This window comes from Dipodomys spectabilis, unplaced genomic scaffold (assembly GCF_019054845.1).
Source record: "Dipodomys spectabilis isolate Male_0828 unplaced genomic scaffold, ASM1905484v1 ptg000266l, whole genome shotgun sequence".
NCBI lineage: Eukaryota > Metazoa > Chordata > Mammalia > Rodentia > Heteromyidae > Dipodomys > Dipodomys spectabilis.
In genome coordinates, this window is record NW_024870943.1 from 4,131,299 (window position 1) to 4,203,387 (window position 72,089).

Genomic DNA, 72,089 nt, shown 5'->3' on the forward strand with positions numbered 1-72,089 from the left:
TATAAGATATGGAACCAACCCAGATGCCCCTCAGTAGGTGAATGGATCAAGAAAATGTGGTATGTATATACAATGGAATTTTATGGCTCCATCAGAAAGAATGACATTGCCCTATTTGCTAGGAAAAGGAAAGACTTGGAAAAAATTATATGAAGTGAAGTAAGCCAGGCCCAAGTAAAATAGGTCCTATTGTTTCCCCTATTTGCAATAACTAATATATGTCTGAGACAAGCAGAAAAGGTCAGATAAGTTGATGTTAGTTGAAATGAACTCCAAGGTAAGTATTCAACTGTTGTTTCTTTCATGCGTTGTTTCTAAGGTTTATAAGATGATTTCTTTGTTGCTTTGTATGTCCCTCCTGCATGGTATAACCCCTGCTTTCACTGTATTTGATGTTGGTATAATTTGTGGAGAGTAAGGGATAAAACAAATCGTTTAAATAGGGATACAGGTGGACCCATTGCAACAATGAGATGTACAAGTTGTTATGTTGAAAAACAAACTTTACAACTTTGTTGGGGGGGGGGTGAAGTGGGGAGATGGGAGATGGAAAGGAATGGGAAGGGGAACCAAAGGAGGAGGCAACAATGCTTCATAAGAAATGTACTCTTGCCCATTTAATTGTATTTTCACAATTAAAAAAACCTAAGTAAAAACCTCTCAATTGTCTGTCCAAAAAAAAAAAAAAAAGACATCTGTAGGTTGTGCCAGTCCTTCTCACCTACAATTCTAGCTGCTCAGGAAGCTACTCCCAAGTATGATTAGGGTCAGTATCCAACCTGAGTAGGAAAGTATATGAGATTTTGATCTCTCATAAACTACCCAAAAAGGTGGGAGTAGAGATTGGCTCATGACATAGAGTCTTAGCCTTGGGCACAAATGAACAGGGACAATGACCTGGCCTTGATTCAAGCCACAGGACAGACAAAAGTACATAGATAAATGAAAGATATCTGTAGATCTCTCTCTAAATTATCAGTAAAAAATGTTAGGGTAGCTGGGTGCTGGTGGCTCACGCCTATAATCCTAGCTACTCAGGAGGCTGAGATGTGAGGGTCATGGTTCAAAGCCAGCCTAGGCAGGAAAGGCTATGAGACTCTCATCTCCAATGAACCACTAGAAAACCAGAAGTAGCGCTGTGGTTCAAGTGGTAGAGCGCTAGCTTGAGCTAAAGAGCTGAGGGACAGTGCCCAGGCCCAGACTTTAAGCCTCATGACCAACAAAAAAAAAGTTAAGGGTTTCCAGGGTCCTGTAGGTAAAGTCATTCTAGGAAACATTTAGGTTTCTATGATCCCTGATGAAAGCATTGTTGCAACTCTACTTCAAATCACAGCATGTGTAGCAGGAAATACTGTAGAGCTGGGGTAAAGAGTATAATGAATCCTTCTGACCTCTTCTTACCTCACCTGCTTGTCAAGGTTGAAAGCTTCCTAATCTTGCTCACAGGGAACAGCTTCCCAGAAGCAGTCTGGCACCTTGGATAGGCTGTCGGTGCCCAGCCACCAATGTATAGCATGCTTGGGGTGACGAGGCTTCTCCCAGTTGACATCAGTCACTGTCACCTGCTGACCAGATGGCCATGTTTACTGGGCATTAGTGTGATGCCTCCACAGGAGACACAAACCACTCTCCCAGGTGCCAATGGAATATCTTAGGGAATATGCTACGTTTATTAATTAAATGAACAGAATTACTATTTCAAGATGTGTGTTTTTTCAACATCAAAATCATCAGAAAATAAACTTCAAGACCCAGCTGGTTATTAAAGGTTGGTTCTCCTAGCCCTGGGTACATCCCCAGATGCAGAGATTCTTTGCCTTCCCCACTGGGATCCTGGCAACAAGGGTGACCATGTACCCTGGGTTTACAGAGCCCAGCATGTGGCAGGCCAGGGGTCAAGGACAAGGGTCACACTTCTCACACACAGGTGTGCTAGAAACCAATCATACGTGATGGTCAAGTTGATGCAAATTGGCTCAACACATACCAAGAGTAGATGTGAAAGTCCACAAATAGAGTTGAGGATTCAAACTTATGAACAAAGGAACTACTGGGGCATAGAGAATTACAAAGGGAAAAGATAATAGTAAATAGACCTCAAAGCACATAAAATGTCCAGTGGTAGGAATGGGGGCTTATGGAGCATCAGCCAATGAGCAGAATGTGACATGCCCTGTTCCAGTGCAGGTCTCCAATCAATGATAAAGAAAATAATAATAGAACTAACCAAGGTGCAGTGACCTCCAGAGTTGACAGTTGAGACAATTTTACTCAGTGCAGTGGTGACAGCTGGACATGCATGGGCATACTCTATACACAGCACTGTCCTAGAGTTTCACATTGTTTTTTGAAGTAGGAACACAGATCTTCTCCCTTGAGTGCCTTTGCCATGCTGCTTGTTCACAGAGAAGAGTCATGGAATTTGGGGGACCTAAGAATACATGCCATTGCCTATATGCTGCTTGGTCATTGGCTTCATCCTGCTTTATGATTGGCTGTATCTTTTGTCGGCTGCATCCTGCTATGTCATTGGCTTCATCCTTCATCATTGGCTACATCCTAACCTGTCAGTGGCTGCATCCAGCTTCCTCATGGACTGTATCCTGATTTGTCACTGCCTGTGTCCTTTCTCATTGCCTGCATCCTACTGCCTCATTGATTTTTATCTTGCTTTGCTATTGGCTATATCCTGAACATCCAAGGAATCCAAAAGGAATACTTTCAAAACCTATACAGAGATTTTGGCCAAAGAGGAAAAATTCAGGCAGCCTGCTTAAGAAAGCCCATTTGAGCACAGGTTGGAGACACCATACACAAAGTGGGTGTGGCTATTCACTCATCTCCAGTGCGAACTGGATTACTAGGAGTTAAAATCCACATCCTGCTGCCACGGATCGTAGATGGTACAAAAACCTGGAAAGTATGTATACACCCAAAAAACATCTTCACGCCATCTCACAGAACAGCGTCTGGAAAGTAGCTGTCCTCCAACACTCCAAAAGAACACCATCTTTGATACTGCAATAGAGCCTGCCAGAGCAGCTAGTAGATTACTTGGGCCAGAGAAGCTGCAACTGTGGTATCATTTTTCAACAGGACAAAGGTATCTGATCAGTGATAGTAAGCTCCACCTGGAGGAAGGTTGCCCTGCCCAGGAGGAGGTAGCTCTTTCCAGGAAGGGACAACTTTGCCAGGGTTGGCAGAGAGGGTTGGCCCCGCCTCTTGACAGTGAACAAAGACATTCCAGACATATAGCAGCTACCCTCAGAGCTTAGCCCCTGTAGGAATTAAAAATCCAAAAGTCTGTACAATCTCACTGGATAGACTGCAAAACTGAGAGTGGCTCCAAGCTGGGCCAAAAAAGGGTCTCAAGAGCTAGACAAACTGGGAAAAGTCACTGATTCCAGACATGCCACAACCCTCCCCCACACACAAGCTCACTTGCAGAGACTCCAACCTGCAGAAACCAGCCACATCCTTCCTGCATTCTACCCAAAGCAGATCCCCTCTCCCACTGAGTTAGTCTGAGAGGAGGGACACAAGACTCCCAAGGTTGCAAGGCAGAACTTTTTTCTGTCTGCTCAAACTGATTTGATAAAACAACCAAGCCATAAGAAAAACCAATCAGTGCAAGGAAATCAAAGGCTCCATCTTGGACTGGGTAGTAGACATAGGCGAGACACAAATAAATTGAAGAACTGTTTTCTAAATGTAATTTTTATTTTTTCTATTTTTATTTCACTTATATATTTTGCCCCATTTTTCTTCTTCATTGCTGTTTAATCCTACACAGCCTATGGGGATTACTAGGCTTCTTCCTTAATTGTGTGTATTCTTAATTCAGGCTATATTTTGAGCAAATATCTATTGCTCAATTTCATGATTTTTAATTTTAGGATTATTACTTTATACAAATATAATTTTTTTTCAGGTAAGGGCTAGGTTTCAGTAGACCTGCTGGAATCAGGCCAGGTTGGCATTCCTCATGAATGAGAAAGGCCTGGAAAAGACCTAAGAAAGAGAGCTGGGAAAAGAAGTGGGAAAGAGCTGGGAAAGAAGTGGGAAAGAGAGAGAGCTGGGAAAGAGAGCAGGGAAAGAGAGAGAGCTGGGAAAAAAGAGCTCAGAGAGCTGGGAAACAGCTGACAAGGGAACTAACATTCTAAAATATCTTTACTTCTTCCTTTGTTTTTTCTTATTGTTTTTCTTTCTCTGAATTTAGGTCTTAGCTTTCTTCTGTCTGTTCCTTTCCTTCACTACATCCCTCTACTCTTATTTTCTCTTCCTCCATTTTTATTATATCTCTCAATCTTCTAATTCACCTCAACTCATTTTCCTTTATTTCTGGTCCTTCACTTCTTATTCCTTTGCTTTAGTCAACTGATCCCTATTTGATTGTTGTTGATCTAGACTCTATCTGTATCCCTTAAGACAGTGTCAACGTAGATTATTGTGTCATTCTTTTGGTTCAGAATGCTTTAAAGCTCATGATGGATTTGTTCCCTGATTTCAACTATATATATATCTATATATCTATACATATATAGATATATTTATTTATTTATTTATTCCCCACTCTGGAAGAACAATATCCCTCCTGTAACAAAGAAAAGGAGAGGTCAATCGGAGAATACCTATCTCCTATTTCAAACCTCTAAAATCTGTGAAAATACAGGGATTGTGGTTGGGTTTTGTCTTAACAGTGTGTTCTGTGGTGGTACTGGAATTGCTGTCATATCCTAAAAGGAAAGATAGAGTTAAAATACCTGCCTATGATTGTTAAGCCTTAAAGTCTGTGCAGCTATAGGTTCCGGGTTGGTGGTTGTCTTAAAAATGTTTCCTGGTATGGTACTGGATTTTCTCCCATTTCTACATGGACAGAACTAGACATAGAAACACAAGAAAAATGGCAAGTCCAGGAATCTCAACTCCTACTCAAAATAAATATGCAACAGAGCAATCAATGAAAAACCTAGAGGACAGTTCTCAAGCTCTACAAACACTACTTGTAAACATGCTGAATGAAAAGACTGAAAGCCTGCATGAGGCTATACTTGAGCATGATGAGGCTAACCAAAGATTAATAGAGGAATTCATGGAATCCACAAACAAAAAGCTGTATTAATTCCGAAGAAAGGGCCTGGGAAGGTGACTCAGTGGTAGGGTTCTTGCATAGCATGCATGAGGCCCTGAGTTTGATTCCTCAGTACCACATAAGCAAAAAGAAAAAAGCCGTAAGTCATGCTGTGGCTCAAGTGGTAGAGCGCTAGCCTTGAGCTGAAGAGCTGAGGGACAGTTTCCAGCTCAGAGTTCAGGCCCCATGACCAGCATAAAAAAACTAACAACCCCCCTCCCCAAAAGCATAATTCCAACCAAAGGAAAGGGAGTCCAATGAAAGTATAGCCACTTAGCTAAACGATTTGAGGAGAACACTGAAAACCATATCAAGGAGGTAACTAAGTCTGTAGAAGATCTAAAATAAAGCTTCATCAGCAGAGGCCAAGCAGGCACCATTAACAGGTCAGATGTGAGTGGAGGCCTGGCTTCTGGCAAAGGCCAGTCCTCCAGCATCCCATCCCGCCCAGTTCCACCACTAGCAAAGACTCATGGGAGGATGAGTAGGGAGCCCGGCTCTTTGCGGCAGTCTTGGGTCTTCTCTGAGCCTGTGCCCTGAGACCAGTGCCATCCCCACCTCCCACGGTCTCCCAGCCCCAGCCTCCGTGGCTCCGCACCTTCGTCATCCTGTCTCAGTGTCTCCAGCCCTAAGCCCATGTCCCACCACTGGCTCTACCTCCCAGTTGCCAGGTCCCTCTCCAAGCCTTCTCCCTAGGCCTGTGTCTTGTGTATTTGCCTCCTCATTCCTCAATGCAACCCTAAGATCCCCAGCACTGAGCAGATGAGCTGTGATTGTGAGAAATAAAGGTCAGAGCTTGACGTCACCCCAGCCTGGTTATGGTGTGAGAGTGAGCTTGACACAGTGACATGCCTTTTACGTCCAGCTCAAGAAACAGTTTTGACACTTCTGTTTCCATCCATCCACCCTTCCATCCATCCCTCATCTATCTACTCATCCATCCTTCCATACAACCATCTATCCATCCACTCATCTATCTACCTTTCCATCCATTCATTCACTTATCCATTCACCTATCCATCCATCCATCCTTCTTCCAACCATCTACACACACATCCATCCGTATATCCATCCACTCATCCATCCATCCTTCTTTCCCTTCATATATCCTACTCATTCCATCCATCCATCCATCCATCCATCCATCCATCCATCCATCCATCCATCCACCCACCCATCCTTGTATCTACACATCCTTCCATTCATTCATTTTTCCATCCATCTATCCACCCATCCTTCCATTCACTCATCCATATATCCATCCTTCCACATACCCATGTACCATTCCATCCATCGATCCATTCATCCATCTATTCATCCACCATCCATCATTCCTTCCTTCCATCCATCCTTGTATTCTCCTTCCATCCATCTTTCCATTCATCCATCCCTTTTCCATCTTCTTTCCTCCCTCCCTCCTTCCCTCCCTGCCTGCCTCTTCCCTACCTGCCTACTTCCTTCCTTCCTTCCTTCTTTCTTTCCTTCCTTCTTTCCTTCCTTTCTTGTACCCTTCTTCCAGCCATCTATCCTTTTTCCATCCACTGATCTGTTTTGTGATTTTCTCATTTCTTGCTCTACTATGAAGAATGTCAGCCAGGAAAAAGCTGGACTAAGCTGCAGTAACAAATATTTCCTCCCAGAATCAGTAGCCTGAATGCAGCAAAGATTTCTTCTTCTTGTGTTACATCATGGGTCAGCTTGGTGCCCAGGATTGTGGGACAGCTTCTGCCTGGACAGATAACAGTCCCTTTCACACTAGAGATATGGCAGTCACCTTCATTATCCAGAGCAGGTCCCCTCACTGCACAGGGACTACAATTGGGGAGGGGCTGTTGTCTGTGACTGGAGTCACAGGTGTTGAGCAGGGGGTGGTTTTGGGACAGGGTCTGGAGCAGAGTTGTGGCAGTTTATGCAGTCTAATCTGAAAATCAGATAACCCACTTTTAACCTCCCGACTCAGCAAAAAAGACAAAGAAAACCAAAACAGCAACAAAGGAAAAACTTCTTTTTCCATTTCCTGGAGTTCATTTTGTATATCATGTTTTTTTTTTGGGGGGGGGGTTCCGGTTGTGGGGTCTGAACTCTGGGCCTGGGCTCTGTCCCTCAGCTCTTCAGCTCAAGGCTAGCGCTTTACCACTTGAGCCACAGAGTCACTTTGGTTTTTTTTCTTTTTGCTTATGTGGTGCTGAGGAATCGAACCCAAGGCCTCATACATGCAAGGCAAGCACTCTACCACTGAGCCACTTTCCCAGCCCCTGTACCGATGTTTTTGTATGTGGACGCCCCAGGCCCTCAGAACAGAGAGAAATAAAGTCTATTTCAACCATTCCATCCAGTTTTTTCTTTTCTGTTACAACAGACTATAACAGGCAGTGTCCCAGATGCCAGCAAAGGTTTCACATTGAGTAACTGATTAGGCAGATGATTTCATTTCACATTTGCCTCAACTGTCCAGGTGTTTCTCTGTAGGGTATGGGGCCAAACGTTCTCATTTTTGTCTTTCAGAGAAAGTGAACATTTTGTTTGTTTGTTTTGTTGGTCATGGGGCCTGAACTCTGGGCCTGGGCGCTGTCCCTCAGCTCTTCAGCTCAAGGCTAGCACTCTACCACTTGAGCCACAGCGCCAAGTCTGGCTTTTCTGCTTATGTGGCACTGAGGAATCAAACTCAGGGCCTCATTCCTGCAAGGCAATCGCTCCACCACTCATCTATCTACCCTTCCCAGCCTGCAAGTGAACTTTTAATGACTTTGCAGATGCTGAAGTTTACTTTCTGACACAGGTCCCTCGGGACAACACTGGCCCTCTGAGAGCCTTGGCACCATCACTTAGTAATATAAATGTGTTGATGAGCAGATTCAGGTCTGAGAGGGTTGCGCTGCTGCTTTGGGCTCGTGGAAATGACATCCCATAAGCCCCGAGGTGTCCTGGAACAATGTGATGGGTGAGCCTCCATGGGGAGGCCAATCCAAGCCACTCACAATCCCCATATACAGTGGTGGCCGGTCCGATCAGCCCTTTCAAGGAGGCTGACTTATTGGAGGAAGAACTCTGTGTTCCCTAATCCCCAGCCTTTATGGTGAGGTAGGAAGGCCCGCCTGTGATCCCCCTGCTCTCAGCCTGTGCTTCTGAAAATTTGTTTCTCAGTTTACCTTCCATTATATACTTATATTTACATATGTTTATATTTACATATATTTACATACATTATACATTTATATTTATATTTACATAATGATGCTTCCCTTCCTGCCTCCCACCTTTTTTATTTACTCTTTGACACAGTAGTTTGCCTCACAGCCTGTGCTGGCCTCCCGATTCCTGATCTTCTCACCTCAGCCTCCAGTTGGTGGGATTACAGGTGAGTCTGGGATTACAGGTGAGTGCTACCACACTCAGTTTCTTTGATGTTTGTCAATATTGGTTTTTCCTTCTGCACCTGTTTGCAGTTTGAGTGTTTTTCCATCTCTTTTTTGCAACACTGTATCTCTCTCAGCCTCAGGTATTGCTCTCATCTTGCAGTCATCTTCATTTTATTTGTGAAAAGTCATCATTTTGATAATTTTTGGCTTTGTTATTAGTAACAAATGTAATAATAACCCATGGGAACCCAATACCTTTTTTAATCTCCAGTGTCATTTTAGTAATCTCCCCCGTTTATTCTCAGTCCAGTAATTACTGCTTATTTGCATTTGGTAGAATTTAATGGTGTTTGATTTTTTTTTATCACTTCCAGTTTCTGTGTTTGTTACATTCTTCTCATTTTTTTTCCCTAGTCCTGGAGCTTGTATTCAGTGCCTGAGTACACTGTCCCTCAGCTTTCTTTCTTTTCTTTTCTTTCTTTCTTTCTTTTTTTTCAAATTCAAGACTGACAACTCTATCACTTGAGCCACAGCACCACATCCAGATTTTTGTTAGTTAATAGGAGATAAGAGTCTCACAGACTTTTCTGCCCTACCTGGCTTGGAACTTTAATCCTCAAATCCTTTGATTTTAGAGCCTCAGATGATGATGATGATGATGATGATGATGATGATGATGATGATGATGATGATGATGATGATGATTTTTGCCAAACCTGTGGACTGAACTCAGGGCCTGGGCACTGCCCCTGAGCTTCTTTCTTTCTTTCTTTCTTTCCTTCTTTCTTTCCTTCTTTCTTTCTTTCTTTCCTTCTTTCTTCCTTTCTTCCTTTCTTCCTTCCTTTCTTTCTTTCTTTCTTTCTTTCTTTCTTTCTTTCTTTCTTTCTTTCTTTCTTTCTTTCTTTCTTTCTTTCTTTCTTTCTTTCCTTCTTTCCTTCTTTCCTTCTTTCTTTCTTTCTTTCTTTCTTTCTTTCTTTCTTTCTTTCTTCCTTCTTTCTTTCTTGCTTTCTTGCTTTCTTGCTTTCTTGCTTTCTTGCTTGCTTTTTCTCAAAGCTAGCACTCTACTACTTGAGCCACAGCACCACTTCGATCCTTTTCTGTGTATGTGGTACTGAGGAATCGAACCAGGACTTCACTTCATGCATGCTAGGCAAGCACTCTACCACTGAGCCACCTTGCCAGCCCCAATCAGAAGCTCAGATTTTTGATTGGCTGAGATTACAGGCATGAGCCACTGGCACCTGACTGCATGGTGGGATATTAAGGAGTGATTTTTACTTCTCTTTTCTTCCTGTCTGTAGCTCCACAGCACATTGTGAGAACTATGCTTGTTTCCCTTCAATGCACAACCAGGTTGGGAAAGGCAAAAAGTGGCAGGAGCCACATCTTTGTGTGATAGGAGACTCCCCCTCCCCAATGGGTCCGGTCGTGGGGCCTGAACTCTTGGCCTGGGCACTGTACTTCAGCTCTTTAGCTCAAGGCTAGCGCTCTACCACTTGAGCCACAGCACCACTTCTGGCTCTTTTCTTTTTGCTTATATGGTGCTGAGGAATCGAACCCAGGGCCTCAGGCATGCAAGGCAAGCGCTCTACCACTGAGCCACCTTCCCAGACCCCCCCTCTTTTAAAGATGTCTGTCTTAGAAGAATTGTGACCTGCTGTCAAAAGTAAGAATTAAAAGTCTGCTCACTACATGTCTGTGCATTTTCACACCCTGTAGAAAAGGCAAGCAGTAGGAAGACATTGGCTTAGAAAGAAAATGCTACCAAACCCTCTGGCAAGAAATGCAAATCAAAGAAAGTGCACAAAGGCACAATGCCTGTGTGCCTCTGATCATAAAAAAATAACCATTATTGAAATGAACTCCAGGAAATGGAAACAAGAGGTCTCTCCTTCTTTGTTGTTGTTTTTTTCTTTTATCTTTTCTTTCTTTCTTTCTTTCTTTTTTTGGGTCTAGTTGTGGGGCCTGAACTCTGGGCCTGGGTGCTGTCCCTCAGCTCTTCAGCTCAAGGCTAGTGCTCTACCACTTGAGCCACAGTGCCACTTCTGGCTTTCTTCTTATGTGGAGCTGAGGAATTGACACAGGGCTTCATGCATACAAGGCAAGCATTCTACCACTGAGCTACCTTCCCAGTCCCTGGTTTTGTTTTCTTTTCTCTTTCTCTTGTTTGTTTTTATCTGTCTTTGGGTGGGCATCAAAGGGCATGGAAGGGGCGGGAAAGGTACTCACTGGACACTATGTGGAAAATGAATGCTACAACCTTTTGGTTTGGGACTGGAGGGAAAAACTGGGAGAGAGTGAGGGAAAGGGTGGCCTTGTCCAAGAAGAAACGTATTCTTTACCTAACATGTAACTAGAAACCCCACTGCATAACACCTTTATAATAACACTATATTTTATTTATTTTTATCATTTATTTACTCATTTATTTATGCTGTCAGTATAGGGCTTGAACTCAGGGCCTGGTCACTGTCCCCGAACTCTGTCACTCAAGGCTAGCACTCTACCACTTTGCGCCACAGCGCCTCTTCTGGTTTTCTGGGGGTTAATTGGTGATAAGAGTCTCACAGACTTTCCTGCCCAGGGTAGCTTTGAACTGTGGTCCTCAGATCTCAGGCTCTTCAATAGCTAGGATTACAGGCATGAGCCACATATGCCTGGATTTTTTAAAAAAGAAAACACATAGATCTCTCTCATCTGGGCCAAATACATTCTCGATAATATATTCTCTTTTTTTTTTTTTTGGTTGTGGGGACTGAAATCTGGGCCTGGGCACTGTCCCTCAGCTCTTCAGCTGTAGACCATTGCTCTACCACTTGAGCCTCAGCCCCACTTCTGGCTTTTTCTGCTTATGTGGTGCTGAGGAACTGAACCCAGGGCCTCATGCATGCAAGGTAAGCGCACTACCACAGAGCCACCTTCCCAGCACCATGGATAATATATTCTGTTGTAGGGTATTTTCAATTCTGTCATCTCTATGTCCACACTTGAGGTTTCTGTGGCATCCTAGCGTGACTCAGTGAAACACAGTGGAACCCTGGAGGTCTTCCCCCTCCCCCCATTGCCAATCATCATATGGACTCGAACATGAGAATTTCACAGTATCTGGCAGGTGCTGGTGGCTCACACCTGTCATCCCAGCTACTCAGGAAGCTGAGGTGTGAGGATTGTGGTTCAAAGTCATCTCTGGGCAGGAACATCCATGAGACTCTTATTTCCAATAAACCACCAGAAAATTGGAAGTGGCGCTGTGGCTCAGAGTAGTAGAGTGCTATCCCTGAATAAAAGAGCTCAAGGGTAGCACCCAGGACCTGAGTTCAAGCCTCACCACTGACAAAACAAAAGCTGAAAATGAGCCATAGATCATATGGTAGAGCTCTGGGCTTGTGCAAAAAAGTCCAAGACCAGCCCCCTATGCCCTGAGTTCAAGCCCTAAAAAGGGTACCCCCCAAAAAAGACTATATATGTATATGGTCAATAATAGGGCTTGAACTCTAGGCCTGGGCACTGTCCCTGGGCTCTTCAGTACTCTAGCACTTGAGCCACAGTGCCACTTCTGGCTTTTTCTGCATATGTGGTACTGAGGAATCGAACCTGAGGCTTCATGCATGCTAGGCAAGCACTCTACCACTAAGCCACCTTCCCAGTCTATAGTTTTATTTCCCTCTGTTTTATCAGCAGCAGGAGGGGGGAGGTCATCCAATGAATACATCTGAACCTCATCAGGATCATGTTTCCGCATGACCCCATCTTGGTGCTCTTCCTCCTCTTGGAGCTTTTCCTTGGCTTCCTGGGGAACTCGTTGCTCTTCTTGTGTTGTGTGCACAGCTGCCTGCACCGGCCAGCCCTGAGGAAACCTCTGGACCTCATCCTGGCACATCTGGCGCTGACCAACGCCTTGAGCGCCGTATTCAGGCTGATCCCGGAACTCCTGCCCCTCTTGGGTGTCAGGGGGGACCCGGTCCTTTTTTTTTTTTTCTGTCTGACCTGGGCTGCAGGGCGCTGCTCTACGCCTACTGTGTCACCCGCGCCTTGAACATCTGTACACTGTCACTTCTCACGGCCTTCCAGGCCACCACCCTCCAACCCGGCCACCTCATGTGGGACTGGCTGCAATGCAAGGCTCCCTCCTTCATCTTGCCCACTTGCCTCTCCTTCTGGATCTTCAACTTGCTCCTTTACCTCCTTGTCCTGAACCGTGGCCCCGGGCCAGGCAATTATTCAGGCCCTACAGCTTCTTTCCCCTGGGCGCCCTGTGAAAGCGGCCAGCTGCGTTACCACACCTCCAAGACGCTCTTGTGTGTCCTGATCCTGCAAGATGCCCTCTGTGTAGGCCTCACGTTTGCCGCCAGCCTCTACATGGTGACATTCCTCTACACGCATCACCACACAGCCCGGCGCCTGCGCAGCCCCGCCCAGGTCTCCCCGTTGCAACGTGAGATCAAAGCCACCCACAGCGTCCTCACAATGGTAGCCTTCTTTGGAGGCGCATTTGGCTTGAACAGCTTTGTCACTTTTTACTCTTTTTATAGACCGCAGGTAAACCCAGCCTTTGAGAAGATGAGCAGGATCCTGTCATCCTGCTATCTGGCCATCTGTCCTTTTGTCCTGATGAGGCACGGGAGAGTAATTTCCAAATTCATTGCTTCATTTTCAAAGATGAGAATTTCCTTGACGCATAGTAGATGCCGCTGCTGATGGGTCACCCCTGAGAACTGCTGTTGGCCACATTAAAGGGGTGTATGTGAGGTTTTGGGTTTTTCACTAGGGATGAAGTGATTCATGCTGTTGTTGTTGTAGTACCTGCGTGTGTATATGTGTGTGTGTGTGTGTGTGTGTGTGTGCATGTGCGTGTGTACCCTAGGGCTGGAACTCAAGGCCTGGGTGCTGTCCCTGAGCTTTTGTGCTCCAGGCTGGTGGTGCTGTACCACTTGAGCCACAGTGACACTTCCAGCTTTTTTAGTAGTTTATTGGGGATGAGGGTCTCACAGACTTTTCTGCCCAGGCTGGCTTTGGATGGTGATCCTCACATCTTAGCCTCTGGTGCAGCTAGGAATACAGGCATGAGTCACAGGAGCCTGGCTGTTTGTATAACTTTTATTCATTGCCTTTGACAAATTGCTCGAATTTCTAATATTATATGGAAGAAGTGAATGGAAAAGGGACAGAATTTCATGCTCCTAATCGGGGGAAAAACTTTCAGTTGCAGCCTCCATAGTGATGGACAAAAATAGCATTTATGTGGATGTGTTCTCATTATATGAATAATATATATAAATATATATAATATTTGGCTTTTCTTTTTTTCTCAAGAAGAGGTGTTGGATTTAATAAAAGTTTATTTTGGCACTGATTAAATTGCCAGGTGAATCCAGTTATTTGTGTGTGTGATTTTATTTCCAGCTATGTGATCTGTGAAACAGCATTTTAACTCCTTGGAATGGAATCAGCTTGGTGACTGATGTTAGGGAGTAAACTGAGTCAGGAAGCTGAAAGGAAAGAGAAATCTCAAATTGCATTCATCAAGGAGTGTTGCTAATCACAACCCGAGGCAGTGGGACAGGAGACCAGAAAGTACAGGAACAGTTATAGAGAAAAGAAGAAATTCAGAAGGGATCAGGGGTCCCAAGGCTCACCAGCACTTGGGCCTTGAGTTTCCCACAGGCTGACATGTTCATTTGAGTTCACACAGGGAAGGTTACCATGGATACATGCAAACAGAAAACATTTATATTAACATCACAACCAGAGCCAAAACAGAATTTGTGAGCTTCACAGGGTCTCTTGTTGTCTTGCAAAAGGAGAATGCAACTCAGGGAAAGTCCAGACATGTAGTCCACCAGAACTAGACTCTAAGCTTAAGCTGAGGCTTGAACTCAGGGCCTGGGTACTGTCCCTGAGCTTCTTTTGCTCAAGGCTAGTGCTCTACCACTTGAGCCAGAGTGCCACTTCTGGCCTTTTCTGTGTATGTGGTACTGAGGAATCAAACCCAGGGCTTCATGCATGCTAGGCAAGGATTCTACTACTAAGCCCCTTTCCCAGCCAGTATAGAGCCTTAAAAACAGGAAACAGCAATGGAAATACACTTCCAATTAGGCCCAATGTCCAGTGGTGGGATTCTAGGCTCGCAGTGCATCAGCCAATGAACAAGCGTGTCACATACCAAGTTGGAGTACTGGTCTCTGAGCAAAAAAAGGAAAAAGAACTAACCAATGTGCAACGGCCTCTAAAGTAGAGAAGTAGGCCCTGTCTCTTAGGACACTCTCCAGAAAGTCCCATGGTTACAGCTGTATACCGAGAGCCATTGTCTCTCCCCAGTGCTATCCAATTTGTTGCCTGAATCCTCAACACTGATGTTCTCCATTGTGTCCCAGTGCCATGCTGCTTGTGACAGTGTAGAATCATGGAGGCTGTAGGATCTAAACATGGGTGTCATGGCCTATATCTTGCTTTGTCCTTGGCTGTACCCTTTCTCACTGGCTGCATCCTGCTTTGTATTGGCTGTATCCTATTCCATCATTGGCTGTCTACTGACTTGTCATTGACTAGATCCTGCTTCTTCATTGGCTGACAAGCATTCATAGGATGATTTAATAAAATTTCTTTTAACAAACAGCACTGTTAGTAGAAATAGAATGTAAGAGTAGAATGAAATATCTAGCCGCTGTCTTCATAAAAATAGAAAGAAGTTGTTAATTTTAATAATGTACAGAAAATACTTTTATTTTTGTTGTCAGTAATGGGGCTTGAACTCTGAGCCTGGGCATTGTCTCTCAGCTCTTCAGCTTCAGGCGAGCACTGTACCACTTGAGCCATAGCACCACTTCGGGCTTTTTCTGCTTATGTTGTACTGAGGAATTGAACTAAGGACCTCATGCATGCAAGGCAAGCACTCTACCACTGAGCCACCTTCCCAGACCAGAAAATACATTCTTTATCCCAAGAACTATATTTTAAGCAACAAAACTCCAAAAAACTTTGATGGAAGCACACTTTTACACACACACACACACACACACACACACACACACACACACGCACACACACACAGAAAGGCACATTCAGTAAGACTTCAAAACGTCAATGTTTTAAAATTGCAGCATATCTGAATTTGAGTAACTTGTCTAGTGCTCAATCCCCACAGCTCCACTCTAGGTCCTTTGGTGGTCAATTAGATATTCTACTCTCATGGACGTTCCTGCCTGCACTAGCTTTGAACCTGTATCCTCAGATGTTAGCATCCTGAATAGTAGAATGATAGGCCTGAGACACTGGCTCCAGGCCTCTGTGGTGTTTCTATCATCCAACAAACAGCAAGGATGAGGTGAGCAGAGTTGGATCACCACCATGGTCTGGTCTTCACTTCCTCTTACAATGGATCACTCTTGGTATAACATGAGTGAGTGATCCATCTTAAAATCATTCTGTTATTCTTCATGAGCAGGAACGGGCAGAAGGTGGGGTAGCTGAAGGACAACATCACAAGCACACCCTTGGATTTGTTCAGTTTCTCCAACGTGTACAAGGAATACACAGTCACGACGTTGTTGGAGCATTGGAAGAACACGAAGCAGCTGACCAGCAGCAGGATGGTGTGGGTGGCTGTGTTCTCGGGCGCTGTCTGGGAGGCAAGGCTGGGACTGTGGAGGTGCCGGGCTCTGCGGCGGTGTCGGTAGAGGAGCCTCACCATGTAGAGGCTGGGGGCCACCATGAGGACCAAGGACAGAGCATCTCGCAGAACAATGGAGCTGATAATGGGCGATGGGGTGTGCCTTTCAATGTTCACTTGACAGTAGGGATGAGAAAATCCCCGGCTCATGTCAGTGGAATTGCAATTGGATTCCACAGTTTTGATCATGTGGAAATAGATGACAGAATTCAAGATCCAGAAGGAGAGCAGAGAGGGGAGGATGCAGGCGGAGGATTGGCTTTTCAGCCAAGACCACTGGGGAGGCGTGCGGCTGATGGTGAGGGCCTGGAAGGCACTCAGGAAGGTGGTAGTGCAGGCAGACAGTCCCCGCGTGACCCTGAACAGGAACATCACCGCCTTACACATGGCATCATCCCAGAAACACCGGACTCCATATGAGGAGACGATGAAGGGCATGGACTAAAAAATGATGGTCAAGGCATTGACCAGGGTCAGGTGCATGAAAATTATGGCAATGAGCTTGCGGAGTCGGGGTTTGCATACGGAGCTGTATGCATACAGCAGGAAGAGGACACAGTTCCCCAGGACTCCCAGACATACCTTAGACACAAAGAGGAGCCTGAAAACTGTTTTGCCTGCGGTGGCTGTCATGATGTGTGTGTGTGTGTGTGTGTGTGTGTGTGTGTGTGTGTGTGTGTGTGAGAGAGAGAGAGAGAGAGAGAGTGTGTTTGTGTGTATGTCTGTGTTGCTGAGAATCAAAGCAAGAGTGCTGCCCAGCCAGGAAGGTGGGAAAGTTCTAGACAACACTGTGAGTCCTGCAGGCGGGAATCTTCATGGTGCTCCATTTCTTGATCAGGTAAGCCAGGCTTAGAATGAATGCTCAAAGATAGAGTGTTAAGAAATGATTTAAAAATAGTTTCTGGGTCTGGGTAGGTGGCTCAGTGGTAGAGTGCTTGCCTTGCATGCATGAGGCCCTGAGCTCAATTCCTCAGTACCACATAAGCAAAAAGAAAAAAGCCGGAAGTGGCACTGTGGCTCAAGTGGTAGAGTGCTAGCCTTGAGCTGAAGGGCTGAGGGACAGCGCCCAGGCCCTGAGTTCATGCCCCAGGACTGGATCCCCCCCCAAAAAACAGATTCTTTTTTGGGGGGTGGGTCATACCGCTTATGATTTGGAAACTCAGGGCCCGGGTACTGTTCCTGAGCTTTTTTACTCAAAGCTGGTGCTATCTCAGTTGAACCACAGCTCCATTTCTGGCTTGTTGGTGGATCACTGGAGATCAGAGTCTCAAGGACTTCCCTTTCTGGCCTGACTTTGAACCTGGATCCTCAGATCTTTGCCTCCTGAGCAGTTGGGATTACAGGCATGAGCCACCAGGGCCTGGCCCATACAATTGTTTTAAGTGGAATCTGGGAAAAATGTTCCATTTGCCAGTTCTGGAGGGTTGGAAGTGTTCTGACCTCGGTATTTTAGACATGAATGTGCTGTGACCTTTGAATCTGGGATGTAGGGCCTAGAAGGACCTGGGGAGACACATGTTAGAATCAGGAGGGAATTCAAGGGCACCACACTGGGCTGGGGTGTTAGGAAGGAAGATCACTGGCTGTCTCTTCCTGTGGTCCCTGGGGCTCCATCATGGTCGGCAGTGGATGGTACAAGGAGCGCCGGGAGCCCGTGCATCTGATTGGCTTCACTTTTTGTAAAATCTTCATTTTTTGAACACCTGTTGCACAAATAGCACATCCATGTAAAATCCCTGTGGATCCGGATGGCTACAACATCATTTTTTTTTTTTTGGTTAGTCATGGGACTTGAACTCTGGGCTTGGGCACTGTCTCCATTCATCAGCTCAAGGCGAACACTCTACCACTTGAGCCACAGAGCCACTTTTGGTTTTCTGTGGTTCATTGGAGATGAAAATCTCATGGACTTTCCTGCCCGGATTGGCTTTGAATCTCAATCCTTAGATCTCAGCCTCTTGAATAGCAAGTATTACAGGCATGAGTCACGAGTACACAGTCAAATACGAAAATTTTCTTTTCTTTTCTTTTCTTTTGGGGGGGGTCTAGTCGTGGGGCCTGAACTCTGGGCTTGGGCACTGTCCCTCAGCTCTTCAGCTCAAGGCTAGCACTCTACCACTTGAGCCACTGCACCACTTCCGGATTTTTTCTTTTTGCTTATATGGTGCTGAGGAATCGAACCCAGGGCCTCAGGCTTGCAAGGCAAGCGCTCTACCACTGAGCCACCTTCCCAGCCCCAATATGACATTTTTCATGGTTTATAGAGATACTTGAAGGTAAATATATCCAATATTTTCTGTACATTTTTTTCTGTCAGTCGTGGAGCTTGAACTCAGGATCTGAGTGCTGTCCCTGAGCTCTTCAGCTTATGGCAAGTGCTCCACTGCTTGAGCCACAGCACCACTTCTGGTTTTGCAGTGGTTTCTTGGAGATAAGAGTCTCCCGGACTTTTCTGCCTAGGTTAGCTTTGAACCGTGTCCCTCAGATCTCAGCCTCCTGAGTAGCTGGGATTAGAGGCGTGAGCCAGCAGCGCCTGGCTTATTTTCTGTATGTTTGAGAGTTTTCCCCCTGTATCATTCTCATTCATTACTGTTCTTGTGTTTTCTCTCACATCACATAGAATCCTTTGTTCCTCAATAAACTTGCACTGAATTAAATTAGTATCCCATTTTTCCTGACCAACTCTGTAAGAATATTTTCACCCCATTCTCCTGAACAATCTCCTGTACAACAAAGTTTCACTCTGGCCCTCTTTACTACTGCATGGAAGTATTCTCACCATTTCCTGGCCAGAAGCAACAGCCAAATTGTTGAGCATGACAACTCTGTGTGTTGCCCTCCTCAGCATCCATTGTGCCTTCCAGAGACAGTTTAACTTTTATGAATTAGAATTCTTAGGAATTGTGATATTGTCTATGGTTCACAAATGTTTATCATATTCTCATATTGTTATCTTTCCTATGTAATCAGGATCTTTCCAGATTGTCTTTTTCTATGTGTGTTGGTCATGGGGCTTGATTCTGGGTCTGAGCATGGTCCCTGAAAATTTTTCCTCAAGACCAGTACTCTATGACTTGAGACACAGCTTTGTGTCTGGCTTTTTGGTGCATAAATGGAGATCAGTGTTTATGGACTTTCTTGCCCAGCCTGGCTTCCAACTGTCACCCTCAGATCTCAGTTTCCTGAGTAGTTAGGATTACAGGCATAAAACACACACACCAAAATTATCTTTTAACAAGTGCTTGCCTTTACTCTTTTGCTATCTCTAAACTTTTTATGTTATTTAGCATGACCTCTATAACTTTCTAGTGAAGTTTTTTATTTTATATTTTCCCTTCTTATTGGACAGAAGAGCAGTGTGAAGTGAGAGTATTAAATGCAGCTCCCTCACAAAGAACTGAATTGGGCTGCATATTTCCCATAAGGCTCTCTGTTCTGATTCTCATTCGATAACCCACTGGGAAATTTTAGGACTCATGTTACTAGGACCAACTGTTGCAATACATTATTTTACACAAAGACTTTAGTAATTAGCAGAAATAACGGGGAAAAAACGGAAAGATGGAAATGATATAAATAAGACTGATCAAGGCAGTTCATATACTTGACCAAAGTGCCGTGAGAAACCGCACACCCAGTCTTTCTTAAATGCCATCTTTCACCCAGTCAGAATAAAATTCCATTTTTTCTCTCTCAGACACTAATGAAGCCAATCCACTGCTCTGAGAAGCCACAAGGGTGCAGAGTTGTTTCAGATGAACAACATTTCCCAACACAATTATTTTGCTTTACAAATAGAATGAAAACTGCCCCCCACACTTGAAAGATAAAAATCTGCTGTGAAGGGCTGGGAAGGTGGCTCAGTGGTAGAGCGCTTGCCTTGCATGCATGAGGCTCTGGATTCGACTCCTCAGCACCACATAAGAAAAAAGAAAAAAGCTGGAAGTGGTGCTGTGGCTTAAGTTATAGAGCGCTAGCCTTGAGCTGAAGAGCTGCGGGACAACGCCCAGGCCAAGAGTTCAGGCCTCACAACCAGATCCAAAAATAAAGGGAAAAAAAATCTGCTGTGAAAGCTTGCTACTATGAAGATGCACTATGAAATTTCTGCCACAGAAATCAAAGAGATGATTCAGACACAAAGATCAAGAGAACAGTGTCAGAAAGGCACCGCAACATTACAGTCTGGGTCCTGGGATGAGGACAAGGAGAGCAGACAGCCCTTATGGGAGAAAACACAAAACAAGTCAGCTCCTTGTGAACAAGCCCATGTTTCACACACCCACCTCTCAGTGTCCAATAGGATGGGGAAATGGTCAACATTAAAGTAGTAGCTGGAAAGCTAATTTAAGATGGGAATTTTAGAGATAGCAATAGAGAAAATGCAAGCCCTTATGGAAAGAAGATTTTGTGGCTCACCTGCTACTCAGGTGGCTCATATCTGAGGATCCCACTTCTAAGCCAGCTCAAGCAAGGAAAGTTTGTGAGATTTGTGTCTCCACAGAATCACCAAAAGCTGGAAGCGGAGCCAGAGCTCACATGGTACAGTGTTAGCTTTGAGCAAAAGTATTTAGTGACAGTGTCCTAGCCCCAGGACTGGCACATAATCACACACACACACACACACACACACACACACACACACACACACACACACACACACACGATTTTGTGATTCCCCTTATAAATACATTTGAAAGTACTCGTAATATGCCTAGAAGATGGAACTTACCACGGGTGAGTTAGCAGTTGTGCAGGACTCGTCTGGAGGGAACTGAGCAGTGTTGTGCCACAGCGGCTGAGGTGTGCACACTCGAAAGAATAAAAAGCTAGCAAATACCTGAACAAAAAGGGTAGCATTGAGAGAAACAAGAAAGATGTGTATTCAACCGCAAACACAAGCGAGAGAAATGAAGACGGGCCAGTGATGCACACCTGCAATCCTAGTACTCAGGAGTCTGAGATGTGAGGATTGGGGAACAAAGCTAGCAAGAGCAGGAAAAGTCCAGGTGATGCTTATCTTTACAAAAAAATAAGTAAAGAAACCCCACAATTGGAGCTGTGGCTCAAGTAGTAGAGAACTAATCTTGATCAAAACAGCCAAAAAAAATAATCTGAGCACCAAGGGCTTGTCTTCAAGGCCTAACACTGGCACCAAAAAGAATAGGGGGAGAAGTGAATCTGCAAACCACAGCTCATCCTGGGATGGGCAGTGTTGGGCCTTCACCCCACCCCTGGCTCTGAACCAAGTTTGCAGAATCCTTCCTCTGGCTGTCTGGACACACAGAGTGTCTTTGGAAGCCTGGCTTGATTATGCATGCCCATATCATCAGAGGAGGACGGAGGAGTTCCCCAGGGTGTTTACTCACTTAACCTGATGCTGTCATTCTGACCCTGTTTATTTCTTGTCATCGTGATGGACCAGAGCAGTCAGGTGCCCTGTCCCACATGCACAGCATGTCTTCTGATGCAGGTCTGTCTGTGCTCCCAGTCCCAGCGGTGTCAAGAAAGTCAAATGAAGACGCTAAGAGCTCATTCAAAGTTACTTCTCACACCACTGGTAGGAAATAACCTGAGCACCACAGGGGAGAGTCCAGAGAGCACTGTGCCCTCCACTGGGAAGTACTGAGCCCCCAGCATTCATGGCTTGGCACTGAGCTCCATGGGGTCTCCGTCTTGGCTCACTGATTGATCACCCAAAGTTGGGATGTTGTGATCACAATGTGTCCTTCTTTGTATAAAATGGCGAGCAACACAGAAAGATAGAAAATGGGGGCTGGGAAGGTGGTTCAGTGGTAGAGCGCTTGCCTTGCATGCCTGAGGCCCTGGGTTCGATTCCTCAGCACCACATAAGCAAAAAGAAAAAAGCCAATAAGGATACAGGTGGACCCATTGTAGCAATGAGAAATATAAGTTGTTTGTTGAAAAAAAACTTTACAAATTTGGTGGGGGGGGGGAGGATTGTGTGGGGGCAGGAGGAGGCAGGGAAGGGATGTTAAGTGTAAACAAAGGAGGAGGCTACAATGCTTGTTAGGAAATGTACTCATTGTCTTGCCCATGTAATTGTAACCCCTCTGTACAGTATGTTCACAATTTAAAAAAAAAAAAGAACTTCGGGAAAGGTAGGGAGGGAAGGGATGGTGGGGGAAAACAATGGAGGGATAACAATGCTTAATTGGAAGTGAACTCATTACCTTGCTCATTTAACTGTAACTCACTGTATAGTATCTTTACAATAACAAATTAAAAAAGAGAAATTAATCCTATTTGCAGATGCTATGCTTCTGTATATAAAACATGAAAAACTCCAATTGAATGATGCTTTTGAGCTACATGAACTCTAATGGCAAAGCAGCAGGAAACAAGCTAAATATATACTTATTGGAAGCTTTTCTATGCACAAAGAACAAACACTCTGAGTAGCAGTGATTATAACAATCTCACTGAAACTTTGTGTATATATACCACATTTTCTTCATCCATTCATCTACTGAGGGGCATCTGGGTTGGTTCTATATCTTAGCTATGGTAAATAATGCTGCAATAAACATAGTTGTGCTGGTAGCTTTAGTGTGGTCTTGTTTGTAAACATTTGGGTAAATGCCCAAAAGTGGGATTGCTGGGTCATAGGGGAGCTCTATTTGGAGTATTTTTTTTAATTAAAATTTTTTTATTGTGAAAATACTGTACAGAGGGGTTACAATTACATGGGCAAGGTAGTGAGTACATTTCTTATCAAGCACTGTAGCCTCCTCCTTTGTTTACCCTTCCCATACCTTCCCATCCTGCCTCCCCTCCACCCAATCCTCCCCCCTCCAAGTTGTAAAGTTTGTTTTCGACATGACAACGTGTACTTCTCATTGTCGCAACAGGCCCACCTTTATCCTTATTTAAATGACTTGTTTTTCCCCTTCACCTCCACAAATTATACCGACATCAAATACAGTGAAAGCAGGGGTTATACTGTGGGGGAGGGACATACAAAGCAACAAAGAAATAATCTTATAATTGCATTAGAAACACATGTATGAAAGAAAAAAATATTTAAAATACCTATCTTAGGGTTCACTTTCCCAACATCACCTTATCTGACCTTTTCTGCTTGACTCATATATATACTAGATATGGCAAATAAGGGAAACCATGGGACCTGTGTTTCTTTGGGCTTGGCTTACTTCACTTAATATAAAAGTGGTGCTGTGGCTCAAGTGGAAGAGTGCTAACATTGAGCAAAGGAAGCTTAGGGACAGTGGTCAGGCCCTGAGTACTAGCCTAGGGATTCATGCATGCTAGGCAAGCACTCTACCACTAAGCCACATTTCCAGTCCCTGACCAATAATAGTTTAAGTAACTAAGCAATATAAAACTATTTTTTTGAACTGGATACTGGTGGCTCACGCCTGTAGCCCTAGCTACTCAGGAGGCTGAAATCTGAGGATCAAGGTTCAAAGCCAGCCCAGGCATGAAAGCCTGTGAACCTCTAATCTCCAATTAACCACCAGAAAACCAGAAGTAGGGCTGTGGATCAAGTGGTAGAGTGCTCGCCTTCAGCTGAAGAGCTGAGGGACAAGGTCTAGAGTCAGAATTCAAGCCCCAAGAAACAACAAAAATGAAAAAAAAAAACTAAAAAAATTATTGTCAAGGACTGGGAAGGTGGCTTAGTGGTAGGGTACTTGCCTTGCATGCATGAGGTCTTAAGTTTGATTCCTCAGCACCACATAAGCAGAAAAAGCAGGAAGGGGCTCTGTGGCTCAAGTAGCCTTGAGCTAAAGAGCTGAGGGACAGCGCCCAGGTCCAGAGTTCAGGAACCACGACCCCCCCCCAAAAAAAACTTAATATACAGAGGGGTTACAGTTACATTAGTAAGGTAATAAATGCATTGTTTGACAAACTTGTTACACTTTCCCTCCCTTTTCTCCTACTTTCTACCCCCTCCCTCCTACCTCCTAACCACCCAAAATTTGTACAGATCATTTCCAACACATTGTCTTCTGTATATTGCTGTTGCATAGGCTCACCCCTTGTCCTTTATCTCACCATTCTGTTGTTCCCCTTCCCTTCCCTAATTCAAATACATGTATATGCAATACTATGGCACCAAACTCAAATACAGCAACAACAGGGGATATAAATACAAAATGTTTGGAAAAACATACGCGCTCAATGTTTAAGAATTACAACATGTCTGAAGTTGAATAAGACTTCAAGTGCTCAGTACACACAGTTTTATTCTCCATGTACGTAACTAGGAACTTCACTGCTTTTGAACAAAAGATCTGGCTGTCTAATTAGCCATTGAATGCTTTATGACAACTGGTACTTCCCATCATGAAAGGGAGAGTGTACATTTGGAAAGAATTTTATTATTCTTCGTAGGGAAGAAAAGAGACATGGCTAGGTAGCCTGATGATAAAATAAAAATGATCGCTTCCAGTGTTGGAATTTTTACTGCTGTGTAAAAGTAATAAAAGTCCATGTTGTTGTTGGAGCAATAGAAGAACATGAAACAGCTGACCAACAGCAGGATGATGTGGGTGGCTTTGTTCTCGTGTGCTGACTGTGAGGCAAGCTTGGAACTATGGAGCTGCTGGGATGTCTTGTGGTGTTGGTAAGGAGGTCACCATATAGAGGCTGGTGATGATCTTGAGGATTACAAACACAAGATCTCAAAATAAGAAGATAGAGATTCAATACCATGGTGTATTGTCTTCTATCTGCTGAGTATGACAATATACATTGGAAAATCCAGAACCTGCAAGAGTAAAATTGCTTTTGGCTTTCATAACTTTAATGACTAGGACATAGATGAGTGTTATTGACAACCGAGAAGAAGAGGAAAGAAGGGAAAATCCACACTGAAGACTTAGATTTAAGCCACACACACTGGAGCAAGATGGTGCTGATGGAAAGTGCCTGGGTGAATCTGAAGAGGTACACTACCGCTTTGCAACCCCCGTCATCAGAAAATGATGAACTTGGAAGGATGCCATGATGTCTGGCAACATTGTGAAGGTGAGGTTCAGGATGTTGACCACAGTCAGGTGCATGAAGATAGCATCGATTGGCTTCTTCAGATAAGATTGGAATCAAAACATGTACAGATAGAGCATGGAGAGCAGGGAGCTCCCCATGATACCGATGCACAGCTGGGCTATGAGGAAAGCCCCAATATTGATTCACCCAAAAACATTGTGAATGGCACTGTGATGTCTGATGCATAGAGCAGCCAAACAGTTGAAACTAGAATGAAAAATCAGTGCATTAGATTATTGATCCGTTCTAAATGGTTCTTCAGTTAGAATATGGAGAAGATGAAAATCAGTTTCAGGCCCAGGGTTGGCTCTGGTGGAATGGAATCCCAAGGGCTCCTGAGGATCTTAGAGGACAGAAACAGATGAGATTATAGAAGGGAAATCCTGGCTCACACCATGGGTCCTAGTGCCTTCCCTAGGAGAACTGTGGGACTGTGGTACACAGAAATTTGCATGGTATAAGGAGTTTTCTAGGTCATCAGATTGTAGTGCGTGTGTGTGTGTGTGTGTGTGTGTGTGTGTATTTGTGTGTGTGTGTGTGTGTGTGTGTGTGTGTGTGTGTGTGTGTGTGTTCATGAATCCCTGGGGCTTCATCTCACATCCTTAAAGCTATCCCTGAGGTTTCTTGTTGTTCAAGGCTAACAGCTATACCTCCATATTCACGCAGGTTTATTTGAGAATTAAGTCTTGCAGACTTTGCTGCCATGGCTTGCTTTTAATTGTCATCCTCTGGTCTCAAATTTCTGAGTAGGTAGGACTGCAGACATGAGCCAACAGTTCTTAGTACAAAAATCCTATTTCAAAACAACACATTTTATCCATAGTTCGCTAGAAAAGTAAGGTAGTTCAAAGTTCAGTACCAGAAAAAATTTCCTTAGCACCTTATTAAGTTTTCAATTTCAACTCTTCTGGAAAAGAAATTCCAAGGAGGGGGAAATTATTGGGTAAGGAATCAAAATAAGCTTCAAAGGAGGAGTGTTGCAAATATATAAGATGTGAAAATGTTTTCACACACATCCTACAAACTCAATTAAGTATTGTGTTTAGCTTGCTATTATCTTAGCATGGCTTTGAAATCATATGGGATCAATATAGTGTGATCAAAAGAATGGAATACAAGTGTATTTTGGGGGGCAAATAAAAAAAGCAACACAAAATAACTACCGAAATGAATCTTGCACTAGGATAAAGCACTGGGGCAATGGAGCAGGAGACTTAGATTCAAAAGAGCCTTCATATCACCCATTTCCCCTATGCAGTGATCACAGGAGTAGAAGTGAGGAAAATACAGGAACACTTCAATAGACCCAAGAACTCCACTATGCAACAGATTCAGTATAAGTAAATGATGAATGTTTTTATCATGGAGAAATTTTATTTTTTTTTAATTTTTATTTTTATTTTTTGTGAACATACTGTACAGAGAGGTTACAATTACATGGGAAAGATAATGAGTACATTTCTTATCAAGCATTGCAGCCTCCTCCTTTGTTTACCCTTCACATCCCTTCCCAGCCTCCTACCCCCCCTCAATCCCCGCACCCTCCCCGCACCAAAGTTTTAAATTCGTTTTCGACATGACAACTTGTACTTCTCATTGTTGCAACAGGGTGGAGGAGATGGGAAATAACAAGTCATGGAGAAATTTTAAAGTAACCATTACCATGTTCAAAATATCTCTATGATGTCCAGAGCATCATATCTGGCAGTACTGAAACTTTTCCATTGAGGTTGGATGAACAAAATCATCTACTGTCTGGACAGTTTGTCAATTATGACAATTATGGGATGAACCAATGCAACAGTGGTACGCAGTAGGCACTATGTGGATAGGAAGTATACAACTTATGTGTGGTGACAGGATGAGAAAACTGGGAAAGACAAGGGGTGACATTGTACTCAAAGAAATATATTGAAAGAAGTGAAGTGGCACTGTGGAAAAACTGGTAGAGTGCCACCCTCGAGCCCCACATCTCAGGGACAGAACCTAGGCCCTGAAACCTTACAAGTGACAAAGCAAAAGTGCACACATGGCCTAACTTATGCAATGGTAATCCCCTCTACATCACCTCTATCACAACAATGAAGATTGTAATGGCAATTAAAATGATGACAGGGAAGACTGCAACACTAACTCCTTTCATTTCAAAAAACTGATAGGATATAAGATATGGAACCAACCCAGATGCCCCTCAGTAGATGAATGCATCCAGAAAATGTGGTACATACACACAATGGAATTCTATGTCTCCATCAGAAAGAATGACATTGCCCCATTTGTTAGGAAATGGAAAGACTTGGGAAAAATTATATGAAGTGAAGTAAGCCAAGCCCAAAGAAACGTAGGTCCCATGGTTTCCCTTATTTGGAATAACTAGTGTATGTCTGAGACAAGCAGGAACGGTCAGATAAGTTGAAGTTAGGTGAAATGAACCCCAAGATAAGTATTCAAATGTATTTTCTTTCATGCGATTGTTTCTAACATATTTATAAGATGATTTCTTTGTTGCTTTGTATGTCCCTCCCCCACAGTATAACCCCTGCTTTCACTGTATTTGATGTTGGTATAATTTGTGGAGGGTAAGGGATAAAACAAATCGTTTAAACAGGGATACAGGTGGACCCACTGCAACAATGAATAGTACAAGTTGTTATGTCGAAAAATGAACTTTACAACTTTGGCTGGGGGTGGAGGGGTGTGTGTGTGTGTGTGTGTGTGTGTGTGTGTGTGTGTGTGTGTGTGTGTGTGTGTGTGTGTGTGTGTGTGACATGGGGAGATGGGAGATGGGAAGGGATGGAAAGGTGAGACAAAGGAGGAGGCAACAATGTTGATAAGAAATGTACTCATTATCTTGCCCATGTAATTGTAACCCCTCTATATGGCATTTTCACAGTTAAAAAAATCCAAATAAAAATCTCTCAAATGTCTTTCCAAAAAAAAAAAAAAAGACATCTGTAGGTTGTGCCAGTGGTTCTCACTTACCATCCTATCTACTCAGGAAGCTACTCCCAAGCATGATTAGGTTCAGTATCCTTCTACAAGTATAAGAAATTTTTAAAATTTATTTCTATTTCTATTTCTATTTTTGGGGGGTCCGGTTTTGGGCTGAACTCTGGCCCTGGGGGCTGTCTCTCAGCTCTTCAGCTAGAGGCTAGCACTCTACCATTTGAGCCACAGTGCCACTTCTGGCTTTTTTTCTTTTTGTTTATGTCGTGCTGAGGAATGAAACCAAGGGCCTCATACATGCAAGGCATGTGCTGTACCACTGAGCCACTCTCTCAGCTCCAGTATATGAGATTTTTATCTCTCATAAACTACCCAAAAAGTTGGAAGTAGAGTTTGGCTCATGACATAGAGTCCTACCTTGGGCATAAATGATCAGGGACAATGGCCTGGCCTTGATTCAAGCCACAGGACAGACAAAAGTAAATAGATAAATAAAAGATATCTGTAGATCTCTCTAAATTATCAGTAAAAAATGTTAGAGTAGCTGGGTCTGGTGGCTCACGCCTGTAATCCTAGCTACTCAGGAGGGTCATGGTTCAAAGCCAGGCCAGGCAGAAAGGCTATGAGATTCTCATCTCTAATGAACCATTAGAAAACCAGAAGTGGCATTGTGGCTCAAGTGGTAGAGTGCTAGCTTGAGCTAAAGAGCTGAGGGACAGTGCCCAGGCCCAGAGTAAAAGCCTCATGACCAACCCCCCAAGAAAAAGTTAGGAGTTTTTCAGGGCACTGTAGGCAAAGTCATTCTAGGAAACATTTAGGTTTCTATGTTCCCTGATGAAAGCATTGTTGCAACTCCATTTCAAATCACAGCATGTGTAGCAGGAAATACTGTAAAGCTGGGGTAAAGAGGATAATGAATCCTTCCTACCTCTTCGAACCTCACGTGCTTGTCAAGGTTGAGAGATTCAAAATCCTGCTCACAGGGAACAGGTTCCCAGAGGAAGTCTGGCATCTTGGATAGGCTGTCAGTGCCCAGCCATCAATGTATAGCATACTTGGGGTGACAAGGCTTCTCCCAGTGGACATCAGGCACTGTCACCTGCTGCCTGGATGGCCTTGTTTACTGGGCATCAGTCTGATGCCTCCACAGGAGACACAAACCACTCTCCCAGGTGCCAATGGAATCTCTTAAAGAATATGCTACCTTTATTAATTAAATGAACAGAATTACTATTTCAAGATGTGTGTTTTTTCAAAGTCAAAATCATCAGAAAATTAACTTCAAGACCCAGCTGGTTATTAAAGGTTGGTTCTCTTAGCCCTGGGTATATCCTGAGATGCAGAAATTTTTTGCCTTCCCCACTGGGAGCCTGGCAACAAGGGTGACCATGTACCCTGGGTTTGCAGAGCCCAGCATGTGTCGGGACAGGAGTCAAGGACAAGGGTCACACTTCTCACACACAGGTGTGCTAGAATCCAATCATACGTGATGGTCAAGTTGATGCAAATTGGCTCATCACATACCAAGAGTAGATGCGAAAGTCCACAAATAGAGTTGAGGATTCAAACTTATGAACAACGGAACTACTGGGGCAGAGAGAATTACAAGGAGGAAAGATAATATTCAATAGAATTCAAAGCACATCCGATGTCCAGTGGTAGGAATGGAGGCTTATGGAGCATCAGCCAATGAGCAGAATGTGACATGCCCTGTTCCAGTGCAGGTATCCAATCAAAGATAAAGAAAATAATAAAAGAACTAACCAATATGCAGTGGCCTCCAGAGTAGACAGATAAGACACTTTTGCTCAGGACATCTTTCCAGAAAGTGCAGTGGTGACAGTTGGACGTGCATGGGCATACTCTCTACACAGCGCTGTCCTAGAGTTTCACATTATTTTTTGAAGTAGGAACACTGATCTTCTCCCTTGAGTGCCTTTGCCATGCTGCTTGTTCACAGAGAAGAGTCATGGAATTTGGAGGACCTAAGAATACATGCCATTGTCTATATGCTGCTTGGTCATTGGTTTCATCCTGCTTTATGACTGGCTGTATCTTTTATTTTTTTGTACATTTTTCTATTGTGAAAATACTCTTCAGAGAGGTTACAATTCCCTGGGCAAGATAATGAGTACAGTTCTTATCAAGCATTGTAGCCTCCTTCTTTGTTTCCCCTTCTCATCCCTTCCCAGCCTCCCCCTGTCCCGCCACCCAATCCTTCCCCCCCACAAAAGTTGTAAAGTTCGTTTTCAACATGAAAACTTGTACTTCTCATTGTTGCAACGGGTCCACCTGTATCCTTATTTAAACAACGTGTTTTTCCCATTCCCCTCCACAAATTATACCGACATCAAATACAGTGAAAGCAGGGGTTATACTGTGGGGGAGGGAAATACAAAGTAACAAAGAAATAATCTTATAAATGCGTTAGAAACAAATGTATGAAAGAAAAAAAATCTAAATATATATCTCAGGGTTCAATTTCCTAACATCACCTTATGTGACCTTTTCTGCTTGACTCATACATATACTAAATACTGCAAATAAGGGAAACCATGGGACTTATGTTTCTTTGGGCTTGGCTTACTTCACTTAATATAATTTTTTCCAAGTCTTTCCATTTCCTAACAAATGGGACGATGTCATTCTTTCTGATGGAGGCATAGAATTCCATTGTGTATATATATCACATTTTCTTCATCCATTCATCTACTGAGGGGCATCTGGGTTGGTTCCAGATCTTAGCTATAATAAATAATGCTGCATTAAACATAGTTTTGATGGTAGCTTTAGTGTGGTCTTGTTTGTAAACATTTGGGTAAATGACCAAAAGTGGGATTGCTGGGTCATAGGGGAGCTCTATGTGCAGTCTTTTGAGGAACATCCATACTACTTTCTAAAGTGGTTGAACAAGTTAACACTCCCACCCACAATGAAGTAAGGCTCCCTTCTGTCCACATCCCCTCCAGCATCTGTTGTTGTTAGAGTTCTTGATTTTTGCCATTCTAACTGGAGTGAGGTGGTATCTCAATGTTGTTTTGATTTGCATTTCTTTTATGGCTAGGGAGGTTGAGTATTTCTTCATGTGTCTATTGGCCATCTTTCTTTCTTCTTCAGAGAAGTTTCTCTTTAAGTCTTTAGCCCACTTATTTTTTGTGCAGTTGTTTCTTTGGTTAACTACTTGTAGAAAAATAAAGCTAGATCCTTATCTACCACCCTGCACCCGAATCAACTCCAAATGGATCAATGACCTCGAAGTCAAAGCAGATACTCTGAAAACATTAAAGGATGGAATAGGAGAAACCCTAAGTCTCCTTGGTGCAGGCCAAAATTTTCCTAATAGAGACTCGGAAACACAACAAATCAAAGAAAGGTTGGACAAATGGGATTGCATGAAGTTGCAGAGCTTTTGCATGGCAAAGGACATAGCTAGCAAGATCAATAGAAAGCCTACAGATTGGGAGAAGATCTTCACTAGTCATACAACGATTGGCTTTTCTTTTGTCGACTGCATCCTGCTATGTCATTGGCTTCATCCTTCATCATTGGCTACATCCTAACCTGTCAGTGGCTGCATCCAGCTTCCTCATGGACTGTATCCTGATTTGTCACTGCCTGTGTCCTTTCTCATTGCCTACATCCTGCTGCCTCATTGATTTTTATCTGCTTTGGTATTGGCTATATCCTGAACATCGAAGAAATCCAAAAGGACTACTTTCAAAACCTATAAAGAGATTTTGGCCAAAGATGAAAAATTCAGGCAGCCTGCTTAAGAAAGCCCATTTGAGCACAGGTTGGAGACACCAGAGACAGAGTGGGTGTGGCTTTTCACTCATCTCCAGTGCAAACTGGATTACTAGGAGTGAAAATCCAGATCATGCTGCCACAGATAGCAGACGGTACAAAAAACTGGGAAAGTATGTATACACCCAAAAACCATCTTCACGTCATCTCACAGAACAACATCTGGGAAGTAGCTCTCCCCCAACACTCCAAAAGAACACCATCTTTGATACTGCAATAGAGCCTGCAGAGCAGCTAGTCGATAACTTGGGCCAGAGAAGCTGCAACTGTGGTATCATTTTTCGACAGGACAAAGGAATCTGATCAGTGATAGTAAGCTCCACCTAGGGGAAGCTTGCCCTGCCCAGGAGGAGGTAGCTCTTCCCAAGAAGGGACAACTTTGCCAGGGTTGGAAGAGAGGGTCCACCCCGCCCATTGGCAGTGAACAAAGACATTCCAGTCATATATCATCTACCCTCAGAGCTTAGCCCCTGTAGGAATTAAAAATCCAAAAGTCTGTACAATCTCACTGGATAGACTGCAAAACTGAGAGTGGCTCCAAGCTGGGCCAAAAAAGGATCTCAAGAGCTAGACAAACTGGGAAAAGCCACTGATTCCAGACATGCCACAACCCCACCAACACACAAGCTCACTGGCAGAGACTCCAACCTGCAGAAACCAGCCACCTCCTTCCTGCTTTGTACACAAAGCAGATCCCCTTTCCCACTGAGTTAGTCTGAGAGGAGGGACACAAGACTCTCAAGGTTTCAAGGCAGAACTTTTTTCTGTCTGCTTAAACTGATTTGAGAAAACAACTAAGCCATAAGGAAAACCAATCACTGCAAGGAAATCAAAGGCTCCATCAGGACACGGAGTAGCAGAAATAGGTGAGACACCAATAAATTGAAGAATTGTTTTCTAAATGTAATTTTTATTTTTTCTATTTTATTTTATTTATATATTTTGCCCCATTTTTCTTCTTCATTGCTGTTTATTCCTAAAGAGCCAATGGTGATTACTAGGCTTCCTCCTTAATTGTGTGTATACTTAATTCAGGCTATATTTTGAGCAAATATCTATTGCTCCATTTTATGATTTTTAATTTTAGAATTTTTACTTTATACATATATACATTTTTTTTTCAGGTAAGGGGTAGGTTTACTCAGTAGACATGCTGGGACCAGGTCAGGATGGCATTCCTCATGGATGAGAAAGGTCTGGGAAACACCTACGAGAGAAAGCTGGGAAAAGAAGTGGGAAAGAGCTAGGAAAGAGGTGGGAAAGAGAGAGAGCTGGGAAAGAGAGCTCAGAGGGCTGGGAAAGGCCTGAGAAGGAAAACATAAATACATTTTTAAATATCTTTATTTCTTCCTTTGTTTTTCTTTCTCTGAATTTAGGTCTTAGCTTTCTTCTGTCTGTTCCTTTCCTTCACTACATCCCTCTACTTTTATTTTCTCCTCCTTCATTTTTCTTTATATCTCTCAATCTTCTAATTCACCTGAACTCATTTTCCTTTATTTCTGGTCCTTCACTACTTATTCCTTTGCTTTAGTCCACTGATCCCTATTTGATTGTTGTAGATCTAGACTCTATCTGTACCCATTGTGACAGTGTCAAAGTGGAAGAACAATACCCCTCCCTAAACAAAGAAAGGGAGAGATCAATAGGAGAATACTTATCTCCTATTTCGAACCTCTAAAATCTGTACAAATACAGGGATTGGGATTGGTTTCTGTCTTAAAAGTGTGTTCTGTGGAGGTACTGGAAATGCTTTCATATCCTAAAACGAAAGATAGAGTTAAAATACCTGCCTATGATTGTTAACTCTTAAAGTCTGTGCAGCTACAGGTTGGTTTTTGTCTTAAAAATATTTCCTGGTATGGTACTGGATTTGCTCTCATTTTTAAATGGGCAGAACTAGCCATAGAAACACAAGAAAAATGGCAAGTCCAGGAACCTCAACTCCTACTCAAAATAAATAGGCAACAGAGCAATCAATGAAAAACCTAGATGACAGTTCTCAGCTCTACAAACACTACTTGTAAACATGCTGAAAGAAAAGACTGAAAGCCTGCATGAGGCTATACTTGAGCGTGATGAGGCTAACCAAAGATTAATAGAGGAATTCATGGAATCCACAAACAAAAAGCTGTATTAATTCCAACCAGAGGGAATGAGAAGGTGGCTCAGTGATAGAATACTTGCGTAGCGTGCATGCGGCCCTGAGTTTGATTCCTCAGCAACACATAAGCAAAAAGAAAAAAGCTGGAAGTGGTACTGTGGCCCAAGTGATAGAGCACTAACCTTGAGCTGAAGAGCTGAGGGACAGTGTCCAGCCCAGAGTTCAGGCCCCATGACCAGCAAAATAAAATGAAACAAAAAACAAAAAATAAAACAACAACAACAACAAAAAAAAACAAAAACCAAAAGACAAAACATAATTCCAACCAAAGGAAAGGAAGTCCAATGTAAAATATATCAGATTCAGTTCAGAATCATAGCAGAGAAATTCCTGAACATCCAATTGATAGGACCACTCAGATACAAGAACCCTTTGGAACCCCAAACAGACAAAACCAGAATGGGACATCCCACCACCACACTGTGATCTGCTCAGGATTTATAAAGACCAAGCTTAAGCTGGGGCTTGAACTCCAGGCCTGGGTACTGTCCCTGAGCTTCTTTTGCTCAAGGCTAGTGCTCTACCACTTGAGCCACAGTGTCACTTCTGCCTTTTTCTGTGTATGTGGTACTGAAGAATCAAACCCAGGGCTTCGTGCATGCTAGGCCAGCACTCTACTACTAAGCCCCTTTCCCAGCCAGTATAGAGCCTTATAAACAGGAAATAGCAATGGAAATACATTTCCAATTAGGCCCAATGTCCAGTGGTGGGATTCTAGGCTCTCAGTGCATCAGCCAATGAGCAAGCGTGTCACATACCAAGTTGGAGTCCTGGTCTCTGAGCAAGAAAAGGAAAAAGAACTAATGAATGTGCAATGGCCTCTAAAGTAGAGAAGTAGGACCCGTCTCTTAGGACACTCTCCAGAAAGTCCGATGGTTACAGCTGTATACCCAGAGCCATAGTCTCTCCACAGTGCTATCCAATTTGTTGCCTGAATCCTGAACACTGATGTTCTCCATTGTGTCCCAGTGCCATGCTGCTTGTCACAGTGTAGAATCATGGAGGCTGTAGGATCTAAATACAGGTGTCATGGCCTATATCTTGCTTTGTCCTTGGCTGTACCCTTTCTCATTGGCTGCATCCTGCTTTGTATTTGCTGTATCCTGCTCCTTCATTGGCTGTCTACTGACTTGTCATTGACTAGATCCTGCTTCTTCATTGGCTGACAAGTATTCATAGGATGATTTAATAAAATTTCTTTTAACAAACAGCACTGATAGTAGAAATAAAATGTAAGGGTGAAATGAAATGTCTAGCTGCTGTCTTCATAAAAATAGGAACAAGTTGTTCATTTTAATAATGTACAGAAAATACTTCTTTTTTGTCAGTCCTGGGGCTTGAACTCTGAGCCTTGGCATTGTCCCTCAGCTCTTCAGCTCCAGGCAAGCACTGTACCACTTGAGCCATAGCACCACTTCAGGGTTTTTCTGCTTATGTGGTGCTGAGGAATTGAACTCAGGGCCTCATGCATGCAAGGCAAGCACTCTACCACTGAGCCACCTTCCCAGACCAGAAAATACATTCTTTATCCCAAAAATTATATTTTAAGCAACAAAACCTCAAAAAAACTTTGTTGGAAACACACTTTTACACACACACACACACACACACACAAAGAAAGGTACACTCAGTAAGACTTCAAACTGTCAATGTTTTAAAATTGCAGCATATCTGAATTTGAGTAACTTGTCTAGTGCTCAATCCACAGAGCTTCACTCTAGGTCCTTTGATGTTCAATTAGATAGTCTAGTCTCATGGACATTCCTGCCTGGGCTAGCTTTGAACCTGTATCCTCAGGTGTTAGCATCCTGAAAAGTAGAATGATAGGCCTGAGACACTGGCTCCAGGCTTCTGTGGTGTTTCTATCATCCTACAAACAGCAAGGATGAGGTGAGCAGAGTTGGATCAACACCATGGTCTGGTCTTCACTTCCTCTTACAATGGATCATTCTTGGTTTAACATGAGTGAGTAATCCATTGTGAATTGATTCTCTTATTCTTCATGAGCAAGAACGGGCAGACGGTGGGGTAGCTGAAGGACAACATCACAAGCACACCCTTGGATTTGTTCAATTTCTCCAGCGTGTGCAAGGAATACATAGTCACGATGTTGTTGGAGCAATGGAAGAACAGGAAGCAGCTCACCAGCAGCAGGATGGTGTGGGTGGCTGTGTTCTCTGGCGCTGGCTGGGAGGCAAGGCTGGGTCTGTGGAGGTGCCGGGCTCTGCGGTGGTGTCGGTAGAGGAGCGTCACCATGTAGAGGCTGGGGGCCACCATGAGGACTAGGGACAGAGCATCTTGCAGCACGACGGAGCTGATAATGGGCGTTTGAGTGTCTCTTCCAAACTTCGTTTGACAGTAGTGATGAGCAAATCCCCGGGTCATGACGGTGAAATTGCAATTGGATTCCACAGTTTTGATCATGTGGAAATAGATGATGGAATTCAAGATCCAGAAGGTGAGCAGAGAGGGGAGGCTGCACGCGGAGGATTGGCTTTTCAGCCAAACCAAGTGGGCAGAGGTGCGGCTGATGGTGAGGGCCTGGAAGGCACTCAGGAATGTGGTAGTGCAGGCAGATAGTCCCCGAGTGACCATGAAGAGGAACAGCAATGCCTTACACATGGCATCACCCCAGAAACAAAGGACTCCATATGAGGAGACGATGAAGGGCACGGACTCAAAAATGATGGTCAAGGCGTTGACCAGGGTCAGGTGCATGAAAACTATGGCAATGGGCTTCCGGAGCCAGGGTTTGCACAAGGAGCTGTACGCGTACAGCAGGAAGAGGACACAGTTCTCCAGGATGCCCAGACACACCTTAGACACAAAGAGCAGCCTGAACACAGTGTCACCTGCAGTGGCTGTCATGATGTGTGTGTGTGTGTGTGTGTGTGTATTTGTGTGTGTGTGTTTGAGAGAGAGAGAGAGAAAGAGAGAGAGAGAGAGAGTGTATGTGTGTGTTGCTGAGAATCAAAGCAAGACTGCTGCCCAGCCAGGAAGGTGAGAAAGCTCTAGTCCCGCAGGCGGTAATCTTCATGGTGCTCCATTTCTTTATCACGTAAGCCAGGCTTAGAATGAATGCCAAAAGTTAGAGTGTTAAACAATGATTTAAAAATACTTTCTCTTTTGGGGGTTTTTCATACCGCTTATGAAATTTGAACTCAGGGCCCGAGTACTGTCACTGAACTTTTTTACTCAAAGCTGGTGCTATCCCAGTTGAACCACAGCTCCATTTCTGGCTTGTTATTGGATCACTGGAGATCAGAGTCTCAAGGACTTCCCTTTCTGGCCTGACTTTGAACCTGGATCCTCAGATCTTTGCCTCCTGAGCAGTTGGGATTACAGGCATGAGCCACCAGGGCCTGGCCCATACAATTGTTTTAAGTGGAGTCTGGGGAAAATGTTCCATTTGCCAGTTCTGGAAGGTTGGAAGTGTTCTGACCTCGGTATTTCAGACATGAATGTGCTGTGACCTTTGAATCTGGGATGTAGGGCCTGGAAGGACCTGGGGAGACACATGTTAGAATCAGGAGGGAATTCAAGGGCACCACACTGGGCTGGGGTGTTAGGAAGGAAGATCACTGGCTGTCTCTTCCTGTGGTCCCTGGGGCTCCATCATGGTCGGCAGTGGATGGTACAAGGAGCACTGGGAGCCTGTGCATCTGATTGGCTTCACTTTTTGTAAAATCTTCATTTTTTGAACACCTGTTGCACAAATAGCACATCCATGTAAAATCCCTGTGGGGATGGCAACAACATGACTTTTGGTTTTTTGGTTGGTCATGGAACTTGAACTCTGGGCCTGGGCGCTGTCTCCACTCATTAACTCAAGGCAAACACTCTACCACTTGAGCCATAGAGCCACTACTGGTTTTCTGTGGTTCATTGGAGATGAAAGTCTCATGGACTTTCCTACCCGGGTTGGCTTTGAACCTCAATCCTTAGATCTCAGACTCGTGAATAGCTAGTATTACAGGCGTGAGCCACCTGTACCAAGCATAATACGATTTTTTTCATGGTGTATAGAGATACGAGAAGGTAAATATCTAACCAATATTTTGTGTACATTTTTTTCTGTCAGTCATGGGCTTGAACTCAGGGCCTGGGAGCTGTCCCTGAGCTCTTCAGCTCCAGGCAAGCTCTCTACATCTTGAGCCACAGCACCGCTTCCGTTTTTGTAGTGGTTTCTTGGAGATAAGGGTCTCCCGGACTCTTCTGCCTAGGTTGGCTTTGAACCATGACCCTCAGATCTCAGCCTCCTGAGTAGCTGAGATTACAGGCATCAGCCACCAGCGCCTGACTTATTTTCTGTATGTGTGAGAGTTTTCCCCCTGTATCATTCTCACTCACTACTGTTCTTGTGTTTTCTCTCTCATCACATAGAATCCTTTGTTCCTTAATAAACTTGCACTGAATTAAATTAGTATCCCATTTTTCCTGACCAAGTCTGTAAGAACATTGTTCAACCCATTCTCCTGAACAATCTCCTGCACAACAAAGATTCACTGTGGCCCTCTTTGCTGCTGCACGGAAGTATTCTCACCATTTCCTGGCCAGAAGCAACAGCCAAATTGTTGAGCATGACAACTCTGTGTGTTGCCCTCCTCAGCATCCATTGTGTCTTCCAGAGACAGTTTAACTTTTATGAATTAGAATTGTTAGGAATTGTGATATTGGCTATGGTTCAGAAATGTTCATCATGTTCTCATATTGGTAATATGTGTTATCTTTCCTATGTAATCAGGATCTTTCCAGATTTTCTTTTTCTACGTGTATTGGTCGTGGGTCTTGATTCTGGGTCTGGGCATAGTCTCTGAAAATTTTTTCTCAAGACCGATCCTCTATGACTTGAACCACAGCTTTGTGTCTGGCTTTTTGGTGCATAATTGGAGATCAGTGTGTCATGGACTATCTTGCGTAGGCTGGCTTTGAACTGTTATCCTCAGATCTCAGTTTCCTGAGTAGCTAGGATTACAGGCGTAAACCTCACACACCCAAATCATCTTTTAAGAAGTGCTTGCCTTTTTTCTTCTGCTATCTCTCAAGTTTTCAATTTAATTAGCATGACCTCTAGAACTTTCTTTCTTTTTTTTTTTTTTTTAGGTCCCATCGTGGGGCCTGAAGTCTGGGCCTGGGCTCTGTCCCTCAGCTCTTCAGCTCAAGGCTAGCGCTCTACCAGTTGACCCACAGTGCCACTTCTGGCTTTTTTCTTTTTGCTTATGTGGTGCTGAGGAATCGAACCCAAGGCCTCATACATGCAAGGCAAGCACTCTACCACTGAGCCACCTTCCCAGCCCCACCTGTAGAACTTTCTAGTGAAGCTTGTTATTTTATGTTTTCCCTTATTATTGGACAGAAGAGCAGTGTGAAATAAGAGTATTAAATGCAGCTCACTCAGAAAGAATTGACTTGGGCTGTGTATTTTCCATAAAGCTCTCTGCTCTGAATCTCATTCCATGACCCACTGAGCAATTATAGGACTCACGTTACTAGGATTAACTATTGCAATGCATTATTTTTCACAAAGAGTTTAGAAATTAGCAGAAATAACAGGGGAAATAAAGGAAAGATGGAAATGATATAAATAAACCTGATCAAGGCAGTTCATACTCTTGAGCAATGTGCCGTGAGAAACCACACACCCAGTCTTTCTTAAATGCCATGTTTCACCCAGTCAGAATAAAATTCCATTTATTCTCTCTCAGACACTGATGAAGCCAATCCACTGTCCTGAGAAACCATAAGGGTGCAGAGTTTTTTTCAGCTGAACAACATTTCCCAACAAAATTATTGTGCTTTACAAATAGAATGAAAACTGCCCCAGAAAAAACTCTATCTCCACACATTGAAAGATAAAAATCTGCTGTGAAAACTTGCTACTATGAATATGCACTATAAAATTTCTGCCACAGAAATCAAAGAGATGATTCAGACACAATGATCAAGAGAACAATGTCAGAAAGAAGCCCCAACATTACAGACTGGGTTCTGGGATGAGGACAAGGAGAGCAGAAAACACAGAACACGTCACCTCCTTGTGAACAAGCCCACGTTTCACACAGCCACCACTCAGTGTCCAATAAGATGGGGAAAAGTTCACCATTAAAGTAGTAGCTGTGAAGCTAATTTAAGATGGGAATTTTAGAGATAGCAGTAGAGAAAATGCAAGCCCTTGGGGAAAGAAGATTTTGTGGCTCACCTGCTACTCAGGTGGCTGATATCTGAGGATCCCAGTTAAAAGCCAGCTCAAGTAAGAAAAGTTTGTGAGATTTGTGTCCCCACAGAATCATCAAATCTGGAAGCGGAGCCAGAGCTCACATGGTACAGTGTTATCTTTGAGCAAAAGTATTTAGTGACAGTGTCCTAGCCCCAGGACTGGCACACAATGACACACACACACACACACACACACACACACACACACACACACACACACACACTGCATGGTTTTGTGATTACCCTTGTAAATACATTTGAAAGTACTCCTAATATGCCTAGAAGATGGAACATACCATGGGTGAGTTGGCAGTTGTGCAGGACTCGTCTGGAGGAAACCAAGCAGTGTTGTGCCACAGCGGCTGAGGTGTGCACATCCGAAAGAATAAAAAGCAAGCAAATGCCTGAACGAAAAGGGTAGCATTGAGAGAAACAAGAAAGATGTGTATTCAACCACAAGCACAAGTCAGAAAAATGAAGACGGGCCAGTGACGAACACCTGCAATCCTAGCTACTCAGGAATCTGAGATGTGAGGATTGGGGATCAAAGCTCATGAGAGCAGGAAATGTCCAGGAGATGCTTATCTTTACAAAAACTAAATAAGTTAAAAAAATACACCATTGGAGCTGTGGCTCAAGTGTTAGAGAACTAATCTTGGTCAAAACAGCTAAAAAAAATCTGAGCACCAATGGCTTGTATTCAGTCCCTAGGACTGGCACCTAAAAGGAATAGGGAGAGAAGTGAATCTGCAAACCACAGCTCACCTGGGATGGGCAGGTTGGGCCTTCACCTCACCTCTGGCTCTGAACCAAGGTTCAGAGTTGCAGAATCCTTCTTGTGGCTGTCTGGACTGCAGACACACAGAGTGTCTTTGGAAGCCTGGCTTGATCAGGCGTGCCCATATCAGCCAGAAGAGAAAGGAGGGGTTCCCCAGGGTGTTTGCTCAGCTCGTCCCCTGCTGCTGTCACTCTGACCCTGTTTATTTCTTGTCATCGTGATGGACCAGAGCAGTCAGGTGCCCTGTCCCATGTGCACAGCATGTCTCCTGATGCAGGTCTGTCTGTTCTCCCAGTCCCAGCGGTGTCTAGAAAGTCAAATGGAGACGCTAAGAGCTCATTCAAAGTTACTTCTCACACCACTGGTAGGAAATAACCTGAGCACTGCAGGGGAGAGTCCAGAGAGCACTATGCCCTCCACTGGGAAGTACTGAGCCCCCAGCATTCATGGCTTGGCACTGAGCTCCATGGGGTCTCTGTCTTGGCTCACTGATTGATCACCCAAAGTTGGGATGTCATGATCACAATGTGTTCTTCTTTGTATAAAATGGTGATTAACAAAGAAAAATAGAAAATGGGGGCTGGTAATGTGGCTCAGTGGTAGAGTGCTTGCCTTTTGTGCATGAGGCCCTAGTTTCGATTCCTCAGCACCACATAAGCAAAAAGACAAAAGGCAGAAGTGGCACTGTGGCTCAAGTGGTAGAGTGCTTGCCTTGAGCTGAAGAGCTGAGGGACAGCGCCCAGGCCCAGAGTTTAGACCCCATTACCTGAAACTTCTGCCACCCAGCCAAAAAAGGAAGATATAAAATGAACTAGAACTATGTTGTGTTAACTTATCACTGGAAGACGCTGTATTTAAGGAGAAATGAGATTGCGGGTCGCCAGTGGCTCATGCCTGTCATCCTAGCTACTCAGGAGGCTGAGATCTGAGGATGGTGGTGCAACGCCAGCCAGGGCAAGAAAATCTGCGAGATTCTTATCTCCTATAAAACACCAGACAACTGGAAGTGGTGCTGTGGCTCAAGTAGTAGATTGCTTGACTTGAGCTGAAGAGCTGAGGGACAGCGCCCAGGCTCAGAGTTCAAACCCCATGACTGACAAAAAGAGAGGGAGAGAGAGAAATGTAATTAACATGAATTTGTATGAAACCCATGTGTGTGTGTGTGTGTGTGTGTGTGTGTGTGTGTTTGCTAAAGCTTTCAACTCGGGGCTTGGATGCTCTCTCTGAGTATTTGTGCTCAAATCTGGTCCCCTACCACTTGAGCAACAGTTTCAATTCTGGCTTTTTAGTGGCTTATTGGACATAAGCCTGCATAGGCTGCCTTTGAACCTTGGTTTTTAGATCTCAGAAACCTGAATAGCTAGGAGGACTAGTGTGAGCCACTGTCACGGGGCTGATAATTATGATATCAGCTTGGAGAGCAGTTTCAGTGAGATTGTTATAATCACTGCTACTCAGAGTGATTGTTCTTTGTGCATAGAAAAGCTTCCAATAAGTGTATATTTAGCTTGTTTCCTGCTGCTTTGCCATTAGAGTTCATGTAGCACAAAAGCGTCATTCAACTGGAGTTTTTCATGTTTTATGTATAGGATCATAGCATCTGCAAATAGGATTAATTTCTCTTTTGAGTCTATTTTGGTCCTTTGGTTTCTTTGACATTGCTTTGGTTAAAGGTCCAGGCACTAAGTAAATGGCATCAGAGATGGAGAGCCTACATGGCCTCCTTTCTCCCTTATGCAGACGTTTTCAGTTTTCCTCATTTAGAACAGGGTGAACTATAGATGATCACACAGAGCCGTTGTGATGTGGAAGCACGCCCTCCCTTCTCTTCCTAGTTTCTTTGGCGCTTTTATTATGAAGTGATGTTGACTTTTGTCCCAGGGCTTTTGTGCATGTATTGATATGATCATGTTATTTCTGTTCTCTTTTATAAATGCTCTTGAGATAGAGTGCTCGCCTTGCATGCATGAAGCCTCAGGTTTGATTCCTCACTACCACATAAAGAGAAAAAGCTACAAGTGGTGCTATGGCTCAAGTGGTAGAGTGGTAGCCTTGAGCAAAAGGGAGAGATCCCAGGCCCTGAAATCAAGCCCCAGGATTGGCAAATACAACAACAACAACAACAACAAAAACATAATCCGGCATATCTTCATTCAAACTACACTTCAAGTGCTCCATACCCACAAAGTTTTTTTTCCCATATACATTAGTAGAATCTTCTCTGCCTTTGAACAAAGATTTTGGCTGTCCAATCAGCCACTGAATGCTTTCTGACAACTGGTAATTGTCATCAATGTGAGGGAGGTGCTACATTGGAAAGAATTATATTATACTTCATGAGGAAACAAGGGGACACGATTGGGCAGCATGATAAAATACAAATGATCATGTCCAACATTGGTATTTTCTCTACTGTGTAAAAGGAAAAACATTCATGATGTTGTTGGAGCAACAGAAACACATGAAGCAGCTGACGAGCAGCAGGGTGATGTGGGTGATTTTGGCTAGGCTAGGTAGTGATGGCTAGGTGATGGCTAGGTAGCGATGCTGGGACTGTAAAGGTACATGTCTCTCTTGGGGTGTCGGGAGAGGGGTGTCAACATGTGGAGGCGGGTGGTTAGCATGAAGATTACAAACATAAGGTCTCAGAATAAGAAGATGCCATGATCTATTTTCTTCTCTCTATCGAGTATGACAATATGCATAGGAAAACCCAGAACCAACAACAGTAAAATGACTGGGCTTTCAGAGCCTTAATGACTGGGACCTACACGAGCATACTGGCAACCCAGAAGAAGAGAAAAGAAGGGGAAATCCACACTGAAGATTTAGATTTAAGCCACACGCACTGGGCACAGCTGGAGCTGATGGTGTTGGCTTGAAATGCACTGAGGAGCGAGGTGGTACAGATGGAAAGCACCTAGATGACTCTGAAGAGGTACACCACCGCCTTGCAGCCCACATCATCCAGAAAGTGCTAGACTCTAAGGACACCATGATATCTGGCACCATTGTGAACATGGTGTTAGGCAAGTTGATCATAGTCAGATGCATCAAGATGGCATTGCTGGGCTTCTTTAGATGACGTTGGAATAAAAACATGTACAGATAGAGCATGGAGGGCAGGGAGTTCCCCATGACACCTATGTACAGCTGGGCTATGAAGAAAAGCTTCATATTGATTCACCCGAGAACATCACTGATAGGTTTTGTGATGTTTTGATATATAGACCAGCCAGACAGTTGATACAGGAGAGAAATATCAGTGCACTGGTTATGGATCCATTCCAAATTGAGCTTCAGGGAGAATATGCAGAAGATGAAGTTCTCTTTCAGGCCCAGGGGTGACATTACAGGAACAGGATCCCAAGACTTCCACAGGATCTTAGGGGACAGTAACGTCTGCGATTATGGCAACGTGTTGTTCATGATATACTTCCTAGTTCCTCAGCGAGGAGGAACTGTGGGCTTGTGTGACAAATTTGCATGTTAAAAGGAGTTTCCTTTGTTCTTTGGATTGGTGTGTGTGCCGCCTGTGTGTGTGTGTGTGTGTGTGTGTGTCTGTCTGTCTGTCTGTCTGTGTGAAATCCTGGGGCTTGATTTTAGGGCCTAAGTTTTATCCATGAACTCTTTTTTTTTGTATTGTTCAGTGCTAATAGCTACATTTCCATCTTTATGCTGGTTCTTTGGAGATAAGTCTCACAGACTCTTCTGAATGGGCTGGCTTTGAATCCTGATCTTCAAATCTCAATTTTTTTTTTGTCAGTCATGGGGCTTGAAGTCTGGGACTGGGCACTGTCACTCAGCTCCTTTGCTCAAGGTGAGCGCTCTACCACTTGAGCCACAGCAGGATTTCTGGTTTTTGTGGTGGTTAATTGGAAATATGAGTCTTACGGACATTCAGGCCTGGATTTGCTTTGAACCATGATCCTCAGATCTCAGCCTCCTGAGTACCTAGGATTACAGGCATGAGCCTCTAGTGCACAGACAGAGACTCTCATTTTTATTTATTTATTTATTTTATTGTAAAGCTACTATACAGAGGGTTACAGTTACATGAGTGAGGTTATGAGTACACTTCCTCTTGAACATTGTTGCCCCCTCCATTGTTTTCCCCCTACCATCCCCTCCCTCCCTCCCTTCCCCGAGGTTCTTTTTTTTTTTTTTTTGATTGTGATTAAATGATTACATAATTTCAAAGTCACAAGTTCATTCTAACTTCCCTGGAGCAAATTGTCTACCACAGTCTGTAATATATAACAGTGTTCACATGTTATATACCATATTTGTGATCAGCAGCATGGGGATATTTAGTAGTGGTTCAACCAGATGAGCGGGAGTTCTTTGTTTCTTAAGTCCTGTTAGTTTTGTCGTATCACCTAACCTTTTGGATTTAGCATCCACTTATCAGGGAGACCATGTACCGTTTGTCTCTTCGTTCTTGGCTTACCTCGCTCAACATGATTCCTTCTAGCTCCATCCATTTCCCTGCAAATGCCATTATTTTGTCATTTCTAATGGCTGCATAATATTCCATTGTGTATAGATACCACAATTTTTGGATCCATTCATCTGTGGTGGGGCACCTAGGTTGTTTCCATATCCTAGCTATTGTGAACAGTGCTGCAATAAACATGGAGGTGCACGTGTCCTTGTATATTGGTTCCTGTTGTTCAGGGTAGATGCCTAGAAGTGGTATGACTGGGTCGTAAGGGAGGTCAATCTTTAGCTTTCTAAGGACCCTCCAGACTGCTTTCCAAAGTGGTTGTATAAGTGTACATTCCCACCAGCAGTGTAATAGGGTTCCTCTTTCTCCACATCCCCTCCAGCATTTGTCGTTGGCTGATTTGTGGATGTGGGACATTCTGACTGGGGTAAGGTGGTATCTCAGGGTTATCTTTATTTGCATTTCCTTCACCACCAGGGATGATGAACATTTCCTCATGTGTTTCTTTGCCATTTTTATTTCTTCATTTGAGAAGTCCCTCTTTAGTTCCCTTGCCCATTTAGTAATTGGTTTGTTAGGTTTGGGAGGGATTAGTTTCTTGAGTTCCCTGTATATACAGGATGTTAACCCCTTGTCTGATATATTGCTGGTAAATATTTTTTCCCAATTAGTTGGTTGTCTTTCTAGCTTAGTTGCGATAGATTTAGCTGTGCAGAAGCTTTTTATTTTAAGGTAGTCCCATTTGTCGAGTCTCTCTCCAACTTGTTGTGACCCTGGGACTCTGTTCAGGAAGTTCCTTCCTGTGCCTATTAGTTCAAGTGTCTCTCCTACTCTGTCCTGTAGTAGTTTCAGAGATTCAGGTTTAATGTTAAGGTCTTTAATCCATTTTGAGTTGATGTTGGTGCATGGTGATAGGCTGGGGTCCACTTTTAGTTTTCTGCATGTGGCTGCCCAGTTTTCCCAGCACCAGCGGTTGAAGAGGCTGTGTTTCTTCCATTTTATATCTTTGGCTCCTTTGTCAAATATCAGCTGGCTGTAGGCCTGTGGATTTATATCTGGATCTTCTATTCTGTTCCATTGGTCTTCGGGTCTGTTTTTGTGCCAGTACCATGCTGTCTTTGTGATTATAGCTCTGTAGTAGAGTTTGAAGTTCGGTATGGATAGCCCTCCCATATTGTCTTTATCCCCTAGAATTGTTTTGGCTATTCTAGGTCTTTTGTTGTTCCATATAAATTTTTGGACTGTTTTCTGTGTTTCAGTGATGTACGTCATTGGGATTTTAATAGGAATTGCATTGAATTTGTATATTAGTTTTGGAAGTATCACCATCTCTACTATATTAAGTCGGCCTATCCAGGAGCATGGGAGGTCTTTCCATTTCCTAGTGTCTTCTGCAATTTCTTTCTTTAACTTTTTATAGTTCTCATTAAATAGTTCTTTTACATCTTTGGTTAGGTTAATTCCTAAATATTTTATTTTTTGGGAGGTTATTGTGAATGGGGTTGCTCCCATTATTTCCCTCTCTTCCTGTGCGTTATCAGTGTATAGGAAGGCAACTGATTTTTGTGGGTTTATTTTGTATCCTGCTATTTTGCCGAAGTGACTTATGATTTCTAAAAGTTTGGGGATGGAGTTTTTGGGATCGTGGAGGTATAGTATCATGTCGTCTGCAAAAAGGGATAGTTTAACTTCTTCTTTCCCTATGCGGATCCCTTTAATGTCTTTTTCTTGCCTTATTGCCCTGGCTAAGGGTTCTAGGACTATGTTGAAGAGGAGTGGAGACAGTGGGCATCCTTGCCTTGTTCCTGTTTTTAGGAGGATTGGTTGTAGCTTTTCCCCATTAAGTATAATATTGGCTATTGGTCTGTCATAAATGGCTTTTATTGTTTTTAGAAATGTTCCTTCTATTCCTATTTTCTCCAGAGCTTTTAGCATGAATGAATGTTGAATTTTATCAAAGGCCTTTTCTGCATCTGTGGCGATAATCATGTGATTCTTGATCTTGGCTCTGTTGATATGCTGGATTACATTTATTGACTTACGTATGTTAAACCATCCCTGTGTCTCTGGGATGAAGCCTACCTGATCATAGTGTATTATTTTTTTAATGTGTTTCTGGATTCTGTTAGCTAGAATCTTGTTAAGGATCTTTGCCTCTGTGTTCATCAAGGAGATTGGCCTGTAATTCTCCTTTTTGGTTGGGTCTTTGCCTGGGTTGGGGATGAGTGTGATATTGGCTTCGTAGAATGAGTTTGGGATAGCTCCCTCCTTCTCTGTTTCTCTGAAGAGCTTGAGGAGTATGGGTATTAGTTCTTCTTTAAAGGTCTTATAGAATTCTGCTGTGAATCCATCTGGTCCTGGGCTTTTTTTTGTTGGAAGACTTTTGATAGCTTCCTGTATCTCATTATAGGATATTGGCTTATTTAATTGGTTAACTTCTTCTTTGCTCAGTTTGGGTAACTTGTATTTCTCTAAAAATGCATCCATTTCCTCCAGATTTTCTTCCTTTAGAGAGTATAGCTTTTGAAAGTAGTCTGTTAGAATTGTTTGGATATCTTGGGTACGTGTTGTGATGTTTCCGGTGGCATCCCTAATCCTATTAATATGGGTTTCCTCTCTTCTTTTTTAAATTAATCTTGCCAACGGGCCATCAATTTTGTTTATTTTTTCAAAGAACCAGCTTTTTGTTTGGTTTATTTTGGTTATGGTTTTCTGATTTTCTAATTGGTTAATCTCTGCTCTCAATTTGGTTATCTGGCTTCGTCTAGTAGCTTTAGGTCCCATTTTTTCTTGTTTTTCTAGCTGTTTTAGTTGCAACATGAGATTATTTACTTGGTCTGTCTCCATTCTCTTGATGTGGGCACTGAGGGCAATAAATTTGCCCCTCAGGACTGCTTTTGCTGTGTCCCACAAGTTTCTTTGTGAGGTGTTTTCATTTTCATTGAGTTGTAGGAAATGCTTTATTTCTTCTCTGATCTCTTCTGTTACCCAGGCCTTGTTAAGGAGTGTGCTGTTCAATTTCCATGTATTAGAGAAATTTCTGCGGTATGCTTTGTTATTGAGAGCTAGCTTGATTCCACTGTGGTCAGATAGGATACAGGGGATTATGTCGATCCCTTTGTATTTGCTTAAGTTCCTTGCATGAACTATGATATGGTCTATTTTGGAGAAAGTTCCATGAGCTGCTGAGAAGAATGTGTACTGTGTTGTTTTAGGATGAAATACTCTGTAGATGTCAGTTAATTCCGCTTGAAGTATGGCCTCACTTAATTCAGTAGCTTCTTTGCCAATCCTCTGGTTGGTAGACCTGTCCTTTGGTGAGAGTGGCGTGTTAAAGTCTCCTAGTATTATCGTATTGGAATCTATTTTATTCTGTAAGTTTGAGAGCATTTGTTTAACATATCTGGGTGCACCGATATTTGGGGCATATAAGTTGATGATGGTTATATCCTCCTCTTGGATTGTTCCCTTTATTAGTATGTAGTGTCCGTCCTTGTCTTTCTGTACTGATTTTAATGAAAAGTTTATTTTGTCAGATATCAGGATAGCTACACCTGCTTTCTTATTGGGGGAATTTGATTGGTAGATCCTTTTCCACCCCTTCACTCTGAGTTTGTTTGTATGTTTGGCTGAGAGGTGGGTCTCCTGAAGGCAACAGATGGATGGGTCTTGTTTTCTGATCCAGTCCTCAGTTCGTTTTCTTTTAATTGGCGAATTCAGCCCATTTATATTAAGAGAAAGTATAGAGAGATGCATTGTTGTCCCTGCCATTCCGTTTTCCTAAGTTTTTCTTCTTTCCTTTCCTCCTGTGCTTGCTCAGTTAGACTTTGAGTAATGCCTGTTTGGGGCAGGTCCCAGTTCCTGGTTGCTTTCTTCAGGTTGTGTCCCCCCTCTTAGAATTCTTTGTAATGCTGGCTTAATGTTTATGTATTCATTTAGTTTTTCTTTGCTATTAAAAGTTTTCAGTTCTCCATCGAATGTGAATGCTAGCTTTGCCGGGTATATCAGTCTGGGTTGGCAGTTATTGGCTCTCAGGGCTCGTATGGTGCTTTCCCAGGCTTTTCTTGCATTCATTGTTTGTGTGGAGAGATCTGCAGTGATTCTAATTTTTTTCCCGTTGTAGTATAGCTCCTTCTTCATTTTTGCTGCATGCAGGATTGTTTCCTTATTATTCAGATCCATCATTTTTACTATAATGTGCCTAGAAGTGTTTCTCCTGGGATCTTGCTTGTTGGGTGTTCGATAAGCTTTTGTGATGTAGTTAAGATGGTCGTTTTTGAGGTGGGGAAAATTTTCATTGACTATCTTGTTAAATAGGTGTTGCATTCCCTTGCTCTGGAATTCCTCACCTTCGTCCACTCCGATTATGCGAAGGTTAAATTTTTTAGCATTATCTGCTTGCTCTTGAATTTCCCTTTGGTTTAATTTGAGTGATTTTTCCATATCTGTCACTTTTTGGTCCAGTTGGTGTATTCTGTCTTCTGTATCTGACACTCTACCTTCCATTTCATTCACTCTGTTGACCGTGGCTTCTATTGTGGTTTGCATGGTGGAAATGGATCCCTTTATGGATTCAATGTTGGTTCTCAGAGTACTGATCTCACCTCTCAATGAGGTGAGATCAGTATGCATTACCTCTAATTTGGCATGTATCTCACTTCTTACTGAGGTTTGTGCAGCTTCTATTTTTGCATCCAACTTTTGTTTGATATCCTGTATATCTTTTGATAGTTCATCCTTGTGCTCTTTCAATTTCTGATCCATTTCTCGCTTTATTTCTTGAGTCATTGCCTCCAGCAACCCTTGGATGTAGTTTTTGTCTTCCATTCCTGCTTTGCTCCCACTGGGGCTCTCCCCTGCGTGGCTGCTGGCTTTTGAGGTGAGCTTGCTGTCCTGGGTGGTGGTAAACCTTGTGATTTTTCTCTGTGATTTTCGCATGGGGGTTCAGGAGACTGCTCTTCAATTTTGTTTTGGTGTGTCTGTCTTTGCTTGGTTGCTGATTCTGTATTGGTAGAGAGAGTCTGTGCCTGATCTGGATTCTGTTGGGAGCCTATTTCCAGCTGCTATTCTGACTTACTTAGGATTCTCAGCTCTCTGCTGTAGCAATTCCCGCCTTTGGAAGGGTTGAGCAGCCTAGACTGCTTGTGTTTGCTCCTGCGGGTGCTCTTGGGAAGATCAGATGCTCTGGATGCACTCTCCCAAATACTGGAGTCTGCTATGGGCTCCTGATGTGTTTTTACTTGTTTGTTTTGGGCTGGTTGTGGGCTTGAACTCTAGGTTTGGGTGCTGTCCCTCTGCTCTTCAGCTCAAGGCTGGCACCCTACCATTTGAGCCACAGCCCCACTTCTGACCCTTTTTGCTTTGTTCAGGCGCCGGTCCCCGTGCCCGGTTCCGGCCCCAGCCTGGAGCGCGCTCGTTAGGCCTGTGCTAATGTGTATACCACCTAGGTTATGCAGCCTGGAGGACACAGTTCAAATTTCTTCTACTGTTGGTAGTCTTGACCCAGGGGCGCTGTTCCTGGCTTGGGCATTTAAGCTCCCTTCAAGGGGCGCTCTTGCTCTGGCCTGGCCAGCAGAGTGTGCTCCACCGGCTGGTGGAGCTCTCAAACAGTTCCCAGTTTTAGTGGGTCCTGTGGTCCGGGTGTTGGGGTAGGGAGTCTAGGTCAGGGTCTGGGGATTCCCTCCAGCTCTGGTCTCCCTTGATGGATTCACTGTCCCCTGTTGGGTACTCACCCTGTAGGTCGTCAGTTGTTGTTGCAATCCGAGTTCAGTTGGGGTGGTTGCGGGCTGGGTTGGGCGGCCCCCCGCCTGGTAGTTGCGATCGCGATTGGGTGGGTGGTCTGCCGACAGGTCCCTTTGTCGCGCTGCTGGTGCCGGGCGGCTTTGGCGGGATGGAGCCTCTCCGCTCCGGTGGAGAGTGAGGGGTGGGGGTGGGATCCTCGTGGAGACTCCCGGCTGGTAGGTTTCTCTGTTCCTGGCGATCCGCTGTTCTGCAATCCGGTACCTGGTGATCTGCAAGCAGCCCCCTGTGTCTCTGTGGCTCCGGCAGCCCCCGCTGGGCCGGCTGGCCAGCGGCTTGGTGCACTGCCGTGCGGCCAGTAAAGATTGAGGGAGGGGTCTTTGCTCTTCTCTATTCTGAAATTCTTCTTTTCCTCTCTTTCTTTTTTTGTTATTTTCCACCTTTGGTTTTTCTCTGAGTGTTCGTCTTTTTGTTGTTGTCGGTCTCTTGGGGAGATTAAACGTTGGAACTCGAACTCTCTTTTTGGTTGGAGAGAGCTGTGGCATTTCCCTACTGCCCGTCGCCATCTTGCAGAGTGTATCGAGACTCTCATTTTTAAAACACATCTTATCTCGAATACAGAGCAAAGCAAAGGAACAAGTCCTGAGTCCAAGCTCCAGCACTAGAAACAAAATTTATAGCACCCTAGAAATGTTTCGAAGTGCAATAGTTCCTATGGTAAAATTCCACAGTGGGGGAAATTACTGGGTAAGGAATTAAAATCTGCTTCAAAGGAGGAGTGTGCCAAACACTCCAGAGGTGGAAATGCCTTCTGCTTTTCTGAAAAACTCTGTGGAGCCTTGTATTGACTCTGCTTTTATTTTAGCCGTGCCTTGATAGAAAATGCAATCAGAATAACAGAACCAAAATGACAGGAGACAAATCTATTTGTAGAGGTAAAAGACAAAACCAAAATCGCCACTAAGTCAATGTAAAAATGAATCTCCCACTATGATAAAACACTAAGGCAACAGAACAGGAGATTAAGAGTCAAACTAGGGATGGGCCTAACATGCTCTTGTGGGCCAAAGAGAGCCAGCCTGGTGACTCATCTCACCACCCCACCTCTTGGCGGCTCCCAGGCTACCTCATCCACAAGCTCGCCACCTGGCCTGTGGGGACCAATGGGAAGGCGAGGACAAGGACGTCAAAGGTAACTGGAATGATGATGATGATGATGATGATGATGATTATGATGAAGAAGAGGAATCAAAAGAAGCAGCAGAAGTAAAACCAGAAATAAAAAATTCAGGAAAGAAAGAAAAATAGAGTAGAAAATAAAAGAAAAAAGAACGACAACAGAAGAAAAGGCAAGAAGATATTAAAAGGAGATGAGAAGAATCTGAAGAACCTCAAGTGCTAACACCAGAAGAACAATTAGCAGATAAACTGCAGCTACAGAAACTACAGGAAGAGTCAGATCTTGTACTAGCAAAAGAAAGGTTTTGTGTGAATGATACAGTTTGTGGGATAGATGCTATGAACCCATCTTCAAGAGATGATCTCACAGAATTCGGGAAGTTACTAAAAGATAAAATTATACAGGATGAAAAGTCATTCTATTATGCCAGGTTCTTGAAAGCCTTAGTTCGAGATATGTGAATTTCGTTGCTACTAAATCATAGTTGAAAAACAAAACAAACCTAATAATGTTGTCACTGATGCTGTCTAATCCCATAGCAGCAGTCACTAAATTGGAAACAAAGGTTGCAACATGATAAAAAATTGTGTGATATTTACCAGCACAGTTCAGTAATACAGCTTTAACCATACCTCCTTGAAGGACTTCATACTTGTCAAGAAAAGCAGTTTGCAGCCAGGGCATGTGGTGTGCATCTAGTATTTAAATTGTGTTGTCTAAGAATTGAGCATGAGGATATTAAGTTCATTGTGAAGAAGATTTTCTCAGAGTGAAGATACTGTGGCTGAAAAGTACTGGTTTGATACTTAAAATTTTAATGACCAAAACCAGCTCTGAAGCTGAAGAAGGCAAACCTCTCCGTTATCACAGGACAAGTTATGGAATCTCAGTGTACAGACTAAGTTTTTATTTATCAGATGATTTCTATGAGGGAGGGAAACTACCTGTTTTTATTTGCTTGATTCAAGTGTCTGAGAAACAAATCTCTTGTCTCCTAGACTGCAATGAAATAACTTTTTTGTTTTGGTCGGTGGTGGGGCTTGGGTGCTGTCCCTGTGCTCTTCAGCTCAAGGTGCATGCTCTACTGCTTGAGCCACAGCACCACTTCTGGTTTTCTGGTGATTAATTGGAGATAAGAGTCTCATGGACTTTTCTGCCTGGGCTGGCTTTGAACCGTGATCCACAGATCTCAGCCTCCTCAATAGCTAGGATTACAGGTGTGAGCCATCCACACCCTACTTGAAATAACTTTTAACAGGGTTTTCGTATTTCTTTGTCTTTATAAAACATGTTCAGCAAGCTGCGTGTTTGGTAAATTGTTATTTAACAATTATGACATCTGCAATGTTTTATAAAGCAACTAATTTAATAAAATTACTACTGTGAGGATGTAAAAAAGGAAAATTCAAGCTAGGCATAACATCACCCATTTCCCATATTCAGTGATGACAAGAATAAAAGTGAGGAACATGCCAGAGTCCCTCAACAGATCCAGAAAATTGATCATGCGATAGGTTCAGTAGGTGTAAGTGATGAACATTTTTATCATGAAGAAATGGCAAGGTTATCCTTGCCATGATAAAGAAAATATCTATGATTTCCAGACATATTAGGTCTCTGGGTAAGAATGTCAGGTAACTACTGAAAAACTTCCATTGTGGTTGGATGAGTACAATGACTTTCTGTTTGGACAGTGTGATTGTCCATTATGAAAATTAAAATGTGAACAAATATAACAGTGGTACTCAGTAGACTCTGTGGATAATGCAATATGAAATTTGTGGGTGGTAATGGGATGAATAAACTTGGAGGAAAGGGATAACATTGTCAAAAAATAAATATACTGATTACCTGAGTTGTGAAATGGTAACCTGTCTGTACATTACATTTATAATGACAATAAAAAATAATAATGAAGCTTGACACCAGTGGCTCATGCCTGTAATCCTACTCAGGGGGCTGAGATGTGAGGAGCGAGTTTCAAAGGCAGCCTGGGCATGAAAATCTGTAAGACTCTTATCTCCAAGAAACTACTCAGAAAACCAGAAGTGGCCTGTGGCTCAAGTGGTAGAGTGCTTGCCTTGAGCTGAGGGACAGCACCCAGGCCCAGAGTTCAAGACTCATAACCGACTATATATATATATATATAAATAATGATAATTACAATGATAAAAATTGGGAAGAATGCAATACTAATTTATATCATTCACAGAACCCATAAGTTATAGGACAGACATCTGATATGGAGCTGGGTGTGGGTGGCTCAAACACCGGAGATTCTAGTTATTCAGGAGGGTGAGAGCTGGGGATCATGGTTGGAAGCCAAACTTGGTAGTGAAGACTGTGAGACTCTTATCTCTAATAAACTATAACACAAGCTGGAAGTAGAACTGGGGCTCATGTCATAGAATCCAAGCTTTGAGCATGACAGCACGGGGACAGCACCCAGGCCCTGACTTCAAGGGCCAGCACCAGAATAAACAAACAAACAAATGACATCTGTAGATCACTCTCTATGTTATGAGTAAAGTATTTTTAGGGCTTTCCAGGGTCACTGCAGAGAGTCAGTCCCAGTTAGGTTTCTGTGTTCCCAGATGAAAGCATTTGTGTAACTTCATTTCAAATCACAACACCTATAGCAGACAATAGCCAGGGGAAATGGAATAATGAAAAGTTTTCTGACCTCTTCCTACCTCATGGTCTTCTCAGGGCTGAGAGCTGGCTCACAAGGCCCAGCTTCCTTGAGGCATTCTGGCATCCTGGAAAGGCTGAGTCTGGCCAGGCTGGACTATAGAGAAGGCTTGGGATAAGGAGGCTTCTCGTCATTGATATCTGGACGTCAATCAGCGTCACCTGCTGCCTGGCTGGCATTGTTTAGTGGGCATCCACCATGTCTTCCCACAGGAGCTGCAAACCACTCTCTCAGGGGTCAAGGAGCAAACACTAAATTTATTAATTAGATGAACACATTTGCCATTTGAAGACATGTTTTTTTTTTTTTTTTATCCAAGTCAAACTCATTGGAAAGTAAACTTCAGGGTGCAGTTGGTTATTAAACTTTGACTCTCAGAGCCCTGGACCCAGAGTAACAAGTATCGATGGGCTCAATTGCTCAACCAAAGGATAGAGAGCTGCAGATGGATCAAAAAACAAGACTCAAGGGCTGGGAAGGTGGCTCAGTGGTACAGTGCTTGCCTTGCATGCATGAGGCCCTGGGTTTGATTCCTCAGCACCACATAAACAGAAGAAAAAAAAGGTGGAGAGCGGGGAACCAAACTCAACCATTTGTTGTCTCCCAGTAACTCATTTAGCAGACAAAGAAAACTACAACTTCAGTGTGCAAGTACAGAAAAAGATCCTTCATGGGGCTGGGAAGTTGGCTCAGTGGTAGAATGTTGTCTTGCATGCATGAGGCCCTGGGTTCGATTCCTTAGAACCACATAAACAGAAAAAGCCAGAAGTGGTGCTGTGGCTCAAGTGGTAGAGTGCTTACCTTGAGTTGAAGAGCTGAGAGACAGCGCCTAGGCCCAGAGTTCAGGTCCATGACTGGCAAAAACAAAAAAAGAAAAAGAAAAAGATCCTTCATGAAACTGAATTTTCTTCAACACTAACATTCTACCACAGAACCACTTAGAGTTTTTTTCTGTGAGTAATTGAGCTTCGAGTCTCACTGACTTTCCTGCCCAGAGTGGTTTAGAATGATGGTCCTCAGAGCTCAGAGCTATGAGACTCCTATCTCCAGTTAACTACCAGGACACCTGAAGTGGCGCTGTAGCTCAAGTAGTAGAGTGCTTGCTTTGAGTGGAGGAGCTTAGAGACAGTGCCCAAGCCCAGAGTTCAAGCCCCATGACTGACAAAAAAAAAGAAAAGAAAAGAAAAGAAAAAAAACCATCTGTAAATTGCCATCAGTGGCTCTCTCCTATATCCTAGGTACTCAGGAAGCTAGATATGAGGATTATGATATGAAGCCAACAGACTTCAAAAGTCTGTGACACTCTTATATCTCATGAATTATCAAAGAAGCTGGAAGTGAAGCTGTGGCTTATGTGACAGGGTCCTAGCCTTGAGCACAAAAACTCAGGGACAGTGTCCAGGCCCTGATTCAAGCCACAAGACAGGCAATTGATAATCAAATAAACATACATGCATACATACATACATAAATCACATCTGTAGCTCAATCAATACCTTATAAATAAAAAAAAAGTTTACCCCTTTCCTGGGTTACTGTAGATGAAGTCAATCAAGAAAACATTGAAGTTTATACGTTCCATTCAGGAAACATTATTGCAGCCCGGTTTCAAATCTCAACATGTATAGCAGGATATGTTATAAGGTATGGGTAAGAGGATAATGAAGTCTTCTTACTTTTTCCTACCTCATGTTCTTCTCAAGCCTGAGAGCTTTGCAATGCTCATTCACGGGGCACAGCTTCCTGGAGGCAGTTTGGCATTGTGGATAGGCTGCCTGTGCCCAGCCTCAACTATGTACCATATCGGGGTGATGAGGCTTCTCCTAGTGGACGTCAATCAGTGTCACCTACTGTCTGGACGGCCTTGTTTACTGGGGGTCAATCTGATGTCCCTACAGGAGAGCCAATCAGTCTCTCAGGAGCTGAAGGAATCACTTAGAGAACACATTATGTTTATGGATTAGAATAATACAAGTCAAACTCATCAGAAAGCAAACTTCAGGATGTAGCTGGTTATTAAAAGTTGGTTCCTACAGCTGTGAGTGTATCCTGAGCTTGGAGCAGAACTGAGAATGCTCTCTGCCTTTCCAACTGGGCTTTGTCACCATGGGTGACCCTGTGTCCTGGTTCTGCAGAGTACAGCATCTGGTGCACCAGGGCTGGGGGATTCCAGGACCCCACGGCACAAGGGTCATAAGCTAGCACATAAGATATGCTAGAAAGTTTTCTTTTCTCAAAGTCCCTAGATACACATTGAAAAACTAGGTAACAAAAAAAGAACAGAAAATATCTCCTGTCTCAACAAACAGAATCACACCCACCTAACAGAGACTTGTAGAATTTGTAGCAGTCAGGATCCCAGAAGAATATCTCTAGACACATCAAAGTGAAACCTTTGCACTTCAAGAACAAGAAACTATTTTTAAGTGAAGAAGAAACAATGAAAATGAAAACACATCACATCAGGGCCTTAAGGATACTACAAAGTCAATATTGAGAGGAAACTTCATAGCACAAATTGTTCAAATAAAGAACAGGGAAACATTACAAATGAATGACCTCATGATGCAACTAACGGTGCTTAAAAAACAGGAACATACCAAACACCAAACTACCAGATGGAGAGAGACAGTAAAGAATAGGGGTTTGGGAAGGTGGCTCAGTGATAGAGTGCTTGCCTTGCTTGCATGAGGCCCTGGGTTTGATTCTCAGCACCATATAAGCAGAAAAAGCCAAAAGTGGTGCTGTGGCTCAAGTGATAGAGCCCCAACCTTGAGCTGAAAAGCTGAAGGACAGCACCCAGACCCAGAGTTCAGACCCTATGATAAAAATATAGGGGAGAAATAAATAAACTAAAGACTAAAAGAACTGTACAGATGGGCTGGGAATGTCACTTAGAGGTGGAGTGCTTGCCTAGCATGCATAAATCCTGGATTCAATTCCTCAGCACCACATAAACAAACAAAGTGGGAAGTGATGCTTTGGCTCAAGTGGTAGAGTGCTATCCTTGGGCAAAAGAAGCTTACGGACAATGCTCAGGCCCTGAGTCAAGCCCCAGGACTGGCAAAAGAAGAACTCTTGCATAAAATCAACAAACCAAAAGGTGGCATTTGAAAAAAAAACAATAAACTTAACAGACCAATACCTAAATCAGTGAAGACGAGTCTCAAATTAACCAAATTAGAAATGCTAATAGAAACATTGCAAAAAACTCCCAAGAATTCCAAAAGATTATGAGGAAATACTTTCCAAACCTATATTCAAATAAGATGGAAAATCAAGTAAAAATGTATACAAGTTGCTAAAGCTGCACCAGGAAATTATAAACCAGTCAAACAGGCCCAAAATATGCAATGAAACTGAAGAAATAATCAGCAGTTTTCCAAAACGGAAAAGCCCAGGAACGAGGGGATTCATGTCTGAATTCTGCAAGACTTTTCAAGTTTAATACTGGTACTCATCAAACTTCTCAGTGAAATAGAGGGAGAAAGATCAAGTCCCTATTCATAGCATCAGATAGTGGAGATCGTTGAGTTCCCTCACCTTCCTTCCTTATGCAGACTTCTTTCAATTTTCCTCATTTAGGACCGTGTGAACTATAGATTTATCGTACGTAAGCTTTGTGAAGTTGAGGCATGTCCCACTGTCTTCCTAATCCCTTCAGAGGTTTTTAAATGAAATCTTGCTGGGCTGGGAAGGTGGCTCAGTGGTAGAGTGCTTGCCTCACATGCATGAGGCCCTGGTGTTTGATTCCTCAGCACTACATAAGGAGAAAAAGCTGGCAGTGGCAGTATGGCTCAAGTCTTAGGGCACTAGCCTTGAGCTGAAGAGCTGAGGGACAGAGACCTGGGCTAGAGTTCAGCCCCATGATGACAAAAAAAAATGAAGTCTTGTTGCATTTTGTTAAAGGTTTTTTGTGCATGTATTGATATGATCATGTTCCTTCTGTTCTTTTTCAAAAGTGTTTTTGAGGGGTGCAGTTAATGTTAAGGTTTGATTTCAGATCTAATCTCTTTATGTGAAGTATTGTTGATTTGTACATATTTGCTTTATTTATTTAATTTTTTTAATCTTTAAGTAGTTGTACAGAGGAGTTGCCTTTCCACCAAGCAGTATAAGAATACGGTGACTCTTGATCAATGTCATCTTTCTTCCCCTTGTGTAGTAACATACTTGTCGAGGTGGTCCCCTTTGTAGTCTGAGAAGCATTGATGTTTGTTCCTTCTGAAAGCTTGGACTGTCTTCAATTATGAATGTGTCTGGCTTTGGTTTTTTTTTTTTTATGTGAAAGACTATTTTATTACTTTTAAAATTTTTGCCTATCCTAGGTCTTGAACTCAGGGCCTGGGCACTGTCTCCAAGCCTCTGTATGGCCAAGGCTAGAGCTCTACTACTTGAGTCACAGTGCCCCTTGCAGCTTTTTCTGTGTATGTGGTACTGAGGAATGGAACCCAGGGCTTTATGCATGCCAGGCAAGCACTCTATCACTAAGCCACATTCCCAGCCTGTTTATTTTATTTTTTAAGTGACTATAATTTCAAATAATTATCACAACAATGCTCAAAAAGAAATTTACTCATTACCTTACTCATGTAACCGTAACCCCTGTGTACTACCCCAGGTCCAGCACAACGACAAAGAAAACTCAATCAAAACCCTCAAACCCTTAATGAAGAGGCTCCTCCAACAATTTCATAACAGAGAGGGGACTCTTGAGAACTCAGGTGATGAAAACAGAATTTCCCTGCTATCAAAGCATGGTAAGAACACTGTCAGTGTCAAGTAAAATAGAAAACAGTAAGGAAATGTAAAGCTCACACATGATAATCATATGTATTTCACTCCAAAGATGCAAATTGGCTAAACACACACAAACAGTAAATATTAAGGTCTAAACTATAATCAAAGATTAATACATACTATCAGGACAGCCAACTGTGTATAACGACCATGAACAGGAAGGATAATAGGTGGAGTAGACTTCAAACTAGGTTGAGTGTCCAGGGGCGTGATAGGGGACTTGTGGAGCATCAGATAATGACTGAAAGCATCACATACTGAGTTCCAGTCCTGGTCTCTGACCAAAAAAATAGAATAGAATAAAATACCCAATGTCCAGTGGGCTCCAGACTGAACAGCACCCCTCTTCCTCATGACATTTCCCCAGAAAGTCCAGTGGTGATGGACGACGGGACCTGCAGGGACTTACTCTCTCCAAAGGCCTATCTTGGAAGGTTTCCTGTGTTGTCTAAATCAGAACACTGATCTCCATTGTGCCTTTGCCACACGCCTTGTCACAGAGTACAGTCATGGAGTGTTGGGTCTTCGTCCTTCTTTGGAGGGACAGGGTCAGAGGAGAGGTAAGTGTGAAGTGCGGCCGCTTGCCCATTCCCCAGCCTCCCTTAGCCCAGGAGACAATGAGACCAAGCAGGGACTCATTTATTAACAGGGAGCATCCCCTTTTTAAAGCAAAAGACTGTGTGGGCGGGGAGGAAATGGAACCAACCAATCACGGAAAGGCCACACCTTATCATACACCTAAGCTTCCATGAGTTGTTTATACACTGAACCTAAACAAATCTGGCTCTGCCCACTCAACTTCCTCTCAGGGCCATCTTTGTTACCTGTGTTCCCCACAGATTTCCCCACATATTCACCCTTTTTGTTTTAATGGCAGATCCACCTCCCAGTTAGTTATCTTTTTCCCCTCCTCTGTAAAGGTTATTTTAACAGGATTACATTTGGCCATGCAGGGGGTTGGAGGCAAGTCTGGGGGGAAGGAGGGGCCTTGTGCATAAGAGCCCGTCCCAGTTACCTCTCATCCCCACCTAGCACAATAATAAACATCAGCCCCACCACAGTTAGAGTTAGAAATGTCCCAAGCCGTAAAATTTAAAACAAACTGTGCAGATATAGCAAAGCAATCCCGGGCACCTGGTGTCTTTCAAGTAAGCCAGTTCCTTGTACGTGCCTTCAAGCGAGCACAGGGGTCAAGATGACCTTTAAGCTTTACTGTCAGCTCCCAACACCCCGTCTTTGTTTAAAGAAGCAAACCCGCCTGTCTTGGGTTGGGTAGATCGCCTTGTCTGTCTTACCCATCATCGGGAACTTCTTCAGAGCAAAGCTGAAGGCCCTGTCTTAGGTTGGTCAGACTGGCACCCCCTCTTACCCGTCTCTGGCTGCGGTTCCTCTCGGGGGAAATTTATTCACTTGGAGCTTGATCTTATGTAACTGGCTGGCTCATAAGAGTTTTGCAGTGCACGTATAATGCAAGGAAGGCATAGAAAAACCATCAGCAAAAGCATTCCCAGGCCAACAATGTCATTAGCCCTTTAACATTAGTCAGGGATGGGATAGTAGTCTTTGCCCCTTTAGAGTCCAGAGATGGGGCTTATTCTAGAGCAGGTTTTAGACATTTACAGGATGCATAACAAAAGGTGGTTGTACAAGCAATTAGTAAAAGAACAATTAGAGCAGGTAACATTAAAATAGATAGCTCCTACAAAAATATGTTTTAAACAGTCCATACGTAATGACATAGGGTGGTGATCAAAATGAAGGTCAGGCCACCAGGTCGAAAGGACAGCTTCTCTTGTGGTGCTATTGATGATTTCTGCATTGCCAGTGCTGATCACTGCCCAGGTCACCCGTTGAGGTTGATGTGGATTCCGTAGCCATTGCTGGGACTGGGAGGGTCAGGACAGCCATCAGCTAGAGTATCACCATCTGCAATTGTTAAAGAACACAAGAGCTTCTCAAGGGCTGGTAGCCCTTGGGAGATGGTTAGTTCATCCTTAGGCATCCTCCTGTATAGAGGAAATGGGTAAAAACTTAAGGTTCCTGACAGGAATCCAACTGGGGGCTGTCTCCCCTATGGGAAAAATGCATCCAAATCCCCTGCCCATGGTAACTAGGGGGTCAGGTCCTCTCCATTGTTGTGTCAGGGGGTCCTTCCACCTGACTTTCACTCGGGGCTTAGGGTTTAGTTGTCCCCAGTCAGTTGCCCCTTTTGAAAAATTGAAAATGTTAACTGTATATAGGGGGCTAACTCCCCCTTTTTGTTTTATTTGCTCCTTAAGACATTGGTGATTTCTTTTTATAATTGCTTGGCCTTGGGGATTATAGGGAATTCCTGTAGTATGATTAATATGCCATTTGTCAAAAAACTCTGACATTGCTTTACTGACAAAACAGGGTCCATTATAGGTTTTAACTTGTGCTAGTAGACCCAAGGTGGCAAAGCATTGAAGAAAATGTGCTTGTGAATGTTTAGTCCTTTCTCCTGTATGTGTTGTGGCCCAGGGAGAGTTTGGGCCATCCTCCGCCACCGCCTGGTGGAGCTCTTTAAGATCCTTAGCTTTCCATGGATACCATTCCAAGGGCCTGTTAGCCCTTGGTGCCACATTGACCAGATACGCTTGGGGAAGCGAATCCTGTGGCCGAGAGTGTGGGCTCTTGGGTGGCCCTTCCTTTCCAGAGGAAGTCTCCGAGTAGGTTACTTTCCCAGCCCTTGGCCCCTCCATGGGGTAGGGGTCTGGGTCCTGCAAGTCCCTCTCGCAGGTCTCTTAGGGCACCGTACCTCCCTTCCAATCAGGGGAATAGGGAAGGGGCCTAGGACCCTCAGGGGAACCTAAGTAGCTGCCTCTGCCCCTGCATGCACAGATAGTGCGTTCCTGGTCGAATTTGACCTGTTCCTTTTTCTTCTCACTTTTCAAGTCCTCCTGTACCTTTTTAGGCCTAATGTTGCCTCCTCCTCCTTCTTTTGTGATATAGCATTACCCATACTTAGGGTTTCACTTACCCTGAAAGACCGCTTAGCCTTGGCTGGTATCTTTTCCTTTTGTGCCCCACTTTGGGTGCCAGATGTTGGGTCTTCATCCGTCTTTGGATGGACGGGGATGGAGTCCGAGGAGAGGTAAGTGGGAACCGCTAGCCCATTCCCCAGCCTCCCTTAGCCCAGGAGACAATCAGATGCAGCGGGGAGTCAAACCAAGCAGGAACTCCTTTATTAACAGGGAGCATCCCCTTTTTAAAGCAAAAGACTGCGTGGGAGGGGAGGAAATGGAACCAACCAATCACTGAAAGGTCACACCTTATCATGCACCTAAGCTTCCATGAGTTGTTTACACACTGAGCCTAAACAAATCCGGCTCTGCCCACTCAACTCCTTCTCAGGGCCATCTTTGCTACCTGTGTTCCCCACAGATTTCCCCACAATGGAGATCACAAGATGGAAGAATATGTGTCATGGTGAATTCACATCTCTGCGTTGACAGCATCCTGATTGTCATTGGTTGCATCCTGCTTTGTCACTGGCTACAATTTTCTTTGTCACTGGCTGCAAGATCCACTTTTTTCTTTGCCTGACCTGGGGCTTGAACTCAGGGCCTGGGCACTGTTCCTGGGCTTCGTTTGCTCAAGGCTAGCACTCTACCACTTGAGCCCTAGTACTACTTCTGGCTTTTCTTGTGATTAGAGGAAGTAAGGGTTCACTAAGTTTTCTTCCCAGGGTGCCTGAGAACCGAGGTGGCTTCTGACTAGCTAGGATTATGGGCATGAGCCACCTGTGCCTGGCTCTCGCTGTGTCCTTTGGCCACATACTGTTTCCTCTGTGGCTAAATGCTGTCATTGGAGAACCAGCATTCTTAGAGTGATTTAATAAAATTCCATATAACAAACAGCACTGTTATTAGGAAGGGAAAGCAAGTTGAAATACACTGTCTAGCTGCTGTCTTTATTAAAAATCAGAAATTATTTTTAACTTTTATACTGTACAGGAAATGTATTTCTTATATCCCACCAATAACCTTTTTTTGGAGGAGGGCCAGTTCTGGGTCTTGAACTCAGGGCCTGGACACTGTTCCTAAGCTCTTTAGCTCCCAGCAAGCACTCTACCACTTGAGCCACAGCCCCACTTATGATTTTCTGAGTGGTTTATTGGAGATGAGACTCATAGAGTTTCCTGCCTGGACTGGCTTTGACTTTGGATCCTTAGATCTCAGGCTCCTGAGTAGGAAGGATTATAGGCATGAGCCAGCGATGCCTGGCTTGTTCCTGAGCTTCTTTGGCTCAAGGCTAGCACTCTACCACTTGAGCCACTATACTACTTCTGGCTTTTTCTGTGTATGTGGTTCTGAGGAATTGAGCCCAGGGCTTCATGCATGCTAGGCAAGCACTGTACCACTAAGCCACATTTCCAGTCCCCCACCAATAATAGTTTAAGTAACTAAGCAATATGAAACTTTTTTTTTGAGCAGGGCACTGGTGGCTCATGCCTGTAACCCTAGCTACTCAGGAGGCTGAGATCTGAGGATCAAGGTTCAAAGCCAGCCCAGGTAGGAAAGGCTGTGAGACTCTAATCTCCAATTAACCACCAGAAAACCAGACGTAGCCCTGTGGCTCAAGTGGTAGAGTGCTCTTCTTGAGCTGAAGAGCTGAGGGCCAGCGTCCAGGGTCAGAGTTCAAGCCCCATGATATGACAAAAACGAGAAAAAAAAACTTAAAAAAAATTATTGTCAATGACTCGGGACGAGGCTTAGTTGTAGAGTGCTTGCCTTGCATGCATGAGGTCCAGAGTTTGATTCCTCAGCACCACATAAGCAGAAAAATCAGGAAGTGGCACTGTGGTTCAAGTAGTAGAGCGCTATCCTTGAGGTGAACAGCTGAGGGACAGCGCCCAGGCCCAGAGTTCTGGCCTCACCACCGACAAAAAAAACAACACATATATTTTTTCAAGATAATGTACAGAGGGGTTACAGTTACATCAGTAAGGTAATAAATACATTTTTTGACAAACTTGTTATACTTTCCCTCCTTTTTCTCCTACTTTCTATCCCCCTCTCTCCTACCTCCTCATCCCCCCAAATTTGTACAGATCATTTCCAACACATTGTCTTCTATATATGGCTGTTGCATTGGCTCAGCCCATGTCTTTTATCTCACCATTCTTTTGTTCCCCTTCCCTTCCCTAATTCAAATAAATGTATATGCAATACTATTGCACCAAACTCAAATACAGCAACAACAGGGGATATCCATATAAAATGAGGAAACATACTCCCTCGATGTTTAAGAATTACAGCATGTCTGAAGTTGAATAAGACTTCACGTGCTCAATACACACAATTTATACACACAGTTTTATTTCCCATGTACATTAGTAGGAACTTCAGTGCTTTTGAGCAAAAATTTTGGCTGTCTAATTAGTCATTGAATGCTTTATGACAATTAGTACTTTCCATAAATGTAAGGGAGAGTGTACATTTGGAAAGACTTTTATTATTCTTCGTAAGGAAAAAAAGGACATGGCTAGGTAGCCTGATGATAAAATACAAATGATCACTTCCAGTGTTGGAATTTTCACTGCTGTGTAAAAGTAATAAAAGTCCATGATGTTGTTGGAGCAATAGAAGAACACGAAACAGCTGACCAACAGCAAGATGATGTGTGTGGCTTTGTTCTTGGGTGCTGGCTGTGAGACATGCATGGGACTTTGGAGGTGCTGGCTGTCTTGTGGTGTCAGTACAGGAGGGTCACCTTATAGAGGCTGGTAATGATCATGAGAATTACAAAAACAAGATCTCAAAATAAGAAGATAGAGATGCAATACCATAATCTATTGTCTTCTATCTGCTGAGTATGACAATATACATTGGAAAATCCAGAACTTGCAAGAGTAAAATTGCTTTTGGCTTTCATAACTTTAATGACCAGGACATAGATGAGTGTTATTGACAACCCAGAATAAGAGGAAAGAAGGGAAAATCCACATTGAAGACTTAGATTTAAGCCACACACACTGGAGCAAGGTGGTGCTGAAGGAAAGTGCCTGGGTGACTCTGAAGAGGTACACCACCGCCTTGCAACCCACATCATCAGAAAATGATGAACTCGGAAGGATGCCATGATGTCTCGCCACATTGAGAAGGTGAGGTTCAGGATGTTGACCCCAGTCAGGTGCATGAAGATAGCATCGATGAGCTTCTTCAGATGACGTTGGAAGCAAAACATGTACAGATAGAGCATGGAGAGCAGGGAATTCCCCATGATACCAATGCACAGCTGGGCTATGAGGAAAAGCCCCCATATTGATTCACCCGAGAACATTGTGAATGGCATTGTAATGTCTGATGCACAGAGCAGCCAGACAGTTGATACCAGAATGAAAAATCAGTGCATTCGATTATTGATCTGTTGTAAATTGTTCTTCAGGAAGAATATGAGGAAGATGTAAATCAGTTTCGGTCCCAGGGTTGGCTCTTGTGGAATGGAATCCCAAGGGCTCCTGAGGAGTTTAGAGGACAGAAATGGATGAGATTATAGAAGGGAAATCCTGGCTCACACCATGGGTCCTAGTGCCTTTGCTAGGAGAACTGTGGGCCTGTGTTACACTGAAATTTGCACAGTATAAGGAGTTTTCTAGGTCATCAGATTGTTGTGTGTGTGTGTGTGTGTGTGTGTTCATGAATCCCTGGGGCTTCATCTCACATCCTAAAAGCTATCCCTGAGGTTTCTTGTTGTTCAAGATTAACAGCTCTACCTCCATCTTCATGATGATTTATTTGAGAATTAAGTCTTGCAGACTTTCCTGCCATCTCTTGCTTTAATTGCCATCCTCAGATCTCAAATTCCTAGTAGGTAGGACTGCAGACATGAGCCAACAGTTCTCAGTACAAAAATAATATTTCAAAACACATTTTATCCTTAGTTCGCTAGAAATGTAAGGTAATTCAAACTCCAGTACCAGAAACAATTTCCTTAGCACTGTATTAAGTGTTCAATTTCATCTCTTCTGGGAAAGAAATTCCAAAGAGGGGGAAATTACTGAGTAAAGAATCAAAATAAGCTACAAAGGAGGAGTGTGGTAAATATATATGTTGTGAAAATGTTTTCACACACATCCTACAAACTCGATTAAGCATTGTATTTAGCCTGTGATTATCTTAGCATGGCCTTGAAATCAAATGGAATCAATACAGTGTGATCAAAAGAATGGAATACAAGTGTACTTTACGGGGGCAAATAAAAAAGCGACACAAAATTACTGCAGAAATGAATCTTGCACTAGGATAAAACACTGGGGCAATGGAACAGGAGACTAAGATTCAAAAGAGGCTTTGTATCACCCATTTCCCCTATGCAGTGATCACAGGAGTAGAAGTGAGGAAAATACAGGAGCACTTCAATAGACCCAGGAACTCCACTATGCAACAGATTCAGTATAAGTAAATGATGAATGTTTTTATCATGGAGAAATTTTAAAGCAACCATTACCATGTTCAAAATGTATCTCTGGTGTCCAGAGCATCATATCTGGCAGTACTGAAACTTTTCCATTGAAGTTGGATGAACAAAATCATCTGCTGTCTGGACAGTTTGTCAATTATGACAATTATGGGATGAACCAATGCAATAGTGGTACACAGTAGACACTATGTGGATAGAAACCATACAACTTATGTGTGATAACAGGATGAGAAAACTGGGAAAGACAAGGGGCGACGTTGTATTCAAAGAAATATATTGAAGGAAGTGGTGCTGTCGAAAAACTGGTAGAGTACCACCCTTGAGCCCCACATCTCAGGACAGAACCTAGGCCCTAAAACCTCATAAGTGACACAGCAAAAGTATACACATGGCCTAACTTATGCAATGGTAATCCTCAATATATCACCTCTATCACAACAATGAAGATTATAATGGCAATTAAAATAATGACAGGGAAGACTGCAACACTAACTCCTGTCATTTCAAAAAACTTATAGGCTATAAGATATGGAACCAACCCAGATGCCCCTCAGTAGATGAATGGATCAAGAAAATATGGTATATACACAAAATGGAATTCTATGCCTCCATCAGAAAGAATGACATTGTCCCATTTGTTAGGAAATGGAAAGACTTGGGAAAAATTATATGAAGTGAAGTAAGCCAGGCCCAAAGAAACATAGGTCCCATGGTTTCCCTTATTTGCAATAACTAGTGTATGTCTGAGACAAGCAGAAAAGTTCAGATAAGTTGATGTTAGGTGAAATAAACCCTAAGATAATCTTCAAATGTTTTTTTCATGCAATTGTTTCTAACATATTTATAAGATGATTTCTTTGTTGCTTGTATGTCCCTCCCCCACGGTATAATCCCTGCTTTCACTGTATTTGATGTTGCTATAATCTGTGGAGGGGAAGGGGAAAAACAAGTCGTTTAAATAGGGATACAGGTGGACCCGTTGCAACAATGAGAAGTACAAGTTGTCATGTTGAAAAGGAACTTTACAACTTTGGTGGCGGGGGGAGGATTGGGGGGGGGGTGGTGGGAGGCTGGGAAGGGGAAACAAAGGAGGAGGCTACAATGCTTGATAAAAAATGTACTCATTATCTTGCCCATGTAATTGTTACAACTCTGTACAGTATTTTCATAATAAAAACTAAAAATTAAAAAAAAAAGAATTTTACAACAGTGGTGGGGGAGGGGGGCAGGTGTGTGTGACGTGGGGAGATGGGAGATCGGAAAGGATGGGAAGGCGAAACAAAGGAGGAGGCAACAATGCTTGATAAGAAATTTACTCATTATCTTGCCCACTTAATTGTAACCCCTCTATACGGTATTTTCACAATTAAAAAAAATCTAAATAAAAATCTCTCAATTGTCTTCCCAAAAAAAGCAAAAAAAAAACAAAAAAGACATCTGTAGGTTGTTCCAGTGGTTCTCACTTACCATCCTATCTACTCAGGAAGCTACTCCCAAGCATGATTAGGTTCAGTATCCAACCTGAGTAGGAAAGTATATGAGATTTTAATATTTTATTTCTATTTCTATTTATTTTTACTTTTGGGTCCGGTTTTGGGGCTGAACTCTGGCCCTGGGGGCTGTCTCTCAGATCTTAAGCTCAAGGCTAGCACCGTACCATTTGAGCCACAGCGCCACTTGTGGGTTTTTTTCTTTTTGCTTATGTGGTGCTGAGGAATGGAACCCAGGGCCTCATACATGCAAGGCATGCGCTGTACCACTGAGCCACCTTCTCAGCACCAGTATATGAGATTTTTATCTCTCATAAACTACCCAAAAAGGTGGAAGTAGAGTTTGGCTCATGACATAGAGTCCTACCTTGGGTATAAATGATCAGGGACAATGGCCTGGCCTTGATTCAAGCCACAGGACAGACAAAAGTAAATAGATAAATAAAAGATATCTGTAGATCTCTCTCTAAATTATCAGTAAAAAATGTTAGGGTAGCTGGGTGCTGGTGGCTCACGCCTGTAATCCTAGCTACTCAGAAGAGTCATCGTTCAAAGCCAGTCCAGGCAGGAAAGGCTATGAGACTCTCATCTCCAATGAACCACTAGAAAACCAGAAGTGGCATTGTGGCTCAAGTGGTAGAGCACTAGCTTGAGTTAAAGAGCTGATGGACAGTGCCCAAGCGCAGAGTCCAAGCCTCATGACCAAACAAAAAAAAGTGTTAGGGGTTTTAAGGTTATTGTAGATAAAGTCATTCTAGGAAACATTTAGGTTTCTATGTTCCCTGCTGAAAGCATTGTTGCAACCGCATTTCAAATCACAGCATGTGTAGCAGGAAATACTGTAAAGCTGGGGTAAAGAGGATAATCAATCCTTCCGACCTCTTCTTACCTCACCTGCTTGTCAAGGTTGAGAGCTTTGTAATCCTGCTTACAGGGAACAGTTACCAGAGGCAGTCTGGCATCTTGGATAGGCTGCCAGTGCCCAGCCACCAATGTGTAGCAGGCATTGGGTGACAATGCTCTTCAGCTCAAGGCTAGTGCTCTACCATTTGAGCCACAGCGTCACTTCCAGTTTTCTAAGTGGCTTATTGGACTTTCCTGCCTGGGCTGGCTTTGAACCTCAATCCTCAGATCTCAGCCTCCTGAGTAGCTAGGATTACAGGCATGAGCCACCAGCGCCCGGATTGCGTACTAGTTCTTGTTTTATTTTTAATTTAATTTAATTTTATTTGTGAACATACTGTACAGAGGGGTTACAATTACATGGGCAGGATAATGCGTACATTTCTTACCAAGCATTGCAGCCTCCTCCTTTGTTTACCCTTCACCTCCCTTCCCAGCCTCCCCCCTCCCCTCCAATCCCAATCCTTCTCCTTCCCCCCCCTTCTCCCCCTCCCCTTGCACTGACGTTGTAAAGCTTGTTTTGGACATGACAACTTGTACTTCTCATTGTTGCAACAGGTCCACCTGTATCCTTAAACAACTGGTTTTTCCCCATCTCCTCCACAAGTTATACTGACATCAAATATAGTGAAAGCAGGGGTTATATTGTGGGGGAGGGACATACAAAGCAACAAAGAGATAATCTTATACATGCTTTAGAAACACGTGCATGAAAGAAAAAAACATTGATTTTTGGGGGTTAATTTTATACCCTGCTACTTTGCCAAAGTTTTGAATCAGCTTGAGTAATTTGGGAGTGTAGTCTATGGGATTCTTTGAATACAAGATCATGTCGTCTGCACAGAGGGAGAGTTTTATTTCTTCTTTCCCTATTTGGATCCCCTTTATGTCTGCATCTTGTCTTATTGCTGTAGCTAGGCATTCTAATACTAGATTGAAGAGAAGTGGAGAGTGTGGACATCTGAATCTTTTCCCTGAGTTAAGAGGAAATGGCTTTAGTTTTTCACCATTAATTATAATGCTGGCTGTAGGTTTGTCATATACAGCCTTTATTGTATTGAGGAATGTTCCATGGATTCCTAATTTTTCCAAAACCTTCATCATGAAGGGGTGTTGGATCTTGTTGAATGCTTTTTCTGCGTCTATTGAGATAACCATGTGGTACTTATTCTTGCTCCTGTTGATGTGATGAATAATATTAATTGATTTGCGTATATTGAACCAGCTTTGCATCCCTGAAATGAATCCTGTTTGATCATGGTGTATGATTTTTTGGATGAATTGTTGAAGTCGGTTGGCCAAAATTTTGTTGAGAAGTTTTGCATCAATGTTCATCAAAGAAATGGGTCTATGGTTCTCTTTCTTTGATGAGTCCCTGCCTGGTTTTGGGATGAGGGTTATGATGGCTTCATAGAATGTGTTGGGTAGTGAACTTTCTCTTTCAATTTCATTGAAGAGTTGGAGGAGTATTGGTGTGAGCTCTGCTTTGAAGGCCTTGTAGTATTCCCCTGTAAAACCATCTGGTCCTCGACTTTTCTTCGCTGGAAGGTCTCTTATTGCTGTTTCTATTTCAAGGCTTGATATGGGCCTGTTAAGCTGGTTTAACTCATCTTGGTTTAGTTTTGGCATGTCAATATTTGCTAGGAAAAAGTCCATTTCTGTCAAGTTCTCAAACTTATTAGCATAAAGTTTTGAGAAGTATTTCCTTATAATGTTTTGAATCTTGGTTGTTTCCGTGGTGATGTTTCCCTTCTAGTCTCCGAGTTTATTTATTTGTGTGTGTTCTCTTCTTTTTTTGATAAGATTTGCTAAGGGTCTGTCAATTTTGTTAAGTTTTTCTAAGAACCAACTCTTTGTTTTGTTGATTCTTTCTATAGTTTTTTGGATTCTAATTCATTTAATTCTGATTTAATTTTGATTATTTCTTTCCATCTACTGGATTGGGGTTTAGCTTGCTGCTCTTTTTCAAGGAGGTTTAGATGTGTCATTAGATTGTTGGTTTCAGATCACTCCAATTTGTTGATGTAGGCACTCAGAGCTATAAACTTGCCTCTGAGTACTGCTTTTGCTGTGTCCCAGAGGAGCTGGTAATTTGTGTGTTCATTTTTGTTGAGTAGCATGAACATTTGAATTTCCTTTCTAATCTCTTCCATGACCCACTGGTGATTCAGCAGTGTGTTGTTCAGCCTCCGTGTGATACCAGACTTTCTTTGGTGGCTTGTGTTGAGTTCTAATTTTCTTCCCTTGTGGTCAGAGAGAATGCAAGGTATAACTTCAATGTGTCTGAATTTGGACAAG

The 72,089-nt window shown here is 43.3% G+C and overlaps 1 protein-coding gene and 2 pseudogenes across 1 annotated transcript; 1 reads left to right on the forward strand and 2 right to left on the reverse strand.

Moving 5' to 3' along the window:
• Positions 1–15,859: 15,859 nt before the first annotated feature.
• Positions 15,860–16,792, reverse strand: LOC122125603 (annotated as a pseudogene).
• Positions 16,793–36,056: 19,264 nt separating this feature from the next.
• LOC122125604 (vomeronasal type-1 receptor 90-like) lies at positions 36,057–36,968 on the reverse strand. Its single transcript, XM_042700120.1, has one exon. It carries the CDS (start codon positions 36,966–36,968, stop codon positions 36,057–36,059), a length of 912 nt encoding a protein of 303 aa, XP_042556054.1.
• A 6,563-nt stretch (positions 36,969–43,531) lies between these two features.
• Positions 43,532–52,948, forward strand: LOC122125605 (annotated as a pseudogene).
• Positions 52,949–72,089: the final 19,141 nt, after the last annotated feature.

Excerpts from the sequence above, each read along its gene's own strand:
- LOC122125604 (XM_042700120.1), bottom strand. The coding sequence starts at position 36,968 with ATGACAGCCACTGCAGGTGACACTGTGTTCAGGCTGCTCTTTGTGTCT.